Source organism: Mesoplodon densirostris, chromosome 12, assembly GCF_025265405.1.
Source record: "Mesoplodon densirostris isolate mMesDen1 chromosome 12, mMesDen1 primary haplotype, whole genome shotgun sequence".
In the NCBI taxonomy this organism is placed as follows: domain Eukaryota; kingdom Metazoa; phylum Chordata; class Mammalia; order Artiodactyla; family Ziphiidae; genus Mesoplodon; species Mesoplodon densirostris.
The window spans coordinates 103,244,448-103,316,536 of record NC_082672.1 but is presented as its reverse complement, the minus strand read 5'-3'; the positions used below and the strand labels follow the sequence as shown (position 1 = coordinate 103,316,536).

The 72,089-nt window shown below is 38.2% G+C and overlaps 1 protein-coding gene and 1 pseudogene across 1 annotated transcript; one reads left to right on the top strand and one right to left on the bottom strand.

Annotated features, from left to right (window-relative positions):
• The first annotated feature begins 25,993 nt into the window (after positions 1 to 25,993).
• On the top strand, positions 25,994 to 29,093 carry LOC132499989 (UDP-N-acetylglucosamine--peptide N-acetylglucosaminyltransferase 110 kDa subunit-like; annotated as a pseudogene).
• An 11,510-nt stretch (positions 29,094 to 40,603) lies between these two features.
• LOC132499916 (ferritin light chain-like) lies at positions 40,604 to 52,923 on the bottom strand. The gene is made up of 3 exons (XM_060114580.1): positions 52,862 to 52,923; positions 40,869 to 41,206; positions 40,604 to 40,773 (listed from the first exon to the last, which is right to left on the bottom strand). Exons 1-3 carry the CDS (start codon positions 52,921 to 52,923, stop codon positions 40,604 to 40,606), a joined length of 570 nt encoding a protein of 189 aa, XP_059970563.1.
• Positions 52,924 to 72,089: the final 19,166 nt, after the last annotated feature.

Genomic DNA, 72,089 nt, shown 5'->3' with positions numbered 1-72,089 from the left:
CTGTGCTTGTGTTTACCTGCCGCCCAGTAGAAGGGGAGATTACCTAGGGCAGAAGCATCGTCTCCAGCAGCCCTTGGTTCTGACAACTCATTCAAGTGCCAGGCTACTTTACACACATAACCTGCTTAATTAATTCTAAGAACCCACAGAAAGAGTGGTTATTAATGTCATTTTACAAGTGTGGGGATTGTAGTCCATAAGAAACCTGCCCAGGCCACAGACAGCATAAGCCCTGTAATTCAAACCCTAAGCTGCCTTCACACCAGTGATCTTTGCACTATATGATACGACTATTGAAAAATTTTTTTTCCTGAACCCTGTTTGAATGGAAAGGAAATGAAGCTGGCATATATCCATTTCCTAATCGCTTTGGTGTGTACCAGGCAAAGTCATTCAACAGACCAGGAAACATCTGTGCAACAATTAACGATGCTCCAAACTGTGCTAAGTGTTCTACTTTGTAGAGGCTAGAAGCATTAATACAGTGCATCCTTGTAACCACCACAGAGACTGGGACCTGTTAAGCCCACGCTACAGATGAGAACACTGAGACCTAGAAGCCTTAAGGCACTCGGCCGGGGTCACCGAGCTGGCAGGAGTCCTAAGCCACACGCCCCGTCTAGTGCACGCACACCCGGGCCATGGGCACTGGGCACTGGTTCTAGTGCCCACCCTCCACATTGCACCATCAAAAACCCCGCTTCTCAGCGCCAAAACGAGGGGCCCTGGAAGCAGGAAGTACAAACCTGTCTCGACAAGCCGTGGCTGGAAGAAGCTCTGGATACAAATCAGGGGCAGCGGGTGCTCAGGAGCGGCGCCAAGTGCACCCCGCGGAGGCGGTCGGCCTTAAGTCCAGCGGATATCCCGCAGGGAAGCGCGCACAGAGGGCAGAGGCACCAAGTCCTGCAGCGCACACAGGTCCTCAGAGGGCGGAAAGAAGTCGGCCGCGCTGTCCCAGCACAGCTTCACCGAGTGATCATGGCCCGAGCACGGCCTCGGGAACGCTGGCTGCGGACACGATGGCCACACCCGCCTGGGGGCCCCGGCCCCTCGGCCGCCCACCGCCTGGCGGCTGCGGCCCCGCAACCTGCGCAGGACCGGCGTCACAGCCAGAAGACATAGGGCCACGGGACCCAGCTACGCCGACCCCCCCATGCCGCGCTCCAGAGACCCTGCGCGGCCTGGTGTTGGCGCAGGCATCTAGGGCCTCCATGCCACGGAGCTGGGGTTTACGTCAGTGGGCGGGACCGTTGGGGCGGGGCTCGAGGACGTCAGCACGCTCGCCGTGCGTCCGCACGCAGCCCTGTCTCCCATGGTGGGCTTGAGCTCTGAGACTCAGGCAGCGTGAAACATACAAGGTGTGGAGACTTTGGGGTTTCCAAAAAGCGTTTGCTGACTCATCCAAACAAAACTGAGACCTGGTTGTATCGACGCATTTTAAAAGTAAACTCCCGTAAGTGTCTGTGCTCCCCCCACCCAGGAGAGAGCCTGCACTCCGTGAGGGACACACGAAAGGCTGAGTGAACGTCTGCCTGTGGTCCCTTACCTGGTGCACGGGTGTGTGAATTTATGCGGAGAACTCTTAATTTCTGTAGTTTCTGCTAATTTGACACAGTAGTTGGCAAATGGTGACGTGTTCCATGCATTCAGGACATGATCGTGGTTACTAATAATCACTTTGTTTGGTACTGACAACTCCACAGAGAATTTACTACTGAATATCCACTTTCCAGAAGAGAAACTGAGGCGTAGGAAGTGAAGTGACTGAGTAAGAGTAAGGACTCAGACAACCGGTGTTAGTAAATTAACCCTGCAAGGAGGCCGTTAGCCTGTGGTGGCTCTAGTGATGCGGCCGCCTATGTAAACCAACAAAAATCTAAGCCTGTCAACGCCTCAGGGTGGCGAACACTGCTGAGGACAACGAGTCACAAATCACCAACTAGGCTTTAAAGTTATAACAAGTCAGTCATTACCTTGCTTTGCTTCTGCCCTTTTAAAATAAACATCTCTGCAGCTCCTGTGGCTGGAGTGCTCCTCACCATTTCTGCTTTGGTGGTGCCTGAATTGAATCTATTTTTGCTCATGTAAAGTCTTATTTTAAATATGCCTCAGTTTGTCTTTTAACATTGGTCGTAGAAGTTGGATTTGTGTCCAGTTTCTAGAACAGTGGTCGTTCTCTGATCAGGCCTTAGGCGATATGCATACAACGTTCCTCTTCTACCACCACCTTCTGGATGCCTCCACCCACTACCAGCTCCCACGTATCAGATCCCCTAGATGTGGTCAGCAATGGCTTTCACATGCAGCATGCTCACATTATAATATCGCAGACACTCCTCCGTCCTCCAGCCAGCGTGTGAACTGAAACATTACCATTCCTGTTGAAGAGCCTGCTGTGACCACTTTCCCAAACACAGCCACTCCCCAGCTGACCCTGGGTAACCACTCTTCTGAACTTGGTCTCCATCACTGCATGGATGTCTTTCTAATTTAGGCTACATTTTTAAGTATTCTTAAACCTCATATAGTATTCTACTATGTTTTCTCTTCTTACTTGCTTTTTTTAGTGTTATCTTTGCTAGGTTCATCCATGCTGACACGTAAAGATCTGTCTAGTTCATGTACTTTCCTCACAATGTAGGATTCCCATGTAGGGAAGTACAATAACTTATATGTGCATTTTCCTGTTGATGGACATTTAAATTGTTTCCAATTTTCAGTATGATTTCTGTTTTAAAACATTTTTATATACTTTCTAAAGGTAACTTTACATTTACTGTTATTACAAAATATTGCCTATATTCCCTGTGTTGTACAATACATCCTTGAGCCTATCGTACACCCAGTAGTTTACATCTCTCACTTCCCCACCCCGTATTGCCCCCTCCTCCCCCTCCACACTGGCAGCCATTAGTTTGTTCTCTATATCTGTGTCTCCCCTTCTTTTTGTTATATTCGGTAGATTGCTGTATTTTTTAGATTCCATATATAGGTGATATCCTACAGTGTTTGTTTTTGTTTGACTTATTTCACTTACCACAATGTCCTCCAAGTCCATCTATGTTGCCGCAAATGGCAACATTTCTTTCTTTTTTAAGGCTGAGTAGTATGCCATTGGTTATAGGTACCGCATCTTCTTTATCCAGTCATCAGTTGCTGACACTTAGGTTGCTTCCTATCTTGGTAATTGTAAATACTGATGCTCTGAACATTGGGGTGCATGTATCTTTTCAAATACGTGTCTTTGAAAACACATGTTTTTGTTCTTTTTGGATTTATACCCAGGAGTGGAGTTGCGAGGTCATATGGTAGTTCTATTTTTAGTTTTTGAGAACCCTCCATACTGTTGTCCACAGTGGCTGCACCAGTTTACATTCCGACCAACAATGTACCAGGGTTCCATTTTCTCTAAAAATTGTAAATTTTCTTCCTAGGGGTAATTGAGATGATAGTTGAATAATAACATAAGATCAGGCAAAGTCTAAAGAAATTTTAGAAAAGCTGGATAGAGTAGGAAAACTTCTGTTCACTGGCGTCTGAACGTTAGAGAGACACCAAGACATGTGGGCCAAGTTGTGGAGAGAAGGGAAACACAGACGCAAGCTTGACACTTGGTGCAGCTTTTCTCCTTGGGGCATTTGCTGATTCAAATGTTACAGCCTAGGAGCTGAAAAGCCAAAGAGTTCGAAAGACTCTAACGACAGAAGCCAAATGGCAAGAACCGTTTTACATTGATAAACAGCATTTTAACTATGGAGAAGCAGAAAATGAAAAGAAAGAACTTTGCATTACATTTAATAAAAGTTTAGAGAGATCTTTGTGGTATATTAGTGAACTTATTTGTGGAAATTTAGCCATGTACATTGTGTTGGAGAGGCACCAAGAGTTCAAGAATTCTCACAATTTGAGTACACAGTTGCCTTAAATGTAGGCATGGTAGCATCCATTTACATAACAATGATTTGGAGGATGTTGTGTTAGTCAGCTCTTGCTGTGATAATGCTTTGGAACAAATCACACCAAAGTCAGTTACATAAACAAGAATTTATTTCTCTTGGACCTATGGGCTAGCTGCAGTGGCTCTCTTTTAGACCTCTAGATGGCTAGTTTTGCTCCGTGTTTTGGGTCAGTTTGAGGTCTGTCACACACCTCTTTGTCTGGAGCCCAACAGTGAGGCCGCAGCTCCCAGGCCCTGTCTTCTCTAAAAGTTCACTGAAACATAAGAGGTGAGCCCAACCGCACAAGCCCATTTAAGGCCTCTTCTGCTCATTTAAGGCCAACATGTCTGCTCATACTTCAGTGGCCAAAACATGTCACAGATCTAAGCTGTATTTAGAATATGTGTATTTGTTTAAAGTTGGGTGCTCTCACAGAAGAATATTGCATTTTGGACGGTGTTAGCTTAGCATTTCCATTGGCATTTGCAAACGTGATAAACGTCGTGTGCACTTTTTCACCTTTGAGAACTTTTTGAAATTGTGGGACAATTTCTATGGGAAAAGAGGAAGGTACATTTTAGAACTCAACTCTAGTTATAGCAGTGTTGGGAGAAGAATTAATGAGATAAGGTCAATACAAATGAAAGATTTAGGATTCACATATTCATAATTAACATTAGCATTCTTCAGACCATTCCTGGAGAATTGTGATGCTTGCTTTACATGATTTTATCATAAATCATTATAATCTGACCAAGCCACTTCAGTAAAACATACATCATACAGTACATCGCATTTTAGTTTTTCCTACCACTGCACAACTTCTCATCAGGCACGAAAGGCTACATATGGTTTGGTTCCATTTATGCCAGATGTCCAGCAGTGGCAGATCCATACATATGGCAACTATTATACATTAGTGGTTGCCAGGGGTTTGGAACAGAGGGAAATAGGGACTGACTCCTTAAAATGGGTGTAGGTTTCCTCTTGGGGTGATGAAAATGTTTTTCAGCTGGACAGCGGTGATAGTTGCACAACATTGTGACAGTACTAAATTCCACTGAATGGTACAGTGAATTGTAAAATGATCAAAATGGTGAATTTTGTGTTCTGTTCATTTTACTACAATAAAAAGGAGAAAGAATTAGGGAAAGACTTAGAGTTTGGGAAAGTAAGGTGAACTGGTCAAGAAAAAGACAGCTCTACTGTTCAGTTTTCTCTCAGCTCTCCCAGTGTGTTAATCCTCAGCAAAAAGTAGCCTGAACTTGTAGATGATAGTCATTCAACACAGTGCAGGGAAAAGTAAATAAAATAAAAGCCAACTCTTCTTCTTTAGCACATCTATGAAAGGTTAACTTCCTGCTCAGCCACATGGACATTCATGAAGACGTTTCACTTCAGATGTCCTCTACTTCAGTACTTTACTCACAGCTCATTCACACATGTAGGCAACAGCATTCCTTAATTCGATGGAATCTGCAGTACTGGTTGTGATCAGTCTCATGAAAAGAAAAGGGAAAGAGGAAAAAGCCTCCACATTGACTTGGTGGTCTTGACAAAATGGATGCAGAAGACAGCTTGAGTGTCAAACTGGAAACTTATTTTCCTTTTCCTTTTCTTTTTATCTTTCCTATCAGGTCTTCTGCCCACTTCCCACCCCCTTCTTTCAAACAGGAGAGACACTAAATTAGCTGCTTTTTTTTTTTGTTTGTGCTAAAACAACTATTGTTTTGGGTTTCTTGTTGTTCGGTGAACATTTTTGTTTTTACTGCCAAATGAGCTTCGGTGGTTGGTGTAGGGGGTCTCTTGGGAACTTAACTTTTTCCAGTTTAAGTGGGAAAGCTTTTTTGTTTGAATGGGCTTTTACTGGGTGCTTCAAGGTTTGCTCTTGGCTCTTTGATGGGGGACTGGATAGCACTGTGTTTCATTTGAGGTTCCGATAAATAAAGGATCCTATGTCCTCCTGGGCACTTTTTGTTGATTTTGCTGTGTGTTCTCTCTAATAGCCAGATGCAGATTCCAGGAAAATGACATATAAATGAATATAAGTAATCTAATATTTTTAGAATTTGCTTTTGCCATACTCCTGGTCTTATTCTACTTGTAGCAGATGGATTTAAAGAGCATTAGCTATGTATATATTAAATACAACATAAATATACCAATATTAAATATTATATTGATATATAAATTTAATATACTAATATTTATATTAATGTATAACAATTATGTATTATATTAATATATATTTTTGCCTAGCGTATATTATATACAAAATATATGGGTAATGAAATGTATTTATATGGTTAAAATGTTCATAATATTAATAGGATATATCCTGTAAAATTGATTATAAAACAATTATATCATAATATATAAATTATAAATATATATATTTTTATATATTATAAATATATAATTATTATTATCTGATATAATACACTATAGTTAATATATTCTATATAACACAATACATAATGTATTAGTATAAGACAATTATATTATGTAATATAAATATAATACATCTATAAAACTATATATATTTTAATTATATATTACACATACAAGTATGTATAGCTATTTATAATTTTATTTACATAGGAATCTGTTCATCCTAACAATTGATGTAAAAATATGCAATATTTTCAATCAAATGGGCCTTTACCTCACTACCTACACATAACTACTCTTATAATCATGGGCCCTGTCTAACTCATGCTTCCATATCTCTCAACCTGCTTTTCTACACATGCACATAGACGACACACATTTATACACGATATATATGTATACTACCAGTTTTCAGTTCAATGTATATAACTATATAATATATATAATTATATTCCTGTGTATGTATACAAATATAAATCAAAGGTATGTGTATAGGTATGTAATTCATACGTTTATATAACTATATCATACAAATAATGTATGTGTATATAAATACATGACTATACACATACATACACAGAAATATACTTATTTAAACAAAAGGGACCTAAATAAACATAGTTCTCTAAGAATAAAACTAGTTATGTCTCACTGTTTCAATAAGAGTGTATAGTTTTCTACTGTATGTGCTTCTATAATTGTTATGAACAATTCCCATTTGTTGAATGTTAAGTTGTTTTAATTTTTTGCCATGATTAATGAAGCTCTAAAGAATACGGTGGGCAAGATTACTTGAAAAACTCTCCTGAAGGAAAACGGTTAGGTATGCTAGGTTAAATGTACACAACTTATTTTTAAGTGCGTGGTTGATTTTTGAAGTATGCAGTAGAAATTTCCAGGACCCATGAAAGAAGGGTGGTACATGTATGAGAGTTATAGCTATATTAGGAGTGGATTGAAGATCTTGATAGCTTAGAACAGAAGCTGGAAATCCTGTTTTTATGGAGCCAAGTGGCAAATATTTTAGGCTTTGTAGACCAAAGAGCAAAATTGAGGATATTATTTAGGTACTTAGGTAACCATTTAAAATGTTACCAGTTAAAATGTGAAAATTATTCATAGCTCACAGGCCATAGAAATAGGCATCTGTCTGGATTTGTAATACAGGCCATAGTTTAATGACACACCTGACATAGAGACTTGTTTATAAATGGCCATAACCACGTGAGAGGCAGGAGGTAAGACTCCATCCCTACTAGATGGGAAGTTAGAACTAAACCTATCTATCCCTAGCTTCACCTTCAATGAAAGGGTGTGCCAGGAGAAAAAAAATATCTGCTGGCAAAAGGAGACTAAGACCAAATTCTCTTGGCCTCTGCTCTGGGTAGGAAACAGGTAGGAAATCTTGAGAATTCTGAACCCCAGATCTGTGTTCCCTGTGTTTGGGTTGCAAATTTATGTGCGGTCTTGCAAACAGAAGCTAAGAAATTAACTTAAAATGCTCCCAAATCGGTGGTATTCCAAACACAAAACTAAACCCTTTCTGGAGAGGTAGACCTTCAACACAGGCCTATAGCATTCCCACAGATAAAGTTTAGCTAAACATGAGCTCATGATCTAAATTTACACAATAATGAAGAAATCAGCTAGAAGTGGAGAGAATCAGCAAAAAGCAATCAATACCAGAATTATATTCCCAAGGCCATCCATCAGATGTTGGAATAATCAGGTGCAAGGCAGAAAATATACATAAAACTGGAACTGAAACAAGGAACAAGGATGTTTTAAAAGACTGGGTAGGATCTTTAAAACATTTTTCAAGTACATGTCATTGATAAAGCTAAAAACTCGAAGGTTGTGTAATACAGCAGATTAATCATGGAGAAGTGTGAATTTATGCTGTTTTTAAAAATATGGCAGGTCAGATTTTCTGCCTAATTATATAAGTAGATTTATCTTTAAAAATACACATTATTTTAAAGACTTATTGGCTGTAAAATAAGTTAAGGTTATTTCAAAGGGCTTCTCTCCAAAGAAGAGTGAGAAGTAGCAAAACACAGAAAGTCGAGGGGAAAAAATGTCAATATATACATTGCGGTAGGGTGAACTAAGCCTTAGGCTAGCAACAGTGTGGACGAGCTGACCCTTAGATACTTACAACTAATCTGGAATCTTCAAAAAGTTCAACTATTTATAACTAAAAAGATTTCTTAAAATTAATAACCAAGTGTTTTAATTGACATCAGAAGAGTAAAACAATAAACCCTGAGAACATAGAAAAAATAGATAATAAATATATGAGCAGAACTTAATAAAACAGAAAAAAGTATAAAATTGAGGTGATTTAGTATGTCAAAAGAATATTCTTTGAAAAGATTTAAAAAACACACTTTGATTAAGCAAAACAAAAACATAAGTAAATAATATACAGAAAGAATCAGGACAATGTTAGAGCAGAGAATATATGAAATGCCAGTAAATTTGAACATTTCTGTAAAGTGGACAATTTCCTAGCTCCTAAAGTTTACCAAAACTGACACAAGAGGAAATCTATAGCTGGAGTTCTTTCACCAGTAAAGGCATTATGTCAATAGTTCACAATCTTTCACCAAGAAAATACCAGACCCAGCCAGATCATTTGGGAGGTGAATTCTATGGAACTTCTATTAAACAGATAACATCAATATGAACAAAGAAAAACTTCTAGAGATAGCGAAGGAAGAATTCTCCTTTATTCATCTTATGAAGTCTATAAAATCCTAATACTGAAAATAGATTAGGACTGTAAGGAAAAAGAAATTTACAGGTCAAATTTACTTGTAAATATAAAAGCAAAAATGTTAAACTATGATATTAGCTACCCAAGTTCACTAGAGTAAGAAAAAGCATGAGCAAGTTAGGTAATCCAATGAATGAAAAGGTAGTTTAATGTCAAGGATATATATCAATAGATTGAAAACACCACATTTTATTTATTTCATCTGTCTCTTTAAAAAATGATAAGTACTTATATTGATTTCTCTTGTACTAGGCACTGTGCTAAGTCACTTACATATTTACTCCTTTAAACCTTCTATCATCCCTGCGGGAAAGTTCTATTTTGCTTCCATTTCTTAGCTAAGACTCTTACCCCCAGGAAAGTGAAGCAACATTTGTAAGTTTTTGTGGATGGTCAGTGATGGGACCAGTACAGGAACATCCAAAGTCTGTGCTTGGAAACAGCGCCCCATGTTGACACTCACATTACAGATGAAAGGAAAGGAACCATGCACTTACCATATAGATTAAGTCTCACATTACAGGTTAAAGGAAAGGAACCATGCACTTACATTATAGATTAATACCCCCATAACAGGTTAAAGGAAAAAGAAACATGTGCTTCCTCAAAAGTTGTAAAGAAAGCATATCCATTTCTTAATATATTTCCCAATTTCTTTTGCTTGTTTTCTGACCTTTGTAGTGCATTTTGCCATGAGGCAAATTTTATTTCTTATATAATTAAATGTATCCTTTTTTCTTTGTATCTGAGAAAGGTATTCCTCATGAATACCTTATTTCATGTCTCCCAGGTTTCTGATACTTTTACAGTTTCATTATTTTTTAACTTTTAGCTACTTGCTGTATCTAGAATTTAGTAATGATAGCCATATTTTCCCACGTTTGTTGAATAATTTTTGCTGCTGATCCAAAACGTGAATTTTATTTTAAACTCAATTCCTTTATGCTCTTGCATCTAATTTTAAGATGCTTCCTATTCCACTGGTTGTTTGCCTATCTAAAACAAAATGCTACCTCAATTATAATGTAATTATAATATAATAAATGTAATTAGTAATCATAATACGATATATAATAAATAGCATATATAAAATAACAAAATATAATTTACCATATAACAAGGTCCAAGGAGAGCAATACTATACAATCACTTGAAATATCCCGCAAAAGATAGTTTATAAAATTCAATATTCATTTGTAATTTAAAAGAAAGAGTAAAATAGGGATTGATGAATGCTTCCAAAATAAGAAGAAATTATATGTCTACAAGAGAAAGAGGTAAATGATAAACTTTAGTAACACTGGCAATAAATGCAGGACAAGATGAGGATGCCTGATATAATGTTAAAGAAAAAGTATTATGTAACATTGTTTTTGCAGCACTGATGAGTTCAGTGAAAAGAGAATCTCATAGAAAAGAGTATCTCGTTCTTCTTAATGTCTGTACACTTGTCCATTGCATGAACATAACAGCTTATTTAGCCAATATGTTTCTGATCTGCATCTGGATTTCTAGGTTTTCATGGAATTTTTTATTATGCACAATTGTTTCAAACACTAGGACTTCCTCTTATGTTTATATCTTTTGAAAGAAACAATATCTCCACAGATGATTTATCTGTGCTGTCTGCTAGCTGACTTTGGGTACTTCTCATTTCTTCCCTTTACCTTCCTTGTCAATATGAAAACGGAAGGCAAGAAGGTCTCCTGTTTAGAGACTGTCAAGATAGATCTTGGTGATAAAGACTTGGTGGTAAAGGCTAAAAGTATCAACCCAGAACAAACGTTTTTCCAGCTGTAGCTATGTGTGATTCCCTTGGCTTGACTCCGTAGAGGATGTCAGACAAGACTGTAGAATCTGCCGTCGAAGTGCTTCCAGTAGGATGAGCTAAGTCAAGTATGGTGGCATATGTAATTCAAGACAAAATATAATGTCTCCTTTTCTCTCCTAGCAAAACTTGGTGGAGTGAATGTAGAAGTCACTGTATGCTTTGAATTAAAGGAACACAATAAATCTTGTTTTTGAAGGTAAGTATTCTGGTCTCTTTGTGGAGATGAATTGGAAATTGCCTAGAAGAAGGAAAATGAGGTTAACCAAAGTTAAACTCATAAATAATTGAGCATTAATTAAATATCTGTGGTCTATGTTTGTCTTTGATCATAATTTCTCCCAATTTATAGACCTCTTTGATACTTGATGAGTCCTTGTCAAAGATGCACTTAACAATGGTTATCACTTGTGTATTAGGTTTTGCCTGGGCCCTGAAGAAACTATCCTAAATTACCAGCTATGATTGTCACTTGATTTCCTCACAGAGAACAATCAGAACTCCTTGTCTTAAGTGGCTTGGAATGTGAAACTAGTTAGTCTCTTAGATATTGTTAGAGGACCCTACAGAGCCCATTGGTGAAAGTTTGGAAAACATGGGGCTTCTTAAAATTGATTCTTGTAGTGCTATAGGAAAGATCACTGAACCAAAAGGATAACGGTGTTTCTGGTTCTGTTGTTAGCGTTCTCCATGGAAACATTGCTGAAGCTTCTGGATTCAATTTCCTTCCCCATGTGTGAATGTCACTGAAAATATCCAACTCCATTCTATCCCCATATAACTTCAGGAACTAAGCAAAATGAAGACTCAAAATTCATTTCAAATAATGAAATGAATATATAACATAGAATGGAACTGGGAAAATACCTGGTTTAAATTCTGGAAAGTACCAACTGTACAATTCTGGATAAGTTGCTTACTCTTGCTTAGTCTAATTTAATGCCCATCTCACAGGATGTTATGATGATTAATTTAATATCTTTGTATAACACACAGTGTTATGTAATTTCTTCTTGTTTTTCTTGAGTAAATACATATCCTTAAGCAACTCACTGTAAACAATAGTTACTTACTTGCTTAAATTACTCTTATCTTCTATTATCACCTGAACTGTGTCCTGCTCAAGTTAATATGTGGAAGTCTTAACCCCCAATACCTCGTAATCTGACTGTATTTGGACATAAGGCCCTTAAATAGGTAACTGAGGTCAAATGAGGTCAAATGGGTGGGCTCTAATTCAATATGACTGGTGTCCTTATAAAAAGAAAATATTAGGACACAGACATGCACAGAGAGAAGACCATGTGAAGACCAAAGGAAAACATGGCATCTACAAACCAAGAAGAGATACCTCAGAAGAAATCAATCCTGTTGACACCTTATCTCAGATTTCTAGCCTCTACACCCGTGAGTGAGTAAATTTCTGTTGTTTAACCCCCTCAGTCTCTGGGACTTTGTCATGGCAGCTCTAGGAAACTAATACAACTTTTTATGGCCTCCTTGTCTCAAGTTGAAAGTTCAATATTTGGCATCATAGCTAAGAAACAAAAATATCATCTACATTCCTTGTTGTAGTCTTTCTTCCCCATTCTCATCACTAGTAATTTCCATATTTGGGTCTGTTTTCTGTATCTTGTAAACAGAGCGTTACACTCATTTCTTGTCTTACTGCTAAGATACAATAAATGTGCAGATACCGAATAGATTTTGGAGAAGTGCAACATATAGTTGATACATGTGTGATATGTGTGTATTCATATAATTTATACTTTTTCTCTATTTTCTTCCTTTGGTGTGAGCTAAGATTCTCTGCTTTTGTGACTAGCGCTCCTGAATACTAATCCCTGAATTTAATTCACCAAAAATTGTCAAAAATAATAATCATATGGGGAAAGAGAGAGTGATAGAGGGAGAAGAACAAATAATCAGGCAAAGGCAGTACTGTGACTTATTAGGGTCTTATTAATAAGATTATGTTAGTCTAGAGGAAATGACCGTAAGTACCATCAGTGAGCCCAGTTGGTCTTTACTGAGTGCTAGACACATCCCTGAGTTCTGTTCTTAGTCTCCAACTGTATGATGACTACTGTCTGGAAGTATTATCTGAACAACTAAAGTCACTTAATGGAAAAGGAATATGTCTTTAGAGAAGCAACAGTAATTTTTCTATCTGATTAAAAAGCAATGTTGACTGTCTGGAAACCTCAGTCATATTTGTAAGCAGAAAAGCATTGGCTATTAAAAGTGGATGATGTAAAGAGATGAGCAGAAACTTTGGCGATAGGTATACCTGGATTTAATTCTCACTTCTACCACTTCGCAGCTGGATAGCCTTAGGCAAGTTTCATACCTCCCTGAAATTCACTTAATTCAGTCTGTAAAATGGCATAATAACTTATTATAGCATCCTTTTAGGAATTTTAAATCAGTTATTGAAATAAAAGTACACACTATATAGACAAGTATGGATTCCTCAATAGGTGTTTGACCTTTCATTTCTCCAGTATCCCACCCCCATCAAATAAAGAAAAATACTTTTTAAAATTTATGAATATTTCATTATTCCAAAGTTAAAGCCATAAAAATAAAAATAATCAACTGGCCTACGATCATACCATTAGAAGAACAAAAAAATAGGTGTTCATGAGAGTTCCAAATTAGAATACAAGTTTTCATTAGGCACCTGTTTATGTATGCTATTCTACTCTTTAAAATAAATAATTAAATTTGAAAGACTTATTTCCTCACTTTTAAGACTTTATTAGTTTACAAATTACATATCGACCTATGCTAAATATTATACCGACCCATGCTAATGAATTCAGTACAGAAAACAAAAAACACTGCACTCAAGCAAACTACATATATATGTGTGTGTGTGTGTGTATATATATATATATATATATATATATATATATATATATATATATATATATATATATATATATATATATATATATACATATAACTTAAATGCATTTATATCCTAGCATGTCCCATAAAGCATTGTGGTAACTCACCGGAATACATACAATCAAATATAATGGCAAAAGCACTTAATATAAACAAGGCCAAGGAAACATAGACAGAAGATGAGGGAAATGTGAACAGGAGGAAGTGTAGTTAATCGAGTTGTATGCTTTGACCTTAAGAGTCTCTGTGTGGGGACTTCCCTGGTGGCACAGTGGTTGGGAATCCGCCTGCCAGTGCAGGGGACATGGGTTCGAGCCCTGGTCTGGGAAGATCCCACATGCCGCGGAGCAAATAAGCCCGTGTGCCACAACTACTGAGCCTGTGCTCTAGGGCCCATGAGCCACAACTACTGAAGCCCGCGTGCCACAACTACTGAAGCCCCAGCGCCTAGAGCCCGTGCTCAGCAACAAGAGAAGCCACAGCAATGAGGAGCCTGCACACCACAATGAAGAGTAGCCCCCACTCGCCCCAACTAGAGACAGCCTGTGTGCAGCAACAAAGACCCAACATGGCCAAAAATAAATAATAAATAAATTTATTTTAAAAAAAGATTCTCCGTGGATAAAACAACATGTAAATAATTGGTTACAAAGCCACATTATTTGAAGGTGCCAGACTGCACATTAACAGTCTGACACAAAGGGACAGCACAGGAAAACTATTCAAAGATAGAGATTTTTAAATATTTGCAGTTTGAAACCTTTTAGAGCACGTATAATGAGCTCGACAGACATTTCAACACTCAACATGTTAACCACATGTTCAAAGTATGTCTCAAAGTCATTGCAAATAGCTGTTGTCTCTGTCCCTGATATCCAAAACTGATCTGTGATGTGTAAAACTCAGGACGTATTGATATCCACTTTTTGGCATCTGAACAGGAAACAAAGTTGTTTCGCAGTGATAATAAAGAATGAAGTAAATGCAAAAGGATACAAAAGACAAAGTACTGAGGGAATGTATTAACAGAACAAGTCAAACTAAATTCTGGTGAACTGGGGCCTACGATTGTACACACTCCATGGAAATACCCCAGCCTAAATACTGGCATAGGAGGAAGGGTACTGCGAAGCCCATCACAGTATAATCCTTTAAAATGTCCCTTTCAAGGTTGGCTCCACTCAACACTGAGTATAGGAAATCTTCCCATCAGGCAGAAACACTGGCTGCCCAATGATTGACCAAGAAATTAACACACTAATGAATAAATGATGCTAATTTATTTCTAGCCCTGACAATGGGAAACAGCACACACTCTGTGTCAATGGTATATCCTCTTTCCCACTTTTCTAAGTGGGAAATTATGTTTTTCCCTTCATTGCTTTATATCATGTGTGGCAGGCATGATGGGAAATGGCTATCAATGGTTCTGTTATTGATTTCTACCTTCATTTCATTGTGGCTAAAGAGGATACTTTGTATGATTTCAATTTCTTAAAAATGTATTGGTACTTGTATTGTGGCCTAACATATGGTCTTTCCCGGAGAGTATTCCATGTGTACTTGAGAAAAAATGTGTATTCTGCTGTTGTTGAGTGGAGTGATCTATATACGGCTGTTAGGTTTAGTTGGTTAAATGTGTTATTCAGTCCCCCTACCTCTCTACTGATCTTCTGTCTAGATGTGTTTTCCATTATTGAAGGCAAGGTATTGATCTCCAACTATTATTTTAGAACTATCTATTTCTTCCTTCAATTCTGTCAATGTTTGCTTCACATATTTGGGGGTTGTTTGGTACATATATGTTTATAGGTGTTCTATCTTCTTGATAGATTGAACTTGTTATCAACATATAGTGGCCTCCTTTTCCTCTTGTGATAGTTTTTGATTTAAAGTTTATTTTGTGTGATAGTAACATAGCCATCCCAGATCTATCTTCCTTCCTTCCTTCCTTCCTTTCTTTTTCTGTCTCTCTTTCTTTCTTTTTTGTTACTAGTTGCATGGGATATTTTATTCTATGCTTTAACTTTCAAGCAACTTGTGTCTTTTGAAATCAAGTGAGTTTTTTGCGGACAGCATATACTTGGATTATGGTTGTTTTTAAAGTCCATTCTGCCAATGTTTATCTTTTTATTGGAGAGCTTAATCCACTTACTTTTTCAAAAATTACTGATGAGGAAGAACTTAATTCTGTCTATTTCCTGCTTGTTTTCTGTATGTCTTATGCATTTTTTGCCCCTCATTTACTCCATTACTGACTTCTGTGCTTAGCCGATTTTCTTGTGGTGAACTCTTGATTCCCTTTTCATTTCTTTTTGCATATAGTCTATTGATATTTTCTTTGTGGTTATCAAGAAGATGACATTTACCATTCTAAAGTTAAAACAATATAATTTCAGTTGAAACCAACTTCAGTAGCACACAGAAACTCTGTTCCTCTACAGTTCCGTTCCTCCTCTTTACATTATTATTGTCACAAATTACACCTTTATATTTCGTGAGCTCAATAACATGGATTTATGATTATTTTATACATTTGTGTTTTCAATCATGTAAGAAATAAAAAGTAGAGCTACAAGCCAATAACACAATACTGGCTTTAGTATTTGCCCATGTATTTATCTTTACTGGAGATTTCTATTTCTTTCTACAGCTTTGAGATGCTGTCTAGTATCCTTTCATTTCAACCTGAAGGTTCAATTTAGCATTTCTCATAGGGCAGTGGTAGGAAGTTGTAAAATAAATGCCCTCAGCCTTTGTTCATCTGGGAATGCGTTAATTTCTCCCTACGTTTTGAAACCAGTTTGGCCAAATATAGAATTCTTGGTGGACAATTCTTTTTTCTTTCAGCACTTTAAATATGTCTGGCCTCTTGCTTCCGTGGTTTCATATAGGAAATTAGCTCTAATCTTTTTGAGGATCCCTGCTTTGTAACAAATTTCTTTTTTCTTTCTCCTTTGGGAGAAAAGATTCTTTCTGTGTCGTTTGGCTTCTGAGAGTTTGATTATACTGGTTTTTGCTGTGGGGTTCTTTGAGTTTCTCTTAGTCCTGAAATCAGCTAAAGATTTATAGCAACCAAACACATAGTGAACCAGGGAAGAGGCAATTTGAAAATGGCAGGAAAGCTTTGTGGCATTTTTACTTGCCCTTGCCCCATCCACTGTTAGTGTAGTGATGGTGTTAAAGTGGTGGAGTCTTAATGCAGTGATAGTCTTAAAGTAGCAGCAGACCATTCCTAGTATGGGACCCTCAATCCTGCTTCAGGAGGGAGCAGAGGAGACCGTACTCTCAGATTATTATGTGTATCTGTTCTAACCTGTCTGGGAGCTACCTGAAGGACTGACACAAGATGCTTATCTCTGTCTTAGCTAACTTGGAACACAGTCTGGAAAAGCAGTGGTCAATGCTCAAAAAAAGTGCAAGGTGAACTAACAAAGCACAGGTGGCTGGGGCAGAAGACTGTGCATTGAAATACAATAGACCACAGAAGATGCAGGAGCCAAAGTTGGGGGAGATTCTTTGGGAAATTAGAACCTACATAAAGTACACATGTGTCCAGAGAAATTAGGAAAGCCACATGCATACTCGAGATAAGATGCATGTTCTGAAAACACCAGAGGAGTCTCTAAGCTTTTACCGTGGGCTGAGCCCTGAACTCAATGCAGGTCAGCTAAATGTTGAAGGAGTGATCCAGCAATCTGCACAATGGGCAGAGGTGTGTGGTTTTGGGTGTGCATGTGGATGTGCTTGTGTGTATTTATTTTTGTTTGTTTTAGGTGCAGGAATTCAAGGAAATCTCTGTCAAAACATTAGCTAAACATGAACTAAAGGAACAGAGACTTCAGTGCGTACATACGATAAGGAAAACAGTCATTGCAAAAATAGTTTGGAAAGGTCCCTAAACAAACAGACTACTACAGCCTCCAACAAGCAAAAGCCCAGGGAACCCTGGGAAAGTGGGAGAATCTGATTTCCATAGATACCACATTATACTATTTGAAAGACAAATTTTCAACCAAAAAAATCACAAGGTATACAAAGACATGGAAAAGTATGGTCCATTTAAGAAAACAAATTAATTGATGAAACCATCCCTAAGGAAGCCCAGACATTTCTCCACTGCATATTCTGGCCTCCTTTGTCATAGATTCATTGACCATAAGTGCATGGGTTTCTTTCTGGGCTCTCTATTCTGTTCCAGTGATCGATGTTTTTGTGCCAGTACCATACTGTTTTGATTAGTGTAGGTTTGTAGCACAGTCTGAAGCCAGGGAGCATGATTCCTCCAGTTGTGTTCTTCTTTCTCAAGACTGTTTTAACTATTCAGGATCTTTTGTGTTTCCATACAAACTTTAAAATTATTTGTTCTAGGTCTGTGGAAAATGCCCTTGATATGTTGATACAGACTGCATTGAATCCGTCGATTTCCTTGGGTATGATGGTCACTTTAACAATATTAATTCTTCCAATCCGTGACCATGGTATATCTTTCCAGCTGTTTGTGTCATCTTTAACTTCTTGTATCAGTGTCATATAGTTCCCTGGGTAGAGGTCTTTTACCTCCTTAGGCAGATTTATTCTTCTGTATTTTATTCTTTTTTATGCGATTGTAAATGGGATTGTTTCCTTAATTTCTCTTTCTGATAGTTCACTGTTAGTGTATAGAAATACAGTAGATTTCTAGATATAAATTTTGTATCCTGCAAATTTACCAAGTTCATTTTTGAGCTCTAATAATTTTTGGATGGTGTCTTTCAGATTTTCTATGTATCATGCCATCTGCAAACAGTGACAGTTTTACTTTTTCCTTTCCATTTTGGAGTCCTTTTATTTATTGACTTTTCTTGTCTGATTGCTGTGGCTAGGACTTCCAAAAGGACCTTCAATAAAAGTGGTGAGAGTGGGCATCCTTGTCTTGTTCCTGATCTCAGGGGAAATGCTTTCAGCTTTTCACCATTGAGTATGTTAGCTATGAGCTTGTCGTATATGGCCTTAATTATGTTGAGGTATGTTCCCTCTATGCCCACTTTCTGGAGAGTTTTTACCATGAATGGATATTGAATTTTTTTCAAAAGCTTTTTCTTCATCTATTGAGATGATCATATGGTTTTTAGTCTTCAACTTGTTACTGTGATGATAAGAGACCTAAGAGAGCTACAGAGGCTAAGTGACCTTTCCTTCCCTGAATGGGTAGGTATCCTTGTTCTGCCTTCTAATTGAGTTAGTATCTGAGTAAAGAACTGCCAGGTGTCATTTAGTTCACAATACACTGTTGTGGCAATATAGAAATGAATTTGCCTAAATCATTTGGCTTTTCTAAATTATAGTAAATGAATATACTGAATGAATACTTCAACTTAAGGAAATGTTCTTAAAAATATATTAATGTAGACACTTCAGCGGAGAATTGAAAACAAAACAAATAATTCAGGTAAAATTAAAGTACACTCAGTTGTATCCAGTTTCCTCTTGTAAATCTCTCTTTTTCATTTGAGTGGACAGTCACTGGAGAATATCTGACTTGGGGCTAAGGAAATCTAAGCCTTCTTGGCCACACTGTATTCCCTTATGTCGTTTAATAAAGACACCTGTTGGGTTGCTGAAAAAATAGTGGGAAAAAATCAATGCCTCACATCCAAAGGGCAGCTCTTGAAAATATGTGGATTGTCGTAGTCATTTTGCTCTTCTGGCCTCAGAAGTTCTAATCTTAACCTTAGCCCCTCACGCAGAGAGACATTTTAAACCAATTCGCACATTACTCATTATGTGACTGTTGAATAAGAGAAACCCAGCTCTTTTCCTGTGCTTTCAACCAGTTATCTTCTTCAAAACTTTGTTTGGATTGTTATACCTTAATCTTGCCTGGCAAGGGACTTATGGGAAGGTTGTTATTGTTTGAAAGTTTGGTGCCAGTATCTGCAAAGAAAGAAGAAAGTAAAGAAGGAAAGGTGTGTTTATCAAACATCCCAATAGTGAAGGTGTGTGAAAGCAACTTTTGAAAAAGTGAATCTGTCAGAGTTTAGCCATATTCTTACATTTTATTTTATTCATTGAACATAAGTAATTATCAGTGAATCCTTTCTAGATTTTCTAGTTTCCCAAAGTTCCCTGTATTCACATTCTAAGGTGAAAAATGGTATTTTAAGTCACTGCTCTCCACCTTATATTATTTATAATCACTCCTCATGACCTCTTCCTTCAAAGAAACGTGATCCTGAGAAGTGTCCTTTGTTTGTCTTTGTGGAATAAGTGATGGGGATGCATCCTGGAGACCTGTGAGATGTTTAAATTGTGGCCTAATGAAACTAGGATGGAGAGTTCTGGAAAGATCTGGAAAGATGGCTGGTAGAGTGTGGCCAGATGTGGGAGAAGAGATACATACAGAGAGAGGGAGAGGAAATTTTCAGAGGGAGACAATTAAACAAATAATTCAATAAGTTTTGTTGTGTGGTGTGGGATGCAAGCCTTTCTCTCCCCCTTTCCTTCACAATCTCTTTGTTAAAGACTGTGTATTTCATTAGCTTTACTAAGATAGGATTTGCCGTTTTCTTTGGATACTGAGAATGGACCCATGGAAACAGTTACATTTGGGTTATCTCTGACTGTCTTTAATGAAGAACATAAATATTGGCCACACTATCTATGCACATGCTATCACTATGCCTTTTTTGTTCTCTGTTCATATATCTAAGTCCTCTTCTTTGAGGTCAATCTCAAACCTCATCTGAAATGTACATTTATTGATAGATTCAACCCATAATGAACTGTCCCTTCTTTGTGCTCCTTAGGCTCTGATTAGTTATAAAAACTCATTTTTGAACTTAGACACTGTCCAATATGATATATTAGTTATTTCATCAGCATATGTTATATCCTCAACACAGTTATAAGCTTTTGTGGGGCTGGGATCATACATTCTGTAATTTTTCTCAGTACTTACACTTACTTTGATAGAAAGCGCATTCATTCATCTAAACATCATTTATTGAGTGTTAATTAAATGTCTCAACTCAGTCAATATTGTTTGAATGAATGCATGCATGAATGACGGAGTACGCAATAGGTAGCCTAATGTACCGCCCGATGTGAAAAAACCAAAAACATAAACACAAAAGCAAGCCGAAAAGTGGACCAGGACTTTCTGTAAAATATCCTGCTTTTGTTGGATGAGGCCATGAAAATCAAAATGCTCCTGAAAGGTCTTAAGAGCTGACCAAGAATAGTAAACAACTGAAATTCTCTCAGGCTTATTCAACCCTATCACTGGACACATTTATACCTCTCAGGAATGTTATTAAAAGAAGAGATTAATAAAGCTTTTATAGATGAGTTGATAAATCTCTAAATATTTGAATCTTCATTTCCTCCTAGGTTTCTCTAGTTTGGGTTTCCAAAAGATTTCAAGAAACCACAGGATAATTAAAAAATTAGACATTATCTTTCTTACCTTCATGTTTTTTGATGGTAAACACATTTTATTTTCTCCATAGTGCTGCCCAATTTCCACCAGTACAGTTCTTAAGTGAATTTTGCTCTGGATGGTGGTATATATAAGATGTAAATGAATTGTTTGTATATGTTTTAGAATTCTTCAAAAGGGCCTGGCCATGGGAATGCATTGAATCTTACTTAAATAAGTAAAGTAACTTCCTCAGAATTATTATTTTATTCTGGTTAGGATACTCTCTGCCCTGGTTTGTTAAAATTTCCCTCTAGAGTGGTTTTAATTTTGTTTCTGATAGGGTCCTAGGATTTATTGCCACACCCATCCTGCATCTGGTTTTCTTTGAATTACTCTCCTTGCAGTTTCTGATTCATACAGGGCCTTACAGGTTAGTGACAACCTGGCCATCACAACTCTGGGAAGGACAGGCCTACTTTTCAGAGGTGTTGATGTTTTCTGTACCTGAAGGTTTTCAAGAGATATCAATCTTCCTCACCACCTCCCTTGGCCCTCTTAATGGACTAAGCAGTTCCTCATGAAAGTTCTGTAGGATATCTGTACTAACTTCTCCATATTGTTCCATCCTGAGTCTAAATTCCTGGCCTCAAGGTAATGTTAGATTTCTAGCTCCAGCCCCTATGTACATAAGGCCTATACTAGGGAACGGAACCCATACACATCAGTCTGCTCTTATTTCTCTGGATTTAATTTCTCTGTTACTTTCTGAAACATGCAGGTGTTCCTTTCTTTCTTTTAATCTCAGCTATGTGCTTTTAACATTTTCAAAACTGACCCAGAATTTACATGTGTCTCCAGTAAGAGTACATTAAATTGAGCTTAGTCTGCTCTTCTACTGGCATATTTGAGATCCAAATAATTTGCTACTTAACTGGATTCAGTTACCTGTATATTTCAGGCACCTAAAACTCACCATGTTCCAAATTTCCCCCTTTATTGTTAGTAATTTTCTTGGGAATCTGGATAACATTTGATGGAATAAAGTTAGTGAGTGGCCCAGGATTGCCTGAAATTTTGTTTGTCAGAGTGGCCAGGGAAAGTTAAGCAAAGAAGAAAACCAAATGAAAAACAGAATCACATTATTATGGCTGAGACAAGATTCCATGCAGAACTCTCTGTAGAGCTGGGTTGGGTCATAACTTATGCCAGAGCTCTAGGTGGGGTTGACATCATCTCATGCCAAGCTCTCAGTTCTGGGCTAACGTCATCTCTGGTCCACTCTATGGAGTGGAAACTTTGGAGGAATGGCCAATGTGTTCCACAGTGTAGGAAGAGGGAAACTGTGAACGTTACTTTCTAAATTGTGGAGGAACTAACCACTGTAAATGTGCCTTGAACTATGGTGTTTAATTTGACCAGGCAGATCAATGACTTTCCCCTTGAATGAAATGCTGCTACATATATGAGCAGAAAAACAAAACTGGTGTAAGGAATAGATAGCTAGTGGGAAGCAGCCACATAGCACAGGAAGATCAGCTCTGTGCTTTGTGACCACCTAGAGGGGTGAGATAGGGAGGGTGGGAGGGAGGGAGATGCAAGAGGGAAGAGATATGGGGACATATATATATGTATAACTGATTTACTTTGTTAGAAAGCGGAAACTAACACACCATTGTAAAGCAATTATACTCCAATAAAGATGTTTAAAAAAAAAAACTAGTATAAGGAGATGGAGAGACTGGGAGTCTTATTTTCCCAGCAATTAACTTTTCCTCGACCATGACCTTCCCTTTGAGTCTCCTAGACCTTGGGGATGATCGCAACCCCTTGGGTTGGGTGATGGCAACCCCATCTTCACTAGAACCTCTATAGTTCACTTTGATTTTTCCCACTCCGTCTATCCATCCCATGTATGCAGTCAGACATTTGATCTTGGACTTTTACTGACAAAATATCCTTGAATATAACCATTTCTTTTCACTCCCACTGCTACTGCTTTGGTCACTGCCTTAACTAGGGCTTTATCTTTAAGTTCTTTATATAAATATATAAATATCTATATATAAATAAAATATACAAATAAATAAAATGTAATATTAATTCTGATGATTTTAAAGTCTTTTCTTGATAAAGACTTTTCCTGATACATATACACAATATCTTATATAAATATTTGTGTATTATCTGTTCTTTTCTTAGAATTTTAGTCATATGATTCTATCTCTTGGTATGTCTAGAACTTTTTGATTGAATGCTGACTATTTTATTTGGCTTTTTAAATTTTTCTCAGTGTAAATGTTGTTTTGCTTCAAAATATTTTACTCTACCTGGAAGTAGCAAATCTTCAAAATACAATTTTTTTAATGCTTTCAAATATCAATACTGTAGGTGTCACAAAATCTAGAAAAATGACATTTGAAAATGAACTGCTGCCAGATGTGTCTCTATAAAACTTTTTCCCCACTCTTGTAGCTATATATTCTTTAACTGCCTCCTCATATGACAGTTTATGTGTTTTAGAAATAAAATTTTAAGAAATAAACTTTGTAGTTTATAGACATAGATTTCTTTTCACATGGTTGATTAGAGTTTGCTTTTAGTTATTAATAGTTTAGAAAAGTTTATTTCAGCGTCACAATTTATTATTGATAATGTCGCATTAATGTTCATTGTTAACTTTGAGAAAACCTCTATGGATTACTTCTTCATAAATATTTACTATTATAAATGCATTACTGATTTCAGTACTGCTATAGGTTTGTGCATTACAGGAATTCTGCTAAAATACTCATTCACACCATTCCATTACACACATTATTGATGGGGTATATTCTTTTATTTATTTATTTTTGACTGTGTTGTGTCTTCGTTGCTGTGCGCAGGCTTTCTCTAGTTGCAGCGACCGGGGGATACTCTTTGTTGCGGTGTGCAGGCTTCTTATTGCGGTGGCTTCTCTTGCTGCAAAGCACAGGCTCTAGGCACACAAGTTTCAGTAGTTGTGGCTCGCAGGCTCAGTCGTTGTGGCTCACGGGCTCTAGAGCAAAGGCTCCATAGTCGTGGCACACGGTCTTAGTTGCTCCGCAGCATGTGGGATCTTCCCGGACCAGGGCTCGAACCCGTGTCCCCTGCATTGGCAGGTGGCTTCCTAACCACTGTGCCATCAGGGAAGCCCCTGGAGTATATTGGTTTTATTTATTTTTTTGCAGTATGCTGGCCTCTCACTGTTGTGGCCTCTCCCCGTTGTGGGGCACAGGCTCCGGACATGCAGGCTCAGTGGCCATGGCTCACAGGCCTAGCCACTACGCAGCATTTGGGATCTTCCCTGACTGGGGCACAAACCCGTGTCCCCTGCATCGGCAGGCAGACTCTCAACCACTGCACCACCAGGGAAGCCCTGGAGTATATTCTTGACAGAAGGAAATTTCCGTTTTGACTAAGCATTGAAGAAAACTGAATCTTTGACTTATCTTTCACATGCCTGATGATTGAAATAATTTTCCACAGAATAACTTCTGGTTTTATACTTTTCAGTTCTTTTTTTCTTCTTCAAACGCACATGCTTTGAGAGCTGTGAAGTGCAAGACATGGCTATACTGTAAGGTGGTTTTTGTCCTTACGCTTCTGTGTCTTGTGCTAGTTATGTCAGTAGGGTAGTCAGTAAGAGTACTGGAAGTTATTCCTGTAATGGGATATTATATAGTCAATTACATATGGTGCTGTCTGAAAATCACATAATAGCCTCACTTAAAACATCTCCTTATCCAGATTTCAAAAAAGCCTGTGACCAATCCAAGATGATCCAACATAGCAGAATATGATAGAAGGAAAATTGACAAAGAAATAGACGCTGGACTTACCTGATGGAAATTAAAATATCTCACATTTGACAATTTTTCAAAAACCTATAATTACATGAACTAATTTCTAGGGTTCTTCGTAGGACCTCAAAAGGAACCCATAGAGTTGTGGAACAACAATAGAAGCTACTGCGATGAGAAGCCTGGGCACCGCAACAAAGAGTAGCCCCCGCTCGCCGCAACTAGAGAAAGCCTGTACGCAGCACTGAAGACCCAACACAGCCAAAATAAAAATAAATAAATAAAAATAAATAAATTTATCTTTTAAAAAGTAATACTCAGGTTTGAGGCATGAGAAATTTGATGAGGAGAAATTAGCTAATGTTTGCAGAACTTTTAAAATATCAAACTCAGTCTCTAAGATTTTAGCATTCTATACAACATCAGTTACTTATTATTGGTTTGGGAAGGCCAATTTAAAATTTTCTCATCTTACTGTATTGGAATTCACGGCCCTAATGTTGTCCACGTTGACTATATGAATGATGAAGAAAAGTCAATCATGTATTTCATTTCCAACTGGACAGAAAACAATATTTTAAAAAGTGTTTGGCCTACTGATTTTTGATTTCTTCTAAGGCAAATGGATAGGTAATTTTTATTCCCTGGTTAGAAGAAAAATGGTGGAAGAGGGCAGGGTTAAGAATTAAGATTTCAAGAGCATGAGAGGTAGATGGCCAACCACAGTTCCTAAGGTTCAGTGCCTGTAACTGTTGCCGCCGCTTACGCATGCCAAAGCAGTGGTACGGCTGCTGCGCTCGTGTTTGCTACCACTAGAAACATTCTTGCCAGTAGTGGCGGCAGCGGGACTCCATTACCCCCTTTTTTCACTCTCTCCAGAAACTCCAGGTGGCGTCTTCCGTGGGTAACGTGGCCGACAGCACAGAACCAACAAAACGTATGCTTTCCTTCCAAGGGTTAGCTGAGCTGGCACATCGAGAATATCAGGCAGGAGATTTTGAGACAGCTGAGAGACACTGCATGCAGCTCTGGAGACAAGAGCCAGGCAATACTGGTGTACTTTTATTACTTTCACCTATACACTTCCAGTGTCGAAGGCTGGACAGATCTGCCCACTTTAGTACTCTGGCAATTAAACAGAACCCTCTTCTGGCAGAAGCCTATTCAAATTTGGGGAATGTGTACAAGGAAAGAGGGCAGTTGCAGGAAGCAACTGAGCATTACCGGCATGCATTGCGTCTCAAACCAGATTTCATCGATGGTTATATTAACCTGGCAGCCGCTTTGGTAGCAGCAGGCGACATGGAAGGGGCAGTACAAGCTTAAATCTCTGCTCTTCAGTACAATCCTTCTTTGTACTGTGTTCGCAGTGACCTGGGGAACCTGCTCAAAGCCCTGGGTGGCTTAGAAGAAGCCAAGGCATGTTATTTGAAAGCAATTGAGATGCAACCGAACTTTGCAGTAGCTTGGAGTAATCTTGGCTGTGTTTTCAACGCACAAGGGGAGATTTGGCTTGCAATTCATCACTTTGAAAAGGCTGTCACCCTTGACCCCAATTTTCTGGATGCTTATATCAATTTAGGAAATGTCTTCAATGAGGCACGGATTTTTGACAGAGCTGTGGCAGCTTACCTTCGTGCCCTAAGCTTGAGTCCAAATCATGCAGTGGTACAACCTGGCTTGTGTATACTACGAGCAAGGCCTGATGGATGTGGCAATAGACACCTACAGGCGAGCTATTGAATTGCAACCACATTTCCCTGATGCTTACTGCAACCTAGCCAACGCTCTCAAAGAGAAGGGCAGTGTTGCTGAAGCAGAAGATTGTTATCATACAGCTCTCCGGCTGTGTCCCACCCATGCAGACTCTCTGAATAACCTAGCCAATATCAAAGGAGAACAGGGAAACAGTGAAGAGGCAGTTCGCTTGTATCGTAAAGCATTAGAGCTCTGCCCAGACTTTGCTGATGCCCATTCAAATTTAACAAGTGTATTGAAGCAGCAGGGGAAACGGCACGAAGCTCTGATGCATTATAAGGAGGCTATTCGAATCAGTCCTACCTTTGCTGATGCGTACTGTAATATGGGAAACACTCTATGGGAGATGCAGGATGTTCAGGGAGCCTTGCAGTGTTATACTCGTGCCGTTCAGATCAACCCTGCATTTGCGGATGCCCACAGCAATCTGACTTCCATTCACCAGGATTCAGGGAATATTCCAGAAGCAATTGCTTCTTATCGCACTGTTCTGAAGCTTCAACCTGATTTTCCTGATGCTTATTGTCATTTGGCTCATTGCCTGCAGGTTGTCTGTGATTGGACAGACTATGATGAGCGAATGAAGAAGTTGGTCAGCATTGTGGCTGACCAGTTGGAGAAGAATAGGTTGCCTTCTGTGCAGCCTCAACATAGTATGCTCTATCCTCTTCCTCATGGCTTCAGGAAGGCTATTGCTGAGAGGCATGGGAACCTCTGCTTGGCTAATATAAGTGTCCTTCATAAACCACCGTATGAACATCCAAAAGACTTGAAGCTCAGTGATGGTCGACTGCGTGTAGGATACGTGAGTTCTGACTTTGGGAATCATCCTACTTCTCACCTTATGCAGTCTATTCCAGGCATGCACAATCCTGATAAATTTGAGATATTCTGTTATGCCCTGAGCCCACATGATGGCACAAACTTCCGAGCGAAGGTGATGGCAGAAGCCAATCATTTCACTGATCTTTCTCAGATTCCATGCAATGGGAAAGCAGCTGATCGCATCCATCAAGATGGTATACACATCCTTGTAAATATGAATGGTTATACCAGGGGTGCTCGAAATGAACTCTTTGCTCTCAGGCCAGCTCCTATTCAGGCAATGTGGCTGGGGTACCCTGGGACTAGTGGCATGCTTTTCATGGATTATATCATCACTGATCAGGAAACGTCACCTGCTGAAGTTGCTGAGCAGTATTCTGAGAAACTGGCTTATATGCCCCATACATTCTTTATTGGTGATCATGCTAATATGTTCCCTCACCTGAAGAAAAAAGCCGTCATCGATTTTGAGTCCAATGGGCACCTATATGACAATCGGATTGTGCTGAATGGCATCGACCTCCAAGCATTTCTTGATAGTCTATCAGATGTGCAAATAGTCAAGATGAAATGTCCTGATGGAGAAGACAGTGCAGACAGCAGTAATACAGCTCTTAATATGCCTGTCATTCCTATGAATACTGTTGCAGAAGCAGTTATTGAAATGATTAACAGAGGACAAATTCAGATTACAATGAATGGATTCAGTATTAGCAATGGCCTGGCAACTACCCTGATCAACAATAAGGCTGCCACTGGAGAGGAGGTTCCCCGTACCATTATTGTAACCACACGTTCTCAGTGTGGGTTACCGGAAGATGCCACTGTGTACTGTAACTTTAATCAGTTATACAAAATTGACCCATCTACTTTGCAGATGTGGGCAAATATTCTGAAGCGTGTTCCCAATAGTGTACTGTGGCTGTTGCGTTTTCCAGCAGCAGGAGAAGCTAATATTCAACAGTACACACAAAATGTGGGCCTTCTCCCAAACTGTATCATTTTTTCCCCTGTTGCTCCTAAAGAGGAACATGTTCGGAGAGGCCAGCTGGCTGATGTCTGCTTGGACACTCCACTCTGTAATGGCCACACCACAGGGATGGATGTCCTTTGGGCAGGGACCCCCATGGTGACTATGCCAGGAGAGACTCTTGCTTCCCGAGTTGCAGGTTCCCAGCTCACTTGTTTAGGCTGTCTTGAGCTGATTGCTAAAAATAGGCAAGAATATGAAGAGATAGCTGTGAAACTGGGAACTGATCTCGAATACCTGAAGAAAATTCGTGGCAAAGTCTGGAAGCAGAGAACATCTAGCCCTCTGTTCAACACCAAACAATACACAATGGAACTAGAGCGGCTCTATCTACAGATGTGGGAGCATTATGCAGCTGGCAACAAACCTGATCACATGATTAAGCCTGTTGAAGTCACTGAGTCGGCCTAAATAACGACTGTGTGCCCAGGAGAATTATCCCTGTAGCTGAGCCTCAACCTTCTGGGGGAAAGGGAACTACTTTTTCAATATCATGGTGCAGATGGGTGACAGACAATGATAAGAAATAGCACAGCCAGACTTGCTTCCTGCATGATCACGATAGGGAGAGACCCAAGAGATGCGAAACTGCTGTTCCACAAGGAGTCTCCATCGAATTTTGCAGCAGCCAGGTGTCTGGAGGGTCTGGAAGGTAAGTCTGGAAGGTCTGATCTCCCTTGGTCTCCCAGGGGATGGATGGTTAGTGTGGAAGGGAGATAGAGATTGCCCAGCCGTTTTGTGATTATCATGGATTGATTGAGTCTTCTGAATTATTTTTTTTCTTTATATCTTGGGTATTGGAGCTTTTAAAAATGTTTGGTTTCAGGTATTTTTATTCATGTGAAGTGTATATGATTCTCTTGAGATAAGGTTTTAAGCTAAAATATTCCTTGTTTTAGTTTCTGAACTCTACCGATAAATGGGGACTTTGCTGGTGTAGTCTTTTTATAGGTTTTATAAACCACTTGAGCCTATATCAGTCACTTTAGTGTCTGACATAACGTTTGGAACTCTCAGTGCTTTGTTGGTTTGTAGATGATGGCTTCAATTCTTTTTCTGGTCCGTTTCCTTCTTCCCTTCCCCCCACTTTAAAAATTATCCTGTAACTTGGCTAACAAAATACCAAGTGTGATTCACAACCTCCCAGAGTGTTTCTCTTCAACACATCATCTGGTGCCAAATGAAGATTCTTAGGAGTACTTATTAATTATAAAGGGCACAGTTGTGGTACTGTCACTGACGATAATAATAATGGATTTTTGGCCTAGAGTTTTGACCTATTTCACCAGTGTTTTACCGTTGACTGCCCCTCTATGCTGCTTCCAAAAGTGAGACTGTGTGATACGGTTTTTACTTTCATTTCTAAAGTTTGTTTTTTTTTTTAGGTGAGTCCTGTTCTTCCTTTTTCTTTCAGCAGAAATGAAATCCCAGGTAAGTATAAGTATTCAAATATTTGATCAGTAAGTCACAGTTATCTCCAGTACATTAAATAACTTTCATCAAAAAACATGTTATAGGTAAAAAGCTCTGAAGGACCAGCTATGTATATGATAATTATGTTTCAGGCCTTCTAGGGTATTATATATAATAACTTGTCTTCTGGTTGTGGTCTTGAAGTCTTTATGGATTCAGCCTCAGTAGTAGCGAACTGCACTGCTACTTGGTTTGGAGTACAAATTAGACTTTAGCCCTCCTGGAGGTTGAGTTTTTGGTATTGAAAACCATAGGAATGAAATTATTGTATTTCAACAAAGGATCGAGGGCTTGAGGCTTAAACAAGCCAACATATGTGTGGGAAGCAGTCAGCCTTGAGAGCAGGCTGCGGACATGCCAGGCATGCCGCCGCTGCTCGAAGGGACTGTCCCTACTTGTTCCCCTCCTTGTTCCATTCCACGGGAGATAAATCACCAGGGCCCAGAAATCAGAAAGAATGGAAAATGAGACAAGCAAATCTGTCTCCACCCTGCACGTGCAGGTTATTTTGGATGATTCTGGGTTTATGGGTTTTCTCCCAGGGAAGTTAACCTTGAGCCGAGACAGTCATTAGATCATGTAAACCACCGTCTGGCAACCTTCCCTTTTCTAGTCTATATAATCTGCAACTGTAGCATAATAAAACTTGCCTTGCAACCATCAGTTGTCTTGGTCCTTCTGACCCCATTCGTCGGTGCTACTTCAGTTCCTTACCCCGTCCCTTCTGACCCTGGGTGGTGAAATCCTCTTTCTGAGGCTGGTCCGCGGCAAGTGGCACCCAAACAGGGACCTGAAGCATGAAGCCAATGAAAAGAAAAAGAAAGTGCAGGTAAGAGAACCCTTATGCAAAATATGTGTGGACACGAGTAAAAGTGAAACTAATAGAGGCATAAGGCAACAGTCAGAAGTAAAATAAGATGGGGCAAAAGGGCTCAAAGGAGCGTGAATTATTTGCTCCGGTTTTACTTTTGATGCTTCAAGCTCGGGGTAATAAAGTTTCTACCTCACAGTTGACTGAATTTTTGCAGCATATCCATGATGTATCTCCCTGGTTTCCTGATGGGGGCTCTGTGACATAGAAATCTGGCAGAAAGTTGGAGAAGATTTAAAAAATTATTATGAGTCTCGAGGGCCTACTCATACTGCCGTTGTTACATTTAGTTTGTGGAATCTGATAAAAATATGTTTAGGTTCTTCTCATGATAGTGTTGATTTGAATGTAAAGTCAGAAAAACATAAGCCTCTGACAGAAGAAAAGACTGTATTATCAGCTACTGTGTCGCCACTTCCTAAACCAAAAGAGCTAATTAATTTAAATATTTCAGATGAAGAGGAACATTTTGACTTAACAGATGAGGCTTTTAAACATAAAAGAGAGAAATATCCTGAGGATGATTTTCTAATGGCTATAATAGATAAGTCACTGCAAAAGCTGCAAATTAGTAAGGACTGTCTTCCTCAAAATTCTCCATCTGTAAAAATGCTCAGTCCCTTGCAACGTGCTGTACAAGCAGCAATAAAACGAGGAGAAGATCCTATTTTCTGTTGTCCTGTCACGGAAAGACCTGATCCTAATAATCCTCAACAGGCTATTAGGGAGCATCAGGCTCTTCCTTTTAAAGTTTTGAAAGATTTAAAATCTGCTTGTGCTCAATATGGGCCCACTGCTCCTTTTACTACTGCTATGGTTGACACTATTACAGGAGAAGCTCTTCCCCCTGCTGATTGGCAGTCTATTGCACGAGCTTGTTTAAATGGTGGAGATTATTTAATATGGAAGTTTGATTTTTATGAACGGGCTGCTGAACAAGCAGAAAAGAATGCTATCCATGATATTCCAGTTGATTATCATATGTTGATTGGGGAAAGACCATATATCTCTTTACAAGATCGATTAACTTATCCCTTTGTTGCTTATCCTCAAATAAATCATTTGGCATTACAAGCCTGGAGGAAATTATCTTCTACACACAAAACTGAGGATCTTTCAAAAATTAGACAGGGACCTGATGAACCATATGCTGATTTTGTAGATAGATTGTTACAGCCGGTGGGGAGGCTCATTGTGGATGGACTCACTGGTACAATTGTAGTTAAGCAACTTGCTTTTGAAAATGCTAATAATGCATGTCAGGCTGCGATTCGACCTTGGAGAAAACGGGGAACATTGAAGGATTATATTCGCCTTTGTGCAGACATTGGGCCTGCTTATATACAGGGTGCTGCTATGGCTGCAGCATTAACTAAAGTGGGGTTTAAAAACAATCCAAAGAGAACAAAGACTAGTTTTAAATGCGGAAAGGCAGGTCATTTTTCTGGAGAATGTAGATCTTTTCACTGTAACCCTGGTCCTTCCTTCCCTACTCAAAACCCTCCAGATGGTCAGAAAATCCCTGGTTTATGCCCTAAATGCAATAGGGGAAAACGTTGGGCACGAGATTGTCGCTCAGTGGCCCACAAGGATGGAACACCACTGTCGGGAAACTCCTCCCGGGGCCTTTCCCGGCCCCAACAGATAATAGGGGCAATGTCTGTGTATCCTCCTCAAACTATCAATCAGACATTAACCAAAAACAAAAACATACAATATCTTTGCTCTCCAGAGATACAGCAGGAAGCGCAGGACTGGACCACAGTACCTCCGCCTGATATGTATTAACTCCTGAAATGGGTCCTCAGGCCTTCTCTATGGGCATCTATGGACCTTTACCCAAGGGTTTGATGGGACTATTATTGGGAAGAAGTAGTGTCACCATGAAGGGTTTAACTATTATGCCAGGAGTCATAGATTGTGACTACGAAGGAGAAATAAAAATCATGGCACAAACTATTAAAAATATAATAATGATTTCTCCTGGGGATAAAATTGCACAATTGCTACTTTTGCCCTTTGTACCTCATGGACAAATTTTACAACATCAAAAGAGAGACACAAAGGCTTTTGGATCATCTAATGCTGCCTACTGGATTCAGAAGATAGGGAAAGAACGTCCAGAAAGGAAATGAACCATTAATGGAAAGGTTTTTTCAGGTTTGTTAGACACTGGAGCTGATGTCTCTGTTATGACACAGATTCACTGGCATAAACATTGGCCCGTTAGTCCTACTATTACAGAACTTCAAGGAATAGGACAGAGTTCTTCTCCTATGCAAAGTAGTCAGTTATTATTATGGCAAGATAGTGAGGGCCATTCAGGATACTTCCAGCCTTATGTTTTGCCTAGGCTGCCTTTAAACCTCTGGGGCCGAGATATATTAAAAGAAATGGGAGTATTACTTTATAGTCCAAATTCTCAAGTCTCTAATATGATGTTGGATCAAGGATTTCTTCCCACAAAAGGACTGGGGACAAATCAACAAGGAACTGTCTATCCTATTGATGTGAAAATAAAAAATGATAGACAAGGTTTGGGTTTTTCTTAGGGGCCTTGGATTCTCCTCCACTCACTGCTGATCCAATTACTTGGCTGAGTGATGACCCTGTATGGGTGGGCCAATGGCCCCTCACAAAGGAGAAATTAGAAACTGCAGAGCAATTAGTACTGGAGCAATTAGGGCATTTAGAAATTTCCAATAGTCCTTGGAATACTCCTATTTTTATTACCAAGAAAAAATCTGGAAAATATAGGTTATTACCGGATCTAAGAGCTGTTAATAAAACTATGCTAATAATGGGAGCTCTTCAAGCAGGTCTACCCTCTCCAACAGCCATACCACACAATTATCATCTTTTAGTTATAGATTTAAAAGATTGTTTTTTTCACTATTCCTTTGTTTCCTGAAGACAGAAAACATTTTGCTTTTAGCTTGCCTTCCTTAAATTTTAAGGAACCCATGAGGAGATTTCAATGGAAAGTATTGCCTCAGGGCATGGCAGATTGTCCTACATTATGCCAAAACTATGTGGCTCAGGCCTTAACTCCTGTGAGAAAAAGGTTTCCAACGTTATATCTCATACATTATATGGATGATATACTTTTAGCCACAGATAATATTTCTTTATTAGAGACTGCTTTTCAATTTTTACAACAATCCTTACAATCATTTGGCTTGGTCATTGCCTCAGAAAAAATTCAAAGACAATCTCCATTTTTCTATTTGGGAAAATATATTGATAACACTACCATTAGGCCTCAAAAACTGCAAATTCGAGTTGATAATTTAAAAACATTAAAGGATTTTCAAAAATTACTTGGAGATATTAATTGGCCAAGGCCTTCCTTAAAACTTACTACTGCTCAATTAGAGCCTTTGTTTGATATTCTTAAAGGTGACTCAGATCCTTCTACTTCACGCTCTATGACTCCAGAAGCACTTCAAGCTTTACAAATAGTTAATAGAGCTATCAGCTCTGCACAATTAACTCGAATGCATACTCACCTGCCAATTTCTTTAATTGCTTGTCCAACACCTCATGTGCCTACTGCCATCTTCTGGCAAACTGTTGGAATTATTGAATGGATTCATATGAAAACTACATCCTCTAAGGTTATTAACCCTTATTTTGAACTTAGTAGTAAGCTAATAATGCAAGGTAGAACTAGATGCTTACAACTTCTGGGTATAGAAACTTCTCAAATTATTATCCCTTATTCAGTTAGTCAACAAAATTGGCTTCTTCAACATAGTAATGAATGGGGTCTTGCTCTTGCAGGATTTTCAGGTAGCTTGGAATGCCATTACCCTGCTGATAAATTGATCCAATTCGACAAAGTTAACTGTTACATCTTTCCTTCTATAATTAGGCAACAGCCTATTCCTCATGTACCTTTGGTTTTTACAGACGGTTCTTCTTCAGGAGTGGCTACTGTAATCATTGACGACGGAACCAAGCTCATTAAACAAACTTCCTTGACTTCAGCTCAACGTGTTGAACTGTATGCTGTCATTATGGCTTTTAAACATTTGCCTTCTATATCTTTTAATTTGTTTTCTGATAGTAAATATCTTATCAGCTTATTATTTCTTCTGGAGACTGCGACCAGAGGACATACTAATGACCCTGAATTATCATCCTCTTTTCGTTTGCTTCAACAGCTTATTCGTTCCCACGATGGTCGTGTTGCAGCTCTGCATATCCGTGCTCATTCTAACTTGCCTGGTCCATTGTCTAAACTTAATGCGACTGCAGATGTTTTAACTCGATCTAAACGTGATCTTTATCCTGTGCGTTTTCCTCCCAAAAATAAAGTTAAAGTTCCTCTTCCTCCTCAATCTCTTTTCCCTAAAGCAGGACATATCCCAATTTACCGTCCTCCTCCTTTCCGTTCGTCATGCTGTCAAGAATGGCTAAGGTATTGCATTCATTATCTTCATACTGTTGATACTCATGGTCCATGTCCTGGACACCCTCATATTATGGTAAATTATGATCAAACTGCTTCACAAGCAGCACAGCAATCGCATGCTTTACACCATCAGTCGGCGGCTACGTTACGCAAAGAATTTTCCCTTACTCGTGAAGGCGCCCGACAAATTGTTAAGCAATGCCCACAGTGCTTACCTCACCTTCCTGTTCCACATTATGGTGTTAATCCTCGTGGATTATTACCTAGTCATTTATGGCAAATGGATGTTACTCATATCCCGTCTTTTGGGAAATTACAATTTGTTCATGTCACTATTGATACTTATTCTGGTTTCCTCTGTGCTACAGCACAGACCCGAGAAGCTACTAAACATGTTATCACTCATTTATTACACTGTTTTGCTTTCATGAACCTTCATTTTACAGGAACCAACATTACTCTTACAGGCCCGGCTACCAGCCGACGAGAGGATCTTAAGGATACCATCATTTGGTATAAAAATGGGCAAGCTATTAATATTAGAGGTCGAATCTCATATGCCTCACCACTTCGGGATTCCGCTATTACTATAGCCAAGGTTCCAGGTGAAGATTCAGGAAATTATTTCTGTATGAAGCATTTTCTTGGAGGACAAGGGATACTTATAGTTGGACATAAGGTTACTATTCTTAACAGAAAATCAAAAACTCAATTTCCTCCTTTTATGACCATTAACTTTGCTGGATCCAATTTTGAATGTTGCAATGCATCTTGGAATAATAACCAAATATGGTGTACTACAGATCATACCAAGAGGTCAATTCTTCTCTCTTCTATTCCCATCATAGATAGGTTTATCACATTTCAAAAGAACTGGGATATATGGAAACTAGCTCTAACTTATTCCAATACACCTGTTATAACTTGTGTTGCTCCTCCATATACACTTTTGATTGGTTCTATTAACATTGGTAATTCTTCCAAAGGAGGATATAATATTAGCTGTGTTCATTGTATTTTTAGCAGTTGTATGTTCCCTTCTGCAGGAACACAATCTGCGCTTATACTAAGGCAACCCATATATGTTATGGTGCCTGTACATCTGAGAGAACCTTGGTATGAAGATACTGGAGTGCAGGCATGGGTGGAACTCTCTAAAGCCTTACAGAGAAGGAGATGCTTTATTGGGTGGCTAATAGTAAGTTTACTTGCCTTGGCTGCTCTGTCTGCTACTGCGGCTACTGCCCGTCTTGCTCTTTCACAGAGTATTAATCATGCTCACTTTGCTAATCAATTATCTCAAAATACCAGTCTTGCTTAATCTTTACAAAGTCACATAGATTTACAGATTAATAACAAGTTAGATGAATTTAAAAATGCAATTTTGAGGATTGGAGATCAGATGGCAGCATTAAAATTGAGGATGCGTTTAGCTTGTCATGCAAAGTATACGTGGATTTGTGTTATTCCTTACAAGTACAATGACTGTATTTGGGAATGGGAAGAAGTAGAAATGCATCTGCTGAGTGTTTGGTCAGATAATATTAGTCTTGATCTTAAGAAATTAAATGCTGAAATTCAGGATATACAAAATGCACATCTTGATGATATTTCACCAGAAGATGTAATTCAAAGTTTACTGGATCATTTAAAGTGGTTAAACCCTTAGTCGTGGATTACTAGAGGGTTGTCAGGATTTATTACCCTGGCCATAATTTGCCTATTATTGATAATAATCTTCTCATGTCTGTTTCGTATCCTCATGCAACAGTATACTACTCTCGGCACTAAGGTTCATGGAATTATTTTGCAGCAAAAATTAAAAAAATAAAAAAGGGGGACCTGTGGGAAGCAGTCAGCCTTGAGAGCAGGCTACAGACATGCCAGGCATGCCGCCACTGCTCGAAGGGACTGTCCCTACTTGTTCCCCTCCTTGATCCATTCCATGGGAGATAAATCACCAGGGCCCAGAAATCAGAAAGAATGGAAAATGAGACAAGCAAATCTGTCTCCACCCTGCACGTGCAGGTTATTTTGGATGATTCTGGGTTTATGGGTTTTCTCCCAGGGAAGTTAACCTTGAGCCGAGACAGTCATTAGATCATGTAAACCACCGTCTGGCAACCTTCCCTTTTCTAGTCTATATAATCTGCAACTGTAGCATAATAAAACTTGCCTTGCAACCATCAGTTGTCTTGGTCCTTCTGACCCCATTCGACGGTGCTACTTCAGTTCCTTACCCCGTCCCTTCTGACCCTGGGCGGTGAAATCCTCTTTCTGAGGCTGGTCCGTGGCACATATGAATATGTTTTTGTCTTGCTGTACTGCACCTATGCTGTCTAGTAACAGATATTTTGTCTGCTATTAGTGTTTTAGATTATGTCTTTCCAAAGCGCTGAGGCAGTGCACCTATTTTGAAGTTGTAGCTGATGCCTGAATGTATCCTAGCTGACAAATTATTGATTAATGAAAACATGAATTTCTGAAAGATTTGTACTGTTCACCAAAATCTGGGCAAGGAGTCTCAAATGTAATTCTTAGCCAGAATTACATGTTAATGAACCATTTAACAGTGTAAATCAAGGAACATCAATGTAGGGATTTCTTTTCATTTATTTCTTACCTGCTTGAAATATCAGTTAAAGGTTGCCAGCTTGGTTGCAGATGAACGGACGTTTGAAGTTCCCCGAACTACTTAATGTGGAAAAGGATACTAGACTTCCAACGCCCTCAAGGCTGTGACCTTGCAGCCATTTTACATAGCACATCATCCTCCTATAGGGATGAACCTTTCCCTGGCCTGAAAAGTAGCCACTCCGTTGAAGCTTTGCTTATTGTAACAGGCTTTTGTTTCCAGGTTACATGTCTGTGGAAGACTTAATTCTGAATAGAGATATAGATATTACTGGAAACTAATTGTTTTTGCTATTATACTCTGCTTTATCAAAAAAGTAAAACATTTAAATTGTGCTACAAAAATTCAGATGTTGTCTTGCAATCTTTAAACAATAAATGAATGAATTGCCCTTAAAAAAAAGAATTAAGCAGTTAGTTAAGCTGTTGGTCCCACATCAGACAAATTATCCTTATACCTCCTGTCAATATTGTTAACAGAGACTGTTATTTTATTAATCCTTATGATCCCGTGATTCTTTCTTTCATGTTTCAGGGCACAGCATTTGAGAGAGTGGGGTTGTTAAGGTGGGTGGGTTTATCCTTCTTTTATGCGTTCATTCAATTTTATGTTCATTTACTTATTGTATACATATGGCAATAGAAGCTGCTAAGGCAATCATTGCTATTCTGCAAAACAACAAGGCACAGAAGCAGATGTCTTATTTCCGAGATTTCTCCCCCCAGGATTATTATGATTAAAGATCCTTTCCCCCCACTCCCTGGAGAGGACAAGGGGCTGCTTGCTGGAGGATTTTTAATGACTTGGGGAAAGGCTCAAATATCCCCCCATTATGGTAATCCACCCCAGGGGCAAACCACACAAGAATATTATGAATTTATTTTATTTTTCTATCCTTGCAAAGGTAATACTCAGCTCATTAGAATATGAAAACTATACTGTCAAATTTCAGAATTACATGGATGAAGAAAATCACCAAAGTGACATCATATCATGTGTGTTATAGTTGTATTTACTATATTGACTATATTAAATATGTTGTGTTAACAATGTATTGTATAACTATATATTGAAAAGGCAAAATGCTGTAACGTATTTCAGAGAAAATAATTATGTTGGCCAACCCCAAATTGTACATTGTAGACGGGTCCTAGGAAAAGAAGATTTAATTCATAGTGAACAAGAGGTTAGCTTCTGTTTTCAGCCATGTGCTATTTCAAGAATTAAACATCATGAATAATACACGATATAAGAGGAATAGTCTAAAGATGGAAAAGCACATTTTGATTAGGAAAGAGAATTTAAGGCTTGAGTCTTTTTTTTAAGGAAAACTGCCTTATTACTATGAGATAAGAAAATTGTTTCCTTCTTTTCTTCCTTGCTTTCTTCTTTTTTTTTTAACCTTTTTAATTTTGGATATTTGACCTCTAAGGTGAGATGACTGAAAATGCCTCCTCTGGGCATCAACCTTTTTGAAAGACTATTTCCCTCTCCCTAAGGGCTATTTGTCTCTTGGAGGCTTTGTCTACATTACTCCTCAAGAGGCAAGCATTTGTCCTTGCACTAAATGCTGACATCTCCTGATAAGAGGGAAGCTGCAAAGTAGAAGAATTGAAGGTCAGTATGTTGGTATTGGTCTCAAGTGCATTGATGTACATTTGTGTATTGGGGAAGGGGAGTGAAGCTTGAGAGTGGGCCAGTGGGGAGGGGTAAATATTTTGTGATGCTGTCTACCTATGGGCTTATAAGGTTTACACCTGCATTAGGAAGACAAGCATTACCATTAGCATGAAAAGTAGGGCAGACCTCAGTTGCAAAAGCTTCTAGCCATACACATAGGGCAATACGTAAATGATACACCTTATTGCATTCACCCATTCGCCCTCCCCTGTTCACGCTAATTGGAAATTTCCATCCATTTCAGAGAAGTAACACAACTATCAATCATTTTCCCTGGCACGAATCTTCCAGGAGGAAGAAAATGGAATACACCTAGCAACAGAGCTCACACACTAGTAGTCCATGTGTCTTAGATTTAATATCTGATGACTAGCTGCATTGAAGCCAAGAGGTGGTTCACAAAGTTGCTGCACATTAGAATCACCTGGGGAACTCTGAGACCTCCCGGTGCCCAGGCTCCTGCCTAGACCTACTGAATCAAAATCTCTGGGGCTGGGACCCAGACACCAATGTTTTTCTTCAAAGCTCTTTAGGTAATTCAAACGAGCAGCAAAGCTTGAGAACCAGCCCAATAATTGGAACAAACTTACTTCACACAGATAAAGTGGGGCAATTCATATGTTAAAAGAACGTGAATATATGTATATATTTCTTTTTTTCGCTTTATTCTGTTTGTATTTCAAATAGGCTTTTTTTTTTCCTTCTTCAAAAAGCGTTATTGTTTCCATTTGGTCCAAGTCTTGGGAGAGGGCTCCAGGGCAGTTACAAAGCTGCCTAGTGGCTTCAGAGCGGGGCTTCAGGCAGAAGCTCTGACGCCAGAGGGTCTCCTCAGATGCGGCTGGACTTCAGAGACTCCTGTTTGGCTCGAGGGTGAGCCTTTCAAAGAGATGCTCGCCCAGCACAGCCTGCGGACCAGCCAGCCTGCGGAGGTTGGTCAGGTGGTCGCCCATCTTCTGGATGAGTTTCACCTGCTCCTCCAGGAAGCGGCTCTCCAGGAAGTCACAGAGCTGGGAGTCTGCAAGGCAGGACCCAGGGCGCGCAGATCCGATAGTGCCTGGTTCAGATTCTTCTCCCTAAGAATGGCGGCTTCCACAGCATCCTGGGTTTTACCCCACTCATCCTGAGAAGGCTTCCATGCATCCTGGAAGAGGGCGCGGCCGCAGCACTGGTTTTGCATTTTCAAGAGGCGCTGGGCGCCCTCACACTTCTCCTCAGCCAGCTGGCGAAAAATGTGGCCCATACTGTCCAGAGTCCCATTGTTGCTGTCGAAATAGATGCTCAGAGAGAGGTAAGTGTCCACAGATGCAAGATGAACAGGCGGTGGACGGGAGCCTCCACCTCGGTGGAATAATTCTGACGAACCTGGGAACTCGTGGTTGATCAGGGATAAGGAGCTAAGCTCAAAAACTGGTGTTGGCCTGTCCTGGAGGCTGAGGATAGCTGAGTGTCTGATTCCAAAGGTTGCGAAAGGAAAAAAGGTTGGAGGGTGGTCGGGGGCTGGAGCAAGGAGCGTCCCTGGGTCTGTTCATTCCAAACACTGTTGAAGCAAAAGACAGATCTCCAGGACTGCCGAACGCACTGCCTCAAATAGGCTTTGATATAAATGAACAAGAAGTCCAAGCAAGGACAAAACTTACCCTTCCTCCCACCAAAATAGCTGGTGATACTAGAATCTAGATCTGGGAAGGGATTCTTCCATTACTTTCCTAACATTCCAAGCCACTAGAGCAGTGGTTCTCAAAGTATGGTCACCTTGTAACCAAGCAGTACCCTATGGGGCCTTCCTAGGACAGACCCATCCACCATATCCTCTATTGTAGTTTCTCTCTGAAGTACTCAGATAATAGTATCTCAGGCATATTTCTTGAGTTTTCAGATGCTAAAAACCACCACCCAATGGAAGAAATGAACTCCTTGATGATCAAGAGCATGTAGCCCCCAGACCTTCTGGCACCTAAGGATGGATAATGTTACCTGCCTTGTGGCCTCAACATCAGCCAATCAGAGGATTGTGCACGAGCTGATCACATGCCCTGGGATGTCCCTCCCTCACCTGGCCTTTAAAAATGCTTTGCTGAAATCCTTTGGAGATTTCAGGGGTTTTGGAACACGGACCACCCCTCTCCTTGCTCGATCCTGCAATAAACCTTTCTCTTCTCCAGACTCCAACCTTTAGGTTTGTTTGGCCTCAGTGTGCTTCAGACACACGAACCAGCATTCAGTAACAACCTGACCAGCTTTACCAGCATCCCCTGATAATGTGTCAGATATTCAAGTTTTAGGGCCCTATCCCAGCCCTATGGAATCAGCAACTCTAGTGGGGCTCAGTGATCTCTGTTATAACTGGCCCTCCAGATGATTTTTATTCACCTTAAAGTTTAAAAATATCTGCCTTGTCAGCTGCCAAAGCGTCCACCAGCAGGTTAAGGGGAGTGACGCCTGGAAAAGATAGGGAGTAGCCAAGGCAAGTACAGCAGCATTTGCCGTGGTAGTAATGGAGAATGCCTTTTCTCCACTGATTGGCACAGACTAGTATCTGGGAGCAGTGGCAGGGTTATTTAGGATACTTTACAATTCAATGTAGAGTGACCACTTTCCTGGTTTGCCAGGGACTTCCCCTGTGTGAACACTTAAAATCTCATCCTGGCAAACCCCTTAGCCCTGGATTTGAAAAACTTAGGGAATAACATGAAATTTAGGGGAAACATGATCTAGGATTTGGGCAAGTCACAAGTGCTAATTAAAGCGAAGCAAGTATGGACAACATCTAGCCTTCTTTACCCCTTTGTGGGAAGGTAAATCTGATTGGGTGAAAGGACTTATTGTTAAGAAATCTTTGTAGAAACATCCCCTTCTGCTTAGTCCTCTGGTTCTCAGTTCTGGCTAGACACTGGCATCGTCTGAGGAGATTTAAAGTTATTTTATTGGTCTAGGATGACCAACAGTCAGTGTGAGGGTTTTTAAAAAGTGCTTCAGATGATTCTAATATGCAGCCAAATTTAGGTGCCACTGCTTAAGCTTTTGAACCACTGCTACTTTTTTCACCTCATCTTCCTATGAGAATACCCAACTGTAGTTGAGGTTTGTTGTTTTTTTCTTTTTCTTTTTTTAACTCTCTTATTATAAGATTTACTGTCTTAAATAAGAATGAATGGACAGAAAATCCTGCTAGTCCATCTGGTATAGCTAGATACTTAGAATAATATCGTTAAGATATATACCATTTAAGTACTGTGACTGGCCTTTTTAAAATTAACATATGCATTGAATTAGTACAATCTCTTTTGAAGTTGTCATGTTGGGGAGCTATACCTGTAATCTGCTGCCATTGCTAAATATCTGGACAACTCTTATTAGGAATTGTTTTTAAACATCTTTAGGGATTAAAACCAAGAGTGCTGTATTATTTGTACTGGGACCACAAAAACCTCACAAAGTTTCCCCACTGTACCTTCTACCCCCATCTCTAACCCTTGGCAATTTCTAATCTGTTCTCCATCTCCACAGTTTTGTTATTTTAAGAATAATATGTAAACATAATCATGAATTACTTAATCTTTGGAGATTGGCTTTTAAAAATTTTTTCTTCAGCATCATTCCCTTGAAGTTCATTTTAATTTTTGCATATATTAATAATTTGTTCCTTATCGTTGCTCGGTAGTATTCTATCATAAGATTTTATCACAATTTGTTTCAACATTCATCCATTGAAAGACATTTGGGTAGTTGCCAGTTATTGGCTATTATAAATAAAACTGCTCTGAACATTTATGTGTAAGTTTCTGTGGGAACTTAATTAAGTTTTTGTTTCTTTTGGATAAATGCTCAAGAGTACAATTACTGCATTGTAGGGTGAATCTACTTTTAGGATTAAAAGAGACTGTCAAGCTGTTTCTCAGAGTGGCTAAACCATTTTATTTTCCCACCAGTGACGTGATATAACTTTTCTACGTACTCGCCAGCATTTGATGTTGTCACTATAATTTTAGTTATTCTCTGATATCTCATTATGGTCTTAATTTGCATTTCCCTAATGCTAATGATGTTGAGCATCTTTTCATGTGCTTCTTTGCCATGTGTATATTCTCTTCCATGAAATGTCTGTTCCTGTCTTCTGCCTATTTTCTAGTTGGATTTTTTTAAGTTGTTTGGAGAGTTCTTTGTATATTATAGATACAAGTCATCTGTCTCATATGGGATTTTCAAATATGTTTTCCCACTGTGTAATTTGAGTTTTCATCCACTTAAAAGGATCTTCTATGAAGCATTTTTAACTCATTTTGATGAGATCCAATGTATCAGTTTTTGCTTTTATTGATCATACTTTCGGTGTCAAGTCTAAGAATTATTCACCTAGTTCTAGATGCCAAAGATTTTCTCCTATTTTTTTTTCAAAAAATGTCCTGCTTTTACATTTAAGACTATGATCCACTTTGATTTAATTTTTGTGTAAGGTGTGGAGGTTTAGGTTAAGGTTCATTTTTTGTTTGTTTTTGTCGAGGGATGTCCAACTGTTTCAGTACCATTTTTTGAAATGTCTATTCTTCCTTGATAGCTTTTGCACTGCTGTCAAAAACAGGTTAAATGTATTTATGTCAGTCTGTTTCTGGGTTCTCTATTCCATTCCATTGATCTATGTATCTACCCTCCAAAATTGCTGCAAAGTCTTGAAATTGGGTGGATTAATTCCTCCCATTTTAATCTTCCTTTACAAATTGTTTTAGCTATTCTTCAGCCTCTTCTTACCATATAAATCTTAGAAAAAGCTTGTCTATATCCGCAAAAACCTTGAGGGCATTTTAAGAGTAATTGTGTTAAGCCTCTTAACTTGGGGAGAATTGACATCTTTATTATGTTGTGTTTTCTAATCCATGAACAAGGTATGTCTCCCTATTTGTTTGGGACTTTAAATGTTTTCTTCATCAGCATTTTGTAATTTTCAGTATAGAGGTCCTATAAATGTCTTATTGGGCTTGTATTTAAGTATTTATTTAGGTCAGTTGTCAATGGCATCACATATTTTAATTTAAGCTTCTACACATTTGTTATTAATATATAATGTGATAAAATTGTGTTGATCTTGTACTCTAAAACATTTACAGACTAATATTATTTCTCAAGCTTTTTGTGGATTCCTTGGTATTTTCTCCATTTAGATTATCATCTCCTCTTCAGACACCGAGAGTTTTACTTTTCCTTAGGCAATATAATAGGATATATTACTCTTCAACATTCAGTAGGATATATTCCTTCCTATTCAACATAGTAGGAATAGTCCTTTTATCTTTTAAATGAACTTTTTAAAAATTTAACTTTTAAATGTATGTATTTATTTATTTTTGCTTTATTTTCTTACTAGAACCTCCAGTAATATATTTAATAAAAGTGGTGAGAGCAGATATCCGTGCCTTGTTTCTGATCTTACAGAGATTACATTCAGTCTTTCACAGTTAAATATAATGTCGGTATAGGTTGTTTGTAGATCATCTTTATGAGTTTCAGTATGTTCTTTTTCTATTCCTAGTTTGCTTGGAGTTCTTTTTTCTTCTTTTGTTAAAATCATGAATGAGATTGGATTTTGTCAAGTGCTTTCTCTGCATTATTGGATAGGATCACATGACTTTTCCCTTTAATCTATTGGATATGGTGGATAATATTGTTTGATTTTCAAATATTTAACCAACTTTGCATAACTAGAATAAATGCCACTTGGTCATGGTATATTATTCTTTTTATATATTTCTGGATTTAATTTGCTAATATTTGGCAGAGGATTTTTACAGCCAATTTCATAAAAAAAATATTGGTCTGTAGTTTTTTTCTTTCTATACTATCCCTGTCCGGTTTTGGTATCAAGGTAATACTGGCTTCATAAATTTAATTAGGAACTGTTCCTTCTACTTCTCTTTCTTATCAAATCATGTAAAATTGGTGTTAATTCTTTATGTCTTGGGTAAAAGTGAAACATCTAAACCTGAATATTCCTTTTGGGAGTTTTTAAATGAAAAACCAGTGTTTCTAATGGTTACAGGAAAATTGAGATTATCTATTTCATCTTGGCTGAGTTTTGGTAGTTTTGAGCGTAGAAGCATTGGCCCATTTCACCTACATTTTTGAATTTATAGTGTAGACTTGTTCATAACAACTTGTCCCTTATTAACCTGCAGGATATGTCATGGTATCCCTGGTTGCATTTCTGATACCTGTGATTTGTGCCATCCATCTTTTTATCTTTATCAGTTTTGCTAGATCTTTATTGATTAGATTGTTTATTTCCAAGAACCAGCCTTTTGTTTCATTGATTTTCCCCCCTATTTTCCTGTTTTCAGTTTCATGGATTTCTATTTCATCTTTATTATTTCCTTCTTTCTGCTTGTTTAGTGTTTTTTTCCTCTTCCTTTTTTACTGTTGTAATATAGAAAATTAGATTATTGCTTTGAAACACTTTCTTTCCCAATTTAGTGCTATAAACTTCCCTTTCAGCATTGCTTTCACTTCATTCTGCAAACTTTGATCTGTTATATCTCCATTTTCTTTTATTCTATGCATTAAACAATATTTCCTTGATGCTGTCTTTTTTACCCATGAGATATTTGGAATTGTGATGTTTAGTTTTCATGTGATTGAAGACTTTCCTGTTGTCTTTCTGTTATTGATTTCTAGTCTGATTCCATTATGGCTAGAGAACATACTCTATGATTTTAATTCTTTTAAATCTGCTAATTTTTTATGAATATATAAATGAAAGAAATAAGAAAACCTCTGAGTCTTAGCATCCAACACTTAGGCACATTACAATTTAAATCTGCTAAGGTTCTTTTTATTGCCCAGTATATAGTATATGAGTGAATATTCCATGGACACTTGAATATGTATTCTGCTGTCACTGAGTGTGTTCTTTAAATGTCAGTTATATCCTATTGATTGATGATGTTTTCATTTCTTCCATATTCTTGCTGATTTTTCTCTCTGGTAGTTCTATAAATTGCTGTGCTGAAGTCTCAAATCATAATTGTAGATTTAAAATTTTCTCCTTTTACTACTTTTTTCAGTGTTTGCTTCATATATTTTGAAGTTCTGTTGTTTGGTGCACACACATTTAGTATCATTAGGTCATCTAGGTGGATTATTCCTGTTATCTTTATGTAATGACCCTGTTTGCCCCTAATAATTTCCTTTGCTCTGAAGTCTACTTTATCTGATATTAATATAGCCATTCCTACTTTTTCTGATTAACATTCACATGATATATCATTATCTTCCTTTTACTTTGAACTACCTATATCATGATGTTTAAAGTAAACTTCTTATAGACAGTATATAGTTGGATCATGCTTGTGAATTTTTAATCTACTCTTCCAATCTCTGTCTTTGACTTGGTTATTTAGATCATTTACAGTTAATGTAATTATTGCTATGTTAAAGATTAGGTCTACCATTTTATTTTTTGTTTTGTCTTTTACCTTAGTTTCTCAATCCTGTGTTTCTCTTATTTTGCCTGGTGGGTTACTTAAACATTTTTTAATAAGTCCATTTTAATTTAATTTATTTATAATCATTTGTGTATACTGTTTGTATAGTTTTCTTAGTGCTTACTTTTGGCATCACAGTATACATATGTAACTTACCATAGCCTACTGGAATCAGTGTTTTATTACTTCAAGTGAAGTTCCAAAATTTTACTTCCATTTAGTCTCTTAATATTCCCCAGTTTTAAAGTATGATTTTCTGTAGTATTTCCTTTCTCTACATTGAGAACCACATCAGATGGTGTCATAATATTTGCTTTGACCATTATATAGTATTTAAGAAACTCATGAGGCTAATGATATTCTCTTATATATACCCCATTTGTTTTCACCCATTCCATTGTTCCCCTTTTCTTTCTGAAGTTCCCAGTCTTCTGTTATTGTTTTTTTTTTATGTTTTCATAACATTAGGTGATATCTGGGCTTTCCAGTGCCATTGGATATGAGTTTCAGGAAACACTGAGTCTGGCTCACTTAATGCTGCTGAGTTGGAGGGTTTGTATATGTTGGGCCTGTTGGTGCAGCAGGTGCTAGCAGATTAGACTAATGTTGATGGGACTAGTGCCACAGGAGGATGGGTTCCCATTCAGGCTATGCTGCTGCTACAGTAGATCAAGTCCCCCTCTACCCCAAGTGTGGGGCAGTGACCTGCTGCTGTCACTGCTTTGTATTAGGCTGCTTTTGCCTCAGGTGTGTGGTGGAATCCCTTGGAAGCTGCTGTCAATCACAAGGTTAAATTCATTTCAGAAATACTTAAGTATAAATATATAGCCTGGCTCCTATAGGACCCCTGTAATAGTTTTTTATTGCTTTCATACAAATTACCACAAATATAGTGACTCAAAACAATGTCAATTTATTACCTTACAAGTCTGACATTGGTCTCAATTGAGTAAAGTAAAAGTGTTGGCAGGATCGACAGATGAATGGATAAAGATGTGGCACATATATACAATGGAATATTACTTAGCCATAAAAAGAAGTGAAATTGAGTTATTTGTAGTGAGGTGGATTGACCTAGAGACTGTCATACAGAGTGAAGTAAGTCAGAAAGAGAAAAACAAATACCGTATGCTAACACATATATATGGAATCTAAAAAAAAGAAAAAATGGTTATGAAGAACCTAGGGGGCAGGGCAGGAATAAAGACGCAGCCATAGAGAGTGGACTTGTGGACACAGGGAGGGGGAAGGGTAATCTGGGATGAAGTGAGAGAGTGTCATGGACATATATACACTACCAAATGTAAAATAGATAGCTAGTGGGAAGCAGCCGCAAAGCACAGGGAGATCAGCTCTGTGCTTTGTGTCCACCTACAGGGGTGCGATCGGGAATGGAGGGTGGTAGGGAGATGCAAGAGGGAGGAGATATGGGGATATATGTATACGTATAGCTGATTCACTTTGTTATGAAGCAGAAACTAACACACCATTGTAAATCAGTTCTACTCCAATATAGATGGTTAAAAAAGAAAAAAAAGTGTTGGCAGAGCTACATTCTTTTCTGGAGGCTCTTAGGGGTGTTTCTGTTCCCTGGACTTTATCCGCTTCCAGCGGTCACTTGTAGTCCTTGACTCAGAGTCCCCTTTCTCCACCTACAAAACCCAAAATGTTGAATCTCTCTGATTCTGCTTCTATTAGGACATCTCTCTCTTTCTCTTTCTACAGTTGGGAATGGTTTTCTACTTTTAAGGACTCATGCAATTAGATTTGTTCCATGAGGTAATCCAGGATAATCTTTCTATCTCAAGGTCTATAACTTCAGCCATATCTGCAAAGTCCTCTTCACCATGTAAGGTAACATATTAATAGGTTCTAGGGATTAGGGTGAGGGCATTTTTAGGAGCCATTATGCTCCCTACCACACCCTTAACAAGTGACTTTGAGAAAATTACTGAGATTTTTAAAGCCTTACTTTCCTCAAACATAAAATGGAAAGAAAGCTAACTAATTAACATCATGAAAGTGAAACAGTATATATGAAATCAACTAATTCAAAAAATAAGATTTCTTCTTTTTCTTTATGATTTACATGATTCTCAGAGTTCAGTTACTTGAAGAGTTACTTTTTTTTAAAACAGAACTAAGGAATTTCAGGGTTCAGGTGCTGTAAGATTGTCTGAATTATCTGAGTAACAATTAGCTAAGCACAGGTGTAAAGCATTTGATTTACTCCTTGGTTTTCTTTATCTTCTCATCCCAGTAAATGCAAATCCCTTTTCTAGCTCCAGCCAGTAGAGTCAGAGCTCGTGTTACTGTTTAACTAAAGTTCAATTTAAATTCTCTCTACATCTCCAGATTCTCGGCCCTGGTTGCATATTATAATCACCTGGGGAGATTTCAAGGACTACTGATGCCAAATTTCTACCTATCATGGATATTTGAGGAGGGACCTGGAATGAAATGCTCTAGCTTATGGTTTTTGGAACCAAAACATAGTCTACACTGAGCCAAATTATTTGCAAGATCACCTCTAAAAAGGAATTTATCTGTGGTGACTAATGCTCTTCCTTTGTCAGTATGCTTGATTTGTCCCTCTTTGGGGGAGAAAAGAGGGGGAAATAAACCCCAGCAGTTGTGCTCCCTGAATTATAACCTGATGCTGTGGAATTAGTGTTGGCTTAGAGCGCACATCTTCGGATACCCATTCTCTCTCCTGCTTCCTTGCATGAACTTATATCCTTGGGCAGTGTTTCATCCACCACCCTCTTTTGCTTCTAATCTTAGCAAGTAAAGTCTCCCCTTAATGAAATAGCATTTCATGAGGCTTACTGGGAGCATAGGTCTGTTCCAGACCTATCCTATGTTAGCTAAAGCAGATATAAGTGATGTATTTTTGGCATTCATCCTTGTGGGTTGGAAAGAGAAGACAGAATTTTATCTTTAGGTGTCATCTGACTGGACAAATGGGCTCTTTCCCTCTGCTGCCTACCATGTAAAAACCTGAGGGTGTTACCTCTAGACGGTATCTTCTAGTTATCAAAATAGTTCAGATAAGTCAAATTTCTCAGTAAAAGATGACAAAACTAGGGCTTAGGTGGTTAATTTTCTATGTCAATTTGTCTGGGCCACCATGCCCAGTTATTTGGTCAGATATTATTCTGGATATTTCTGTGATGGTGTTTTCGTGTTTTTTACAATTTTATTTATTTATTTATTTATTTATTTATTTATTTATTTATTTATTTATATTTTTGGCTGCGTTGGGTCTTCATTGTCACACGTGGGCTTTCTCTATTTGCAGCAAGCGAGGGCTACTCTTTGTTGTGGTGTGCAGGCTTCTCATTGCGGTCGCTTCTCTTGTTGCAGAGCATGGGCTCTAGGTGCACGGGCTCAGTAGCTGTGGTGCACAGGCTTATTTGCTCTACGGCACATGGGATCTTCCCAGACCAGGGCTCAAACCTGTGTCCCCTGCATTTGCAGGCAGATTCTTAACCACTGCGCCACCAGGGTAGTCACTGTGATGGTGTTTTTGGATGAAATTCATATTTAAATTGGTGTTGGACTTTGAGTACAGCAGATTATCCTCCATAGTATGGGTGCGCCTCATCCAATCAGTTGAAGCTCTTAATAAAACAAAGACTGACCTCCCTGTCGCAAAAAGGAATTCTGCCAGAAGACTTACAGAAATTGAACTGCAACTCTTCCTAGAGTCTCTAGACAGCCTAACCTGCAGATTTTGAATTGACCAAGCCTCTATTATTGTGTGAACCAATTGTTTAAAATCTCTCTCTCTCTTTCTCTATCTTTATATAGATATGGATATAGATCTAGGTATCAATATTGATATCTATATCTATCAATATATATGGGCACATTGTATACACATGCTGTTGGTTCTGTTTTTCTGGAGAAGCTTGACTAATATAGTGGCCCATATAAATAAAAGGATGAACCCAAGTTCACCCAGGTAGAAAGTAGTACAATGAGAACTGGAACTTAAGGCCTCATGACTCATTCAGCTGTGAACACTGACCCAGAACTGGGGTCCGCAAACTCTGGCCCACTGATCAGATCTCGCTTGACTCCTGGTTTTAACATAACATAACATTTTGCTTGAACACAGCCACACCCATTCATTAACGTATGGTGCATGGCTGTTTCTGTGCTACAGCAGTAGATAGGCAGTTGCAACGGAAAGATATGGTACACAACATCCAAAATATTTACTATCTGACCCTTTACAGAAAAGATCTGCTGACCCTTGCTCTAGGATGCCATCTGATTTCTGATAACACAGAGGAGAATAATTCATGCACATTGGGGTTGATTGTTAATCTCATGTCCTCCTTAGGTCAAAGATCTCTTAAATGCTCACCCTTGCAATAGCCAGCTTGGGGAGCATTGTCTGAGGATGCAGAAATATTTCTTGCCAGGTCTTTCCAATCCACACTGCTCCCTGACTATGGTTCTTAAAACCTATTTTTAAAAAAAAAATATTGGAATATAGTTGATTTACAGTGTTGTGGTGTTAATCTCACGTGTACAGCAAAGTGAATCCGTTATACATATACATATATCCACTTTTAGTTTTTTTTAGAGTCATTTCCAAATAGCCCGTTACAGAGTATTGAGTGGAGTTCCCTGTGCTAATAAGAAGAGCAGGTTCTTATTAGTTATCTATTTTATGTATAGCAGTGTGTATATTTCCGCCCCAGTCTCCCAATTTAGCCTCCCCACCACAATCCCCTGGTAACCCTAAGTTTGTTTTCTACATCCCTGCCTCTACTTCTAAAACCTGTCTATTTTAACCAACTACCACTCATTGCTTACTGTCTCTGGCTTCATGTACTTCATAATAAATCTATCTCTTGTTCAATCCTGGATGACATGTTCCAAGGACTGAGATAATATCTTATTCTACATAACTTGTCCTTGATATTGTCTAGCTTGGGGTCTTCATCTATGTCCCAAAGAAGACAGTCACACTCTGTCTTCTAGTACTACTAATAATACCACATTTTATGGCATGAATTTGACCCAATGCACTGAACTATCCCTTTAGAAACTGTATGCAACCTGTCACTGGGTTTTAGCACCGGGATAGAGCTCAAATTAGTGTTCATATTTAAACAAATCTACTTGACCAGAAACTTTTTGTCTCACCATTTATTTTATTACACAAGTAACTTCTCTCTTTGCATCTATGATGTAAATATTTTTAATTTCCTAAATTATCTGAAAAATTATTTAGAGCTTCCATTTCAGTAGGCATTGGAATTGCTGTGTTATGACTATTTCATTATTTTATTTCCAAATGTTAAATTAGGCTTCAAGCTTTGGCCAAGAGTAGACAGGAAAGGGTTTTAAAAGAAATGAAGAATGGGAAAGACTTCTGATGCAACGGAGACTTAATAAAGATTTGCTTTTGAATCAAGAATTTATAATAAAGGTTTGATTTTGAATCAATAAGTTATGTCATTGCAAAATAGCTCCCTGGTAAAATTCCATTCTTTTGTAATCATTAAGTACAGAAATTAACCATCAAAATATGCAGTGATCTTTTTCATTTTCTAAAAACAAACCTATATCTAGATGAGAGAATTCATTTCATAACTCAGGCTCTGGACTTACGACTCCAAGTCCTGTTTTCTTTCAACCATGCCTGCTAAGGTTCTGTCTAACTTCTTGAGCATGAGGTAATGGCTTCAGCTTTCATCTCCTTACTCAGTATATAGCTTGGTGACTAAGAGTAAGGGATCTAAACCTTGAGAACTTGGGTTCCAATCTTGACTCTAAAATTTACTTGTTGAGTACTCTTGAGCATGTTATCTGTTTTTGCCTCAGTTTTCTCATCTATAATATAGAGATAACATTACTTCTCTCAGCGAGTTGCTATGAGGGTTAAAAAAGAAAATTCATACAATGCAAGAATTTATCAGTTCTTGGAACACAATAAATACTGAAAAGAAATGTTAGCCATTATCAAGGGCCCCTCATTTTATGGATAATATAGATTAGTTTATATAGGTCTAATATTTACATATACATAAATATTTTGTACCTATATGTGTGTATACGTTCTTCTTAGAAATTGAGCAGTCAACATTCACATCTAAAAGTATGTGCTCTGTGAAATGTAGATCTCCTGTGTACAGACACAGTGCTGTAGTTATCTATTGCTACATAATAAAGAAGTCCAAACTTAGTGGTGAAATAAACAAAAATTTTAATATGTGCCCAGATTCTGTGGGTCAGCAATTCAAACAGTACGCAGAGGAGATGGCTTGTCTCTACTCTGTGACTGATGTCTGAAACCTCAGCTCATGAGGATTCAAATGGCTGGGGCTGCAATCATCTAGATAATTTTAATTCACATGTCTGGCCCTTGAGATGGGATGACTTGAAGACTGGGCCCAACAAGGACTGTTGCCTGGAGTGCCTACAGATGGCTGCCCATGTGGCTTGGACTTCTCATAACGTGGTAGTTAGGATTCAAGCTAGAGTATCCCAAGAATGAGCGTTCAGGGTTGAAGCATTCCAGGAGAATCATGCAAATGGTGCATGACCTTTTATGACCTAGTCTTAGATGTTACATAGCATCACTTTATACTATTGCAGGTGTTGGAGACCTTTTTCCATAAAGTATCAGACGGTCAATATTTTAGGCTTTACACGCCATACAGTCTCTTTTGCAACTACTTAGCTCCGCTGCTGTGATGTGAAAACAGACACAAACAATACATACACTAAGGAACATGGCTGTGTTCCAATCAAGCTTCATTTATAAAAGCCGGTAGAGGCCTAGATTTGGCCCACCAGCCATAATTTACTGACCCCTGCTCTATTGTTTGAAGCCATGGAAAGCCTGCCCAAATTCAAGGGGAAATGCCCACATCTGGATGTGAAGAATGGCAACGAATCTGAGACCTTGTATTAAAACCACTACATATGGGATACTTAGAAGAAGATCTGTCTGCATACCTTGTTTCTCCCATGTATGGTGGATATGAGGTATTGGCACATGCTACATCTCTGTAAGCCTGGGTCAAGGTCAAAGTTGGAATCTGAACTCAATGACCTTGATATCTGGAAGAATTGGTAACTCTACTTATGATATCCTTACACTCCTTACCCATATAAATACACCACAAAAGATAGATTTCAAGTAAACAGTTGCTTTATGGCAGATTTTTATTATGTCTCCATTGACTGAATTATTCCATTTTGGTTAGAAACATGAGTTTTGTTTCTTTCCTAAAGAGATCTGCAACTTTTCAGATGTGGCATTTCATTCTAATGAGAGGATGATGTAGGTTTTTATAAACGGAAAAAGCAGGGCAGGCTGAGTTCACTCAGATCATACCAATGCTTACAGGAATAACCAAAACTGGAACACAGGCTTCCAGGTTTTCCCGTCCTGTGCTCTTTCGGGTAGGTGCCATTGTCTGCTGGGCCTGGCAGTAATAAGTTTTGACCTTTACCTCTCTACACTCTTGTGAAGTGGTTTTGGGCTTTGTTAGCTTTCTTATGAGTTTGTACTAAATTGTGTCCATAAAGTAGGCTGAATTCCTCAGGGAAGGATGATAGCTGTTACTGTGTTATTACTGCAAATGTTGTGTTGGTTACTTTTTTTTCTTTTCTTTTGTCCAGTTGTATCCTGAACTTAAAAGTTATATTATCTGAAATGAACGATGTGCATCTGGTGGAAAACACTAATTTAAGGGATGAAAATTCCTGATGATTGCTTCAGTCAACCCTTAATACACACTGAGCTTCATTAGTAAATAGACAACTCTCAGACCTTTCCCTTGGAAGAGGTCGCATAATCAGGCTTTGTGTTGATTTCGCATTCTGTTCGTTAGAGACAGAACAAAGTAGAATAATTGGCTGGTACAGGGAAAGCAGAAAGAACTTTCTTCTATTTTGGTGATGCATCCCGTAATAAGGGTTGAAAATGAGACTGGAGGTAAAAACGTGAAACTCAGAAGAGCAAAGGAGAGAGGATATTGTTTCTTTGAAAATATTCTTTCAGTATTGGCCCAGATGAAATATGAAGCTGAGGAAATTTTTTTTTAAAATGATGATTTTTGTGTTAACAATGTGAGTGTGGAATTAGTAAGAATCAGAAAGCAAGCATCCTTTTCCACCAAGGACTTGGGAGCAAGTGAAACCATAAATACTCCCGGTTCTTGGAAACCCTTTTGGAGCAGTAATCAGAGAAGGGTAAAGGCAAAGCCTCAGAGCAGAGGTGTTCAGAGCAAAGGGATAGGAGGAGAACAAAAGGAGAGTGGATATTTTTAGAGCTGTCATTTTGAAATTTACCTGCTTCTGATTCAGTGCCGCTTTGCTACTGTGTTGATCCCGTGGAAATCCTCAAAGCAGGAGCAGCCCTATTTTAAAATAACAAGGTTAGAGCAAGTGACTTGAATCCAGGTCTCTTTAGCTCAAGAGCACAGAGGAGAGTGTGAGGAAAGAGTGAGGCCACAAGGAATTGTTCACTGGGTACATTTTCTCCAAACCTCACTAACTGGGAGAAACTGACCACTGGATTATGTGGCTTGAAGGAAAGCAAAAATGTTGAAAGCAAAGAGTGTGGAGCTTGTTTAGAAAGCAAGCTCTATCATTTGGTCACCTGCTGATGATAATAGCATTGGCTGAGTCCTGACCATTTACAATGAAGGCACTTCTGTAGGTCATAAGTTCCAGGAGGGCCAGAACTGAGTATGTCTGTTTCAGCATTTAGCATGGTTTAGCATCTTAGAGCCCGGTACATTATTGGCATATAGTAGACTTAAAAATGAATATTTGTGGATTGTCTGAATGAGTGGATGGATGTGTGTGATTCATATCCTATTTGCAGGTCCTATGCTCTAGAGTGGATTTTCAGTGTCAGATTGGGAACGTATTTATGATGGGGATTGGCATTGTTCCCTATCTAATGGATAAAGATTACACATCAAAGGACTTTACATTGACATCCCAAAAACCTCATAGGAATTACTTAACAAAAAATAAAATTGGATTCTGTATAATTTCTAATTTATAAGCTGGCTAGACCACTGGTATTTCTGCCAGTCCTCTGGTAGTTCCGATGATGTCCCCGTGATGACCCAGGCATAATCAGAATGGCTTTAGGATTTGGGAGCCAAAATGTTCCTCAGTATTTACTGCTTTGCTACTCCATTTAAGAAAATGGACTATTGAAAAAATAGCTTCAGACACAATATGGCATTTTCTGATTTAGCATAAAATCTGAGAAATATAGAGGTTATCTGAAGCCTGCAGTGGTAAAGTTCCCTCTGCTATTGAAGTTATTGTCTTTAAATAAAGATTCTACATCAGTAATGCTATATATATATATATATGGTTTTTTTCTGATATTCAGGTTAATTTCCTATTCTCTATAAGGAAGTAATTAGTTGGTTGGTATGAGAGATAGTGTGGCTTCCAAAAGTGAAAAGTATTATTTTGTTGTAATTTCCAGCTACCTAAGGATGGGAGAGGCCCAGGACACTGCAGTCAGTATATTATGTGGAGCAGGTTATATTGTGGTTTATTTATGACCTTTTACATGTTTATTTTCTATGCAATTTTGTGTGCTCCTTTTTGAGTTTTGGTAGATAAGTGTTTTGTAACTTCAGAATACTTGGAATTATATATATATATATATATATATATATATATATATATCAGAGTAGTTAAAGCCGTGGACAGTGTACTAGTCTACCTAGGTTCAAATTCTGGCTTTACCCTATGACTTCCCTGTGGCTTCCTCTGCTCACCTATTTAAAAGGAGTATAATAAGACTGCTGTGGTGAGTTATATACTAAGTGCTATTTAAGCATTTGCTATAATGATTATGTATACTCGAAGGCAAGGAACTTGCCCCTTGATTGTCTCTGTATTCCTAGTGCTTAAGAATTCCTAGTGCTTTCCTAGTGCATTGTCTTAGGATAGAGATAGCTCAGTATAGTTCTTCTCACTATAAAGTACTGTTACATTGAAAGTCTTTGCTTGTGTACTAATAATCTATGACATATCTGCTGAGGACAAGGAAAGGAATAGTTTTAAAACTGCAATGGATAAAAAAAGATTGTATGATGTAATGCCTTTATTATGTAATTATAAAACTAACAAATGATCATGGTAGAAAATTTGAAAAACTCCTAGACAAAATAGAGATCAATAAAATTTGGAGTAGCGTTCAGAGTGTAGAGTTGTCCATGAATATTAGTGCTTTCACATTTTCCAGGACTTTAAGTAGACTCTGCTTCTTAAGAGTCTATTCATGATATTTTATTTTCATGATGTTTTCATCATGGGGACACACACACACACACACACACACACACAGAAATCTGTTAAAAAAAAAAGAAAGACATGTAAATCACTGATGTTTCAGATAGCCACATGAAATAAAGTGAGAAAGGTCAACAAGCTGAAAGAATGTGGAGTAGCATCTCCTTAATTGCTTACATAATTCTGATAATTACCTCTCTGTGGGTAATGTAATTAATGGGGAATCTAATTCAAGAAAAATGTATGAACTTCAAGCCTTCTCGAAGCCACGTATTTCTTTCCACAAAAGTTTAATTTCCACAGTCGTGCTTCCTTATTACCTGACAGGGAAAGTGTATTGTATGGCAAAGGATCTTCCCGAAGGAGGGTGCTTCCCACACTGATCGTCATAAATGACTTCGGAATTACTGTTGCTATATTACCAAAATCTTAAACTAGGGTATTTTTGACAAATGTGGTCCTTAGTTAATTTTTAGAGCTACAAACTCTCAGATGGCTCTGCAATAACAATTGTCTGGCTGTTCTTCAGGTTGATCACAATATGGTAATGACCTTAAGGTACCACTAAAAAGCAGGAAGGTGTGAGTCTTCCTTTGGTTCCAGAGTGAAATGCGAGTTGGAGTTGGAGTTGGAAAAGAGGCCGACAACCAAGTGATAGAGAAGGAAATGTGAGGTCATTAGTGAAAAACCAGGTTTAAGTTAAGGTGAAGAGGCATGAGGAAATGGTCAGCTGTTACAGTATTACAAAGATCATGAAGAAGCATATCCATGAATGTGGTTTGTATTGCAATCTGCTGAAAAAGAGACAAATATCCTGGCCTGGCCTTCATGGAGCTTATTTTTATTGATTCTGATAATAGATTATTGTTGAAAAGGGCCTCCTATAAATTATAACCATGCAAAGGCAGCAAGATAATTTGTTTTTTCTTTATGTATGTGTTTCTCATTCCTACTCACTTCTCTCTTAGGGGAAGAGAAAATCACAAAACACAAAAATGTCAAATCTCAGCTATTCATTTTCAAAATAATTTTTTTTCCAAATTCCAAAGGAGGCAATAGGTTAACTGTTAAGATTTGTAAGGCTCAGAAAACTAGATTTTTACAAAGTGTAGCCAAATTTTGTTCCATAAATAGTAGCTTTGGGAAGAATATGTGATGATGCAAAGTTGGAAAAAGCTGGTTTTTCTTCCGTAAATGACTTCACCATGTGGGAGAAGAGGCAGAGAAGAAATCAAAGTAATTAAACATGGGGTGAGTTTTTCTGATAGGGGACTCTAGTGCTTAAAAATAGACTAGATAATCCTCGGGATAATCTGAGGGTAGAACAGACCAGTGCCTCATTTCCAATCTGGTACCCTGGAAGAAAACAGTGTATTTCCTTTGAGGTCTTGAGAGGTTTTTCTTCTTCTTTGTTTTGTTTTTGGTTCATTTTGTAATCAACTTTATTAAGGTATCATTTACACACAATAAAATGCAGATATGTTTAGTCAACGGTTCAATGACTTTTAATTAATGTACACATTTGTATAACTACCACCCCCATAAGATCGATAACAATTCTAAAACCCTAGAAAGTTTCCTCCTAGGCTTTTGCAAAAGTATCCCTATCTCCCACCCCAAGGCAACCACGGATCTGATTTTTATCTTTAGAGATGAATTTTGCCCAGTTTAGAATTTCATGTAAGTTGAATAATACAGTAGGTGCCCTTTTGATCTGGCTTCACTTGCTCAGCATATGGTTTTTGAGATTCATTCATGTTGGGATGTTTTAAAACCAGGACTTTAGCCTGGGTGGCTGATGTTGTCTGAAGGCACCTATAGGAACATCTGAGTCTCTGGCATTGTCACTGTCTGTTCTTGGCTCAGTAGTTTCAACTTTACTAAGAAGCACAAGGTTGAAGTAAGGAAGATCATTGTCAGTATAATGGAGGTGAAGTGGGTTCTGTTATATAATATTCTCAGCATAAATTGACCTGCTTGGAATCATTGTGTTGATGATCGACAAGAATACTCTTCCTCCAAAAACCTTGATACTATAAAACTTCTAAAGGATGCTGTCCTAGGACTCTTTTAGTTTTCATTTTTTGGGAAACATTTCTGGAAAATTGAAATGCTCACAACCTGAAAGAAGCAATTATTCACCTGAAGGCTAACTCTGCTAAAGTTGAGTTGTCCGACCTTTACATGCTGATAGAACCCAAATAGCCTTGCAAAACAATGCTCTCTTATTGGATATAAGCATATAGATTGTTTAAGATGGACGTGTATATGCAGTCAAGTGAAAAAACAAAGAATCTTTGAGTTTTCCTTGCTGTTTTTTTATTTTTTCATTTACGCTTCTATATCATATGCTAATAGTTTAGGGTAACCTCAGGTTAGTTTTAGGTCCACTCTTTACGTAAATGTTGATGTACTCCATACGCAACTTTTTTCTACCTTCCTTCTTTTCTTCCATCTTTCCTTTCTAACTTCTTATAATCCATTATACTTAATCCTGCATTTGTTGAGGTGGCAAGTACTGTAGGAAAATTGAAAGCAGTGTGAAATTTTGCTGTTCAGAATGCATGTTGACCAAATTCTATATTGAGAAAAGGTCTGAATTTACCCACAGTAACCGTTTCTCAGCGTCTCTGAATAAAGGCCATAGAAACTGGGCTATATATAATATCCTGACAGGTATGTAGAATTCATAGCAATTGCCCTCAAAGAGCTTACCTAGCGTAGATGCATATGAATGCATTTAATGATTGCTTTATTGGCAGCAGTGCCAACATACACAGTCTATTTTGTTTTATATCATTATCATTACCTGCTGTTTACCACTGTATACATTGCTAATGGTGTGGTTTCTATGACTTGTGAATTTCACGGCCCAATATTATGTAATTTATTGCACACTTTAGTGTAGAAGATGGAGACTCCATAAATTTTCGTGTGCTCTTTGCCCCTTTGGAATGTATTACACTGAGATCAGGCAAAGTAATAAATTTATTTCAAATGTGCATGATAGCTAAACATCAATTAGGACTTGATGGGAAATATTTCTTCTTCCAGCAACATAACAGTTTTTAAAGACTAAGCCATTGAACGTGGAGTTCCTGAACATGGGACTCAGTTCACTGGGATCCCTTCTTAGAAAAATAAAGGAAAACTTGAATTGGATATGTGTGGCTTATTCAAGTAGTAACTAATCAGCTACATCTTTGTTAACTTAATTTGTCACAATGGTTTGGTATTTATTAACTCTCTTCCCCTTCTTCCCCTGACTCTCACGAGAATGGATCATGAGTATCTTAAAACATACTAAGTCGTCTTCCATCCCTGTTAATCTAACTACAAAAACACACTTTCCTTATCCAATGTAACATACTGTCTTTTAGAGTAGCTGTGGTTTTAATGCTCTACAAAATTAAAACCAGCAAAGAGAAACATTTTCAAGGAGCCACCACATTGTAGAGCTTTAGAAAGAAGACTTTAGAATTAAGGGCAACTATATCATTTTATAGCTAAAGCACCTGAGACTTAAAGTAGGAAGGTAACCATCGAGGTCAGGGAAAGGGGTTGAAGATCAGGTTTCAAGCTGAGAAAGAGTCTACAGGGACTCAATCTGAGCAGGTCAAAAACTGAAATGAGACCACGAATGTTCTGGGAAGGGTGGCACCTGGCCTCGAGGGTGGGATTCAAACAGGGAGTGGGCCTGGGGGAACTGAGCTTCTGCAGTAGGCAGAGAAGGCCACCTCATCTGTGGAAAGTGCCACTGACATCAGGGAGTTGAGGGGAAAGAGCAGTGAATTCCAGTCCCTCTGAGAAAGCAGGCCAATCTGATTAACTCTGAATTTAGGCTTATTTCAGATACTTCTAATTTTTTTTTTTTTTTTTTTTTTTTTTTTTGCGGTACGCAGGCCTCTCACTGTTGTGGCCTCTCACGTTGTGGAGCACAGGCTCGGACACGCAGGCCCAGCGGCCATGGCTCATGGGCCCAGCCACTCCACGGCATGTGGGATCTTCCCGGACCGGGGCACGAACCAGTGTCCCCTGCATCGGCAGGCAGACTCTCAACCACTGCACCACCAGGGAAGCCCAGATGTGTAGTTCTTTAAAAATATTTTTAACATTTTTCCAGCTACATGTAGAATATAACTTAGCATAGAAACAGTATGGGTTTTATTTTAAGTAATTTAACATTTTGACATCCTCATAATGAAATTAAATCCAGACGGTTTCTCTCCATGATCTCTTGAAATAGTCCTTGATCATCCACAGTATTTCCCATCATCACAAACGTGGTACCAAGGGCAGAGAACTCCAACATTATTAAAGTTTCATAAAGCAAAGTCAATTTTAAGAATATAATGTCCCCTAACTGATAAAGGTCTTGACAGATAATTTCAAGGGAACCATAAATTATTTTCTGTTTGTCAGAGGGCAAAATTATTTAGGTTGACTTAATGAATGGTAGAGTTTTTGAGTGGAGAGTGTTCTTAAAATATTATGTAGATCTGTACTGTCAACAGATGCTAGCCACGTGGCATTATTTATATGGAAACAAATTTTAAAATAAGGTTAAAAATTCAGTTCCTCAGTTGCATTTGCCATATTTCAACGATGTTTATTAGCTCCATGTAGCTATTGAATACTGCTTTGCATAGTACAGATATAGAATATTTTCATTATCACCAAAAATTCTATTGAGCAATACTAAAATTATACCCAGATATTCACAGAGAAGGCAACCAAGTCTCAAGGAAATAATATAACTTCCCCAAGGTCACACAGCTATGTTTTTTTTAAAAAAAGCAAAATGACACAAAGGAAATAGTAACAGAGGCATTAAAGAAACCTAGTAAGTTTCTGGAGCAGTCAAAGTAGGGTTTAAAAGTGCACCGTTAGCTGTTAGCAGGGTTGACGCTCTTGATGGTTGGTAAGATCTACCTGCCTGAATTTGGACATTAGCATTTTATGCAATGAATTAAAAGCAAAAAATCATTTCAATGAATGCCTTCCAGCTCCACATTTTTAGCCACTGCCGTGCTTCCAGATTATGTTTATCACTTTCATATACAGGGCACCACTGTGAAATGTGATGGTTTATCTGACCCCAGAGAAATCAGGAAATCTTGTGGGGGTTATGGCTCTATTTGAAAAGGTTGATTTTTAAATGCATCATGGAGACTGGCCCTGTTTTAAAAGGGATTCCTGCCATCAAATAATCAAAATGTAAACCTCTTCTCAGCTTGCAAAAGTCAAAGATAGTCCCTGCATCTTTATTATTTCCTTGAAATCCAAATATTACTTTTCCTTTCTCTAACTTGTTTTCCTCACAGTGTGATCAACTATTGCCAAGGAAGGAAAGGTTAGATTTATCAATCAAAGTTTGCTAAAGGCCCCCTAGGTAATTGAACCCTCAGGAGAAACAATCCTCATGTATTCTTTTTCTGTTGTTTCAATAGCTTTGTAAAGAGTCATTTCAGTTTGTTTGGTTCTGTAGCAGAGGTTCTGTGAAGTGCTTGTCGTCCTCAGAGGTCCAGAAAGTCTGCGAGTCTGTGGGTAAGGAGAGGGAGGGAAGGAGGATAGAGAGAGGCTCAGGGCTGAGATAAGGATAGTGATCTAAAGCCTCCTGGGGGTGAGGCTGGGGTGCACAGACACCCACGACTAATCTAGACAGAAACTGAGTAATCAAGGGGATGACCACTGTGAGGTCATGTGGTCACCTCTCCCTCTAGAAATAAACATTGCCCTCAGTAAGTCTCCTCCCGCCCCAGAAGAGCATTAGGAAGGTCTGGAGAGGGGGCTTATTGGCAGAAATGGAAAAAGCAGGTTGAAGGGATTAGCCTGGAGCAGAGAGACCAAGAAACCCAAGCCAGTAGGTGGAAGGCAGACTTTTCATGGAAGTCTCCAAGCCCAAGTCAAGTTCTGGGACCACCAAGTACAAGTCAAAGAGTGCTCATTTAACCCCTTTGGGCCCCCATGGGAGTGGAGGAAGACTGGACAGAGAGGGAGAAGGGGCCAATGAAGGTACAGTATTTACTATGGGATTTAACTCCTGAAAGGCCTCCCAGTAGCTTCAGGTCTGCTCAAGAATCCTTCATGTCCTGCTGGTTTGCAGTGAGTGGCTCACAGCTTCAAGGCCTCCTCTGCCAGATAGAGAACTATTTCAACCATCCTGCCTCTATTTTGGACTGTAGCAATGCAGACAGGAAACCTGACCCCATTTTCAGGTTCTAAAGAGAAATTCTAAGTACCTGAAAGACTGAGGAACATGGTGGCTTTTATTTAAGATGGGGAGCTAGAGAGCACATACCTGGACTTGGGCCTGCAGCAGCACCAAATTGCACCAAGAGTTCCCTTTATTTTCTCTCGCATCTCTGTTTCTCCTTTTCTCTCTGCTGGATTAGCCACGGGGACTCCCAAGTTCTTCATTGTGTGGTCCTGGTACCAAGATTCTCCTGGGAATTACAAAGCTATTCACCTTCTACATCGAGCACTTCTTATTTTTTCCCCAGCAAAGTTAAGTCATCCTTAAGAGGAGTCAGGGTGCTAGCTCTTAAATATATTTTAGTCATCCCTTTGTACATTAAATGCTCTTTCTTGGAGACTGCTCCTGACGTGGTGTTCACCGTGCTCTCAGCTGGCCTCCTGAAGTTCTGCCCTGCCTTCCCCACCAGGTACAGTCCAGGAGCTGCCTACCTCAGGGTGATAGGTTATCTTCTAGTTGCTTTATTCCTTTCCCTTTTACATTTAGAAAATATAATTTGAATACATAAACTTCTCTGTGGCCACAGCTTTATTTGCAGCCCACAGGTTTTGTTATGGCATATTTTCATTATCATTCAATTAATAAAATTCTAATTCCCATTGCGACTTTATCTTTGACTTACATAATGATCAGAAGTATGTTTTTAATATCCAACTATTTGGTAAAATATTGGTTATATATTTTTAAATTTCTTGCTTATTCGGAGTCTTGTTTTATAACCGGAATATAGTCAATTTTATAAATGTGCCATGTGCACCTAAAATTTTCTACATAATATATATATTCCATCATTGTTGTTGCAGTGTTTTATGTAAATTTAGGCCAAAGTTTTTAATGTTGGTATTCAGATCTTCTCTAATCTGCTGATTTGTTGTTGTGGTTCTATGTTACTGATCTAAGTAATTTAGATTTTTCTATTTCTACTTAGTTTTTTTGGAATTTCCCTTCATCTATTGCATTGAAGTTTAGATTTATAATATATTCCTTGTAAAGTAACAGTGGGTTTTATTATCCTGCCTTATCGCCAGTGATACTTTTTGCTTTCAAATTTATGTTAACATTAAAAAATCTTCTTCAATTTTACTTATTGTTGTTATGACATAATTTTTGAATCCTTTAATTTTCAATCTGACTCTTGTCTCTTGTAGGTGGCATAGAATTACGTTTTTTTGTTTTAATAATCCTTGTCCTTTGAGTACTTACAGTTAATGTATTTTCTTGTAGACCGTTTACTCCTCATTTACTATCTGTCCCACCTTGTTATGTTCCTTTTGCTCTTCTTTCTTCCTTTTAGATTTCTTCAAATTCCATTTTCCCTTGTATTACCTTGTTATTTTTACATAAGTTGCAGTTACACATGTACCATGACTTATTAGCTCTTTTACTGCTTCTCGAGCAATGCTGAGATCTTAAATATCTTTTACTACTTTTTCTCTTCCATTTGTTTTAATGCATTTTAATTTTTGATATATTTTATTATTACTTTTTTGTGCTGTTAGATTTTATTTAGGTTTATCCACTTATTTATTCCTTCTGTTATACATAATTCTTTATAAAGTCCTTATTTTCATCTATGATAATCTTCCTTCAGCCTGCGGGTCTTCCTGTATAATTTAATTCAGTCAGTTCTGATGAGAACATATTTTCTAAATTTTGTTTGTCTGCAAATTTCCTTATTTCATCTTTCCTTCCAAACAACATTTTCTCTGCCTCTAGAATTCCCAATGGGCAGTTCTTTTCTTTAGCACTTAAAAATGTTATTCCATTATTTTCTAGTATCCAGTCAGTTTCGTTGAGAAGAAAGCTGTAATCTTAATCCTATTGTTCCTTTGAAAGTAATCTCTCTCTTTTTCATCGGGCAGCTTTTAAGATGTCATGTTTTTCTTTGCTATTCATGAATTGTACTGTGGTGATCTCAGGTGTGGTTTTCTTTGGATTTGTTCTTGTTGCATTTTTTAGTGCTTATTGAATTTATGGCTCCATATATTATTTTTAGTTTTAGAGAACTCTCAGCTGTTAATATTTCTGAAATATTGTTTTCATCCCAATCTCCCTCTCCTTTTTTCTTTGGAATCTAGTTTACACATATGATAAAAAATATTTACTGTGGCCCATGTGTCTCAAATGCGCTTTTGTCTACTTTTTATTCTTTTCGTTTCCCATGCTTTAGTCTTAATATTGTTACTGCTCTATCTTCCAGTTCACTTACCTCTCTTTACCTGTGTCCAATCCAGTACCGAGTTTTAAATTTCGTATAGTTTTTAATTCTATCAGTTCAACTTCAATCAGTTTATAGTTTCTAGTCGTCAAGTTAAGTTCTCCACCTTGTCATCTATTTTCTTGAACTTGATAATATTTACCAAAATATGTATGAACTTTAATGTTTAGGTCATCTATGATTCTGATTCTGTTTTGTTTTTTATTCTAATTCTCCTTTTCTTGATAGTCTTGGTGGCTCTTCAGTGAATACCAGACTTGGGATATGACAAGTTGTATAGAATCTGAATGACATTACAGTTGCCCTTTGAACAACCTGGGTTTGAACTGCACAGATGCACTTATACATGGATTTTTTTTTCAATAAGTAATACAGTACTACATGATGTGTGGTTGGTTGAATCCTCAGGTTCAGAACCACAGATAAGAAGGGCCGACCATAAAGTTATATGTGGATTTTTGACTGCACAGGGAGTCAGTGTCTCTAACCCCTACATTGTTCAAGGGTCAACTGTATTTTCTTGAGGAGAGAATTTCCTATTCTTAGGTAGGGAGCAGAGGGGAAGATCACCTCAGTCACTGGACCAACTTCATACTCATTTTCCTTCTTTATAAGGTTCAATGTAGATGTTGCCTCAACCTTCCTTACACACACACACACACACACACACACACACACACACACACACATATGTAGAGATTTCAATGTCCTAATTCATATCATTAGTTTACCATTGGGCCACAAATCTTTCATAGGTTCTGAACCCCAATTTTGTCTCTTCAGCATTATGAACCAACTAAATCTTTGCTTTGACTTCAGTTAGCTTTTGTTTGACTTCTTAGCATCTTTCCTTGTCTACCTATTATACATGGAAAATACTGCAAGGGAACACTGTTGCTGAATCCAGCTCCGTTCTCTGAATCTTTACTCTCTCTGTGATTTTGGTCCTTAAAATTCTAGCTGCCTTGTTATTTCTCAATTCCAATTCTGGTTTCCTTAGTCCTATGACATTGTCCTAAGATCTACTGGCTTTTCTACCTCTTAGGAGCCACATTTGGTTTCTCAGCCTTTTGCTCTTCATCAGTAGTTTCTAAATGACAGGGCTAGAAAAGCATGTGCAGAATATTGTTCTCACTTCAGTGAGTTTCTTTCTCTATTCTACTTTTCTAGGTCATGGCTACCTCAGTAGCTTTCTAACACTCACAGTCAAATGTTGCTTATGATTTATCTGGCCTTTCTAGTATGTTTTCCTAAGGTAAACTGATATAGTTGGAAACAGAAGTTCGTACCCACCATTTTAAAAATGCTGTTTTGTCTTTCTATGAATTCTCTTTTCGTCCCATCTTCTGTCACTTTTTCCCACCAAAAATTCCCATTCTCCCAGATAGATTATTTTAAGATTAAACATTATTAAGCTAATATGTTAATTTTGAAAGGAATTAATTTTGCTTTGAACAAGAACACAGATTGGTGAATGGAATATGGAAGATTCCTTAAGACCTTTTTCATCTCTAAGAGTAGTATCCAACCATCGGTACCATAATAAGTTTGCCAACAATGGAAGAAAGCAGTCTTTATAAAATCAGCATTATTCAGTAATCTCAAAAACTGCTTCACTTTCCTGCTCATGCCACCAATTTCCAAATGTTCAATAGGAGCAGAGAATCATGGGATGGGATGTGGAGAAATGGCCTGTCATAGTAACTATAAATATTGGAAGAATGGAATTATAAATAAAGAGGGTTTTCTATGAATATATTTGAAGTGTTTGTTCCTAAAGAACTTCTAGAATAAGACTCAAAAGTTTAACATAGAAACACCGCTTAATAAGTATGAAAATCACTAAAATTTATCTCATAATACTTTTTTCTTTTGTGTTATGTGATTGTCAGAGTCACACAAAACTATTTTTATCTGGACTTCACAGATCTTCTTATTTTTACTATGGGATCAGTTACCCTACATTTTTGAAATTTGGCAAAATAGTTAAAATTGGAACATTTCCACAAAATCCAGGGCATATGACTTACATTTCTGTAGAAGGCAATATTATATTTCTGTCTAGTTCTGGGGTAAACATTTTCATACCTGCCAATCCAATTTGACGAATGTATCATTTTTCCAGTGCATTACTGTAAAGTAAATGGTAAATTCAGTCAAACAGTCATTTCATAATCAAAAAGGAAAATCAGTCAACACAACTGTCTGACTGAAATGAATGAAGAAAACAAATCAAGGCAAACAACTGTCCCAGTAGACTTGTATAAATACAGTAGTGGTGTCATGTGCAGAATTAATCTTCCCTCACCCTTAACTGGAGAACACTCTGCCAGCCAATTCAGTCACTCAAATGATACTGAATTATAATATTCCAGTTTCATTTACTCTCAGTTACTGCTGACTGCCCTTCCTTCTCCTTCATCTGTCCATCAGTGGAGAATGTCAGAGCAGGAGAATAGTAATATTGGCATATTGTAATGTACTGTCTTGAATTCTACAGCTTCAAAATTCTTAGGATAACTCAATGATCTTAAAGAGTCTGGTGCAGAAAGGATATGTGAATTAAATCGCAGACCACTGTGTGACCCTTCCAGCACTAACACCCCTTATTCCTGGTTCTAATATATCACACAATACTCAAGAGGAAGGTTTTGAGTGGTCAGCAGAAATATGGCTCCAAAGCAGCCACATGGAAAAGAAATGTTGTCATCTCTGATCCACTTTAAAGTTGACTTGTCTTTTACTCATAAACCAGATTCAGTGTGAATTCTGTTCTGCTAAATGTTAGAGAATCTATTGGAGGCGTGTGGCCAATTCTTTTGAATTTTTTACTCTCTAACTTTTTGTTTTTTTGACATCTGTATTGGAGTAGAATTGCTTTACAATGCTGTGTTAGTTTCTGCTTTATAACAAAGTGAATCAGCTATACATATACATATATCCCCATATCTCCTCCCTCTTCTGTCTCCCTCCCACCCTCCCTACCCCACCCCTCTAGGTGGTCACAAAGCACCGAGCTGATCTCCCTGTGCTATGTGGCTGCTTCCCACTAGTTTGTGTTTTACATTTGGGACTGTATATATGTCCAAGCCACTCTGTCACTTCATCCCACCTTACCCTTCCCCCTCCCCGTGTCCTCAAGCCCATTCTCTACATCTGCGTCTTTATTCCTGTCCTGCCCCTAGGTTCTTCAGAAGAATTTTTTTTTTCAGATTCCATATATCTGTGTTAGCATACGGTATTTGTTTTTCTCTTTCTGACTTAACTTCATTCTGTATGACAGTCTCTAGGTCCATCCACCTCACTGCAAATAACTCAATTTCATTTCTTTTTATGGCTGAGTAATATTCTACTGTATATATGTGCCACATCTTCTTTATCATTCATCTGTCGATGGACACTTAGGTTGTTTCCATGTCCTGGCGATTGTAAATACTGCCACAATGAACATGGTGGTACATGTCTCTTTTCGAATTATGGTTTTATTAGGGTATATGCCCAGTAGTGGGATTGCTGGGTCGTACGGTAGTTCTATTTTTAGTTTGTTAGGGAACCTCCATACTGTACTCAATAGTGGCTGTATCAATGTACATTCCCACCAACAGTGCAAAAGGGTTCCCTTTTCTCCACACCATTTATTGTTTGTTGATTTTTTGATGATGGCCATTCTGACTGGTCACAGAAAGAACTTTGGCATGGTGTTCATCATCTAACTTATCCTAACATTCAGACATTTATGAGAGTAAAGTCATGTCTTTGCCAGAGTGGGTTGCTTATCTGGGCAACTGGGTCAAATCAAGAAGGGCAAATGTAGGCTGCCAGAGTAAATAAGGAGAGGAAAAACAAAAAGAACGAGCCATATCATTCATCAGTGATTTTCCTCCTCATATTCTTAGACTCCACCTATCTCCATCTTACTGGTAACACAGGAACTAGACTGAACAATCAGGTAAAAGGTCTCTACAGAAACTGAGGTAATATAGAAAAATTAAAAAAAAACATAAAATTGTAAATTTTCTTCCTAGGGCTAATTGAGATGATACTTCAATAATAACATAAGATCAGGTGAAGTCTAAAGAAATTTTAGAAAATCTGGATACAGTAAGAAAACATCTGTTCGCCAGCATCCGAATGTTAGAGAGACACCAAGACATGTGGGCCAAGTTCTGGAGAGAAGGGAAACACAGATGAAAGCTTGACATTTGGTGCAGCTTTTCTCCTTGGGGCATTTGCTGATTCAAATGTTGCAGCCTAGGAGCTGAAAAGCCAAGGAGTTCAAAAGACTGTAACCACAGAAGCCAAACGGCAAGAGCTGAAGCTAAAAGCAACAACTAATGGAATGACAAGCTACACGTATCCTTAGTCTCACAGGGCTGGGGGAACCATTACATTTAAAGCCTAACAAATACAAGGGTAGTTGGGAATAGGGAGAATCCAAACTTTCACATGGTAATCCCAAAGGGCAACACCCATAGAGGAAGGAGAAGACAGAAATAGAGCACCCTTCACACAGACTGAAAAAACAGCTTTGACTGAGCTCAAACTGAGAATGGACTAAGATTTCCAGTCCCTATGGTAACTGTCTGCCATGGGCAAAAGGAAATCTTTTCAAGAGAACGATAACAACATCCAGAATATGGAGGTATCTTTATAGTTTCCTAAAATAAGTTAAGCCCAATTTTAATATAAAAAATAATTGGACATACCAGGAAAAAGGCTAAATGATCAAAAGCTCAAAAAAGAAAGAAAGATAGATAGAAAAAAGACAATATAAATAGACACAGGAGGACAAGAGTTAGTAGGCATTGGTTAAAAAACAAAACAACTATGATTAAACAAAGAAAATAGACACATGGAAAATAAGCATATGAAAAGATGCTACACATTCCATGTCATCAGGGAATTTTAAATTAGAATAACGAGATACCACTACACACCTATTCAAATAGCTAAAATCCAAATAATGAAATACCAAAGTTGTTGATGATGCAGAACAACTGAAATTCTCATTTGCTGCTAGCAGGGTACTTGGCAGTTTCTTACAAAACTAAATATACTTTTACCATACAGTGATCTCGTAATCATGCTCTTTGGTATTTACACATAGGAACTGAAAAGTTATGTCCGCATAAAAACCTGCACATGGATGATTATAACAGTTTCTTTCATAATTGCCAAAACTTGAAATCAACCAAGATGTTTTTCAATAGGTGAATGGATAAACAAACTATGGTATATCGGTACAAAGGAATAGCATTGAGCAATAAAGAGAAAATGCTATGAAGCCATGAAAAGACATGGAAGAAGCTTAAATGCATATTGCTAAGTGAAAAAAAGCCAATCTGCAAAGGCTACATGCTTATTATATGATTGCAGCTATATGAAATTTAGGAAAAGGCAAAAGTGTGGAGACAGTCAAAAGATCAATGGTTGCCAGATGTTGCGGGGAGAGAGAAAAGGATGGGTGAAGCGCGGAATTTTAAAGGCAAAGAGACTTCCTGTGTATGGTTCTGTAATGGTGGATACAGGTTATTGCACATTTGTCAAAAATCATATAATGTACAAAACAAAGAGTGAAGTCTAATGTAAACCATGGACATTAGTTAGTAATAATGTATCAATATGGGTTCATTAACTATAACAAACATCTTACGCTAATGTAAGATGTTAATAATAGGGGAAACTGGGCAGAGAGCTAAGGAGGTATGAGAACTCTGTCCTTTCTGCTTAATTTTTCTGTAAACCAGAAACTGCTCCGAAATAGTCTGTTAATTAAAAAAACAAATCTAGACCTGCATGCATAACTTGCACGTAACTCCAACCACAGCAGCATTATTCATAAGAGCCCCAAAGTGGAAATAACCAAATGGCCATTTACTGTGAATCGATAAATGAAACATAGTAATATCCACACCATGGAATATTATTCAGCCATAAAAAGACATCAAGTACTGAGGCATGCTACAACATGGATGAACCTTGAAAACATGCTAAGTAATTGTATGATTCCATTTGTATGCAATGTCCAGTCTAGACAAATCTGTAGAGACAAAGTATATTAGTGGCTGCCTAGGGTTTGGAGAAAT

Excerpts from the sequence above, each read along its gene's own strand:
- LOC132499916 (XM_060114580.1), bottom strand. The coding sequence starts at position 52,923 with ATGCTCAAGAAGTTAGACAGAACCTTAGCAGGCATGGTTGAAAGAAAA. Across the intron at positions 41,207-52,861 it reads AGAAAACAGGACTTGGAGTC|ACACTCAGCTATCCTCAGCC; the intron begins GTAAGTCCAGAG and ends CTTTGGAATCAG. Across the intron at positions 40,774-40,868 it reads GCCTTCTCAGGATGAGTGGG|ACTCCCAGCTCTGTGACTTC; the intron begins GTAAAACCCAGG and ends CCTGCCTTGCAG.